Consider the following 51,598-nt stretch of genomic DNA (forward strand, 5'->3'; position numbering starts at 1 on the left):
ACACTTCAAGTTCAAATCAATGTGGTTGATCAATTTGTGGGAAACAACATTGTCGCTTCTAGAGCTCGGGGAAAAATAGATTTTGGGCTTAAGTTGTATGCTCGTTACAGTAGCGCAATTGATGAGGATACCATGTATTTTTACTGCAGGAATCTTTCATTTGTGTTCAATACCAATAATGCTACTTTTGCTCTTGGCACTTGTTTGTCTAATCCAGAAATTTATTTCCTGCCATGATTTCAAATCATTGACGTTGCCGCTAGGTCTGGAGGATCAATCTATTTTGGGCTTATATTGTATGCTCAATATATTATGCAATTGATGACAATACCATGTATTTTTGCTGAAAACAGATGGTTTTTGTGTTACCAACCATGCTACTTTTGTTCTTGGAACTTGTTTGTCTTGTTAGAAAATTTTATTTTATAACTTTGAATTTGTGCGTACGCTACCAGCCATTAACATGCTCTGTGTTAGTACACTTAATCACTATGCAGGGGGGTATTATAGATGATGAGGGGCATGGCTACCCTTAGATCATTAGTGTGCCATATGTAATGTCTGGATTCCTATGAATTTTTATTTATGCATATTCTTTTCTTCTTTTCACTCATGTATTAAGGTTGGGTACCCTTGTGCACCCTTACTACAATTCTTTAACTTAAAAAAAATTATATTTTGGTCTAGCTCCTGTTGATTTATGGACATGGTTGAATAGTATTTTAATATTAGCATTCATGTTGTGATAAATGGATATTGGAAATCATATGGTAGGTACTTGAATAGTATAGCAATGGTTAAATAAAACCTTGATGGGTATGAATTATTCGAACTATGTCATGAAATATTATAGTTTGAGAGCATTAGGGGCTCTTCATGAGAGGGTGTATGTGAATCATTGTAACCTGAGTTACTTGATTTAAAATGATGATATAATTATCTAAATCCTATCATAATTGAGAATGACCGGGAGGAAGATCCTATTCTACAAACCAAGACATCCAATTAGATCAAAAGCTTCCAACATTAAGTCTACTTGCAATGGATACTATAGGTATATCATCATCCCCTATCTGAATTCTATCACTACAACAAATTGTGCATTTTGCGGCGGTTTGCCTCCGTAACAGGCGTCGCTATGCTTCCTGCGACGACGACCGCTGGACCAACCGCCGCAAAGTACCATGTGCATGTAGCGGCGTTGAAGCCGCAACAGATGCACACTAAATTATTTGTTAAAAAAGCAGTCTTCATCACCTCTCACAAATTATTTGTTACCTCTCACAAATTATTTATTTGATGCATTCAAAATTGTTTCGTGATCATCACGGTATGACTCCTTTCTTTGCAATTATATTATTAAAAAAAATTATATTGCAATCAACACCATTACTAGAAGTTATATTGCAATCACTCACCTTGCTATCTTTCTTTGCCCATGACCTGATACATGAGTATATGATTGTGGATGTTCTAAGTATAATATCCATAAAAGCCAAATAAAAAAAAAGGCTAGCTAGAGATAATCCACTCAACCTGTGTGCCTTGACAGAACTTTGGCAGCTAAAGATAATTATCCATATACTATAACTAGTTCTTAATGGTGAGTGGGCAAATATATATTGCATACTGATAAAACATTATAACCATATCAAAAATTTCAAACCAAAAGCCACCAATTAAATGAATCTATCATAACCATGCTGATCATGAATTCACATACCATTTAAATTTCAAACCATGCGTATGGTACCATGAATTTGAAAACAGACCATTTAAAGTACTGATGATTCAAATAAAACAACATTACAAATCCCCACAAGTTTCACAAGTTTGTGAATAGGAAAATTACAAATCCACGAATTGCATATTACTAAAGCTCATTACAAAGAGCATCCAACATCCACATGCGAGGTTCCCCTTCCAAGATAGATAGTGTGTGATTCCCTTCCAAGAGTGCACAATTCAACCTGTGAGATGACAAAAACAGAGGCCAATTACAAGTAAGTGGTAGAAAGCAAAATATGTTTTGTTCATGTACATTTGATGCAAATGAAAATCATAAAATAAGCCAAAATGCATAGGCCACTAACAGAACCATGTACATAAATGCAAATGAAAAACATAAAGTAAGTCAAAATACTCACTTCACTGTGTAGCCCGTAGACATGTTTTCCGATTATGTCCTGCCCCGCTGCAAAGAACACAGTGGGAAGTACGCCTCCCCGGTCCACTACCTCTAGAGGCACCACCAATGCGCCTTTTGATGGGTTTGAGTGGGTCACGCAAGTATTGATCAGCATCATTGGCCACCACATGTACAATTTGTTTCACTCCATCACCTTTCTCCAATTTCTCCAACTTCCTTGCTTGCTTTAGAACCGGTTCATTTGTGTCCCGGAATGTTTCCGGTGCTCTACATGCTGCTTTACACATTCGCCTACAGTTTTCCCTCAATACTGTAAATCTACATAGATCCATGGGGTCCCATGCACCCAATTGTTCCCCACGCAGCTCAAGCCCCTCTTTTGAATCCTTGGTCCATCTCCCCATAATTAATGATGAGGGAATTCCAGGCAGGTCTAGATATCTACAAACAACAAGAATATGATTGCATGGAATGCCATATGATTCCATCCTCATACAAGAGCACTTGAACTCACTGGTTGTTTTGCACATAGTCACATTCCATCTCCTACTGGACAAAGAAAACCTTTCAACAAAGTAAATGATGCAAGTTGAAGTCTCCTTGAAAAGACTAACCTTTAGCATCAAACACCGGTGAACACCCTTAGAGACAAGCCTGAAAATGTTGTTCGTGTAATGGTTGGAAGCTGACTTTTCAAGCCTCTTCAATTGTGTTTGCGGCACATGGTCACCGTGCATTGATGCAAAATCTGCTTCAAGTTCCCTTTGTCGCTGATAACTCATATATCGAAAGAAGTTGTGCATAAAATCAGTCAAATTGTTCCATGAGTCTACAAACTTCCCAGCTGGGGCATGTAATCCCTCAACCCGAGAGGTTGTACGAAAGCCCGCAAAGAATTCACCCCGCATATATGCAACAGCCCACATCTTCCTCCGCTCATACAAATCCTGAACCCAAACATTGTCTTCACACCCACATTCAATAACCATTTGAGCCCACCTGTCCTCAATCTCCATAATTTCAAGATCCCAAAGCATGCATCTTGAAAACATTTGAACAAACTTGGGTTCTGAAACATTGCTTACTGCATTCCAAAGAAGATGCCAAGCACATAACCTGTGATGCGCATTTGGAAACACACTTTTAATTGCATTTTTCATTGCCAGATCTCCATCTGTGATTACTGATACCGGTGTTTTCCCCCGCATTGCATCTAACAAATTGTGAAGCAACCAAACATATGTCTCCTCTTTCTCATCAGAAACTAAAGCTGCAGCAAAGATAATTGTCTGATTGTGATGATTAGCTCCAGAGAAAAGCACAAGTGACCGCTTGTACTTGTTTTTCTTGTATGTGGCATCAAATGCCAACACATCCCCAAACAATAAATAGTTGTCCCGGCTGATTCCATCACTCCAAAACAACTTGTCCAACCTTCCTTCCTCATTAGAGGTGTGTTTCCACATCAAGTCAAGATCCTTTTCCTTCAAATTACGTAAGAAACCGATCACACCTCTAGCATCACATACTTCCACCTTCTTCTTTTTAAATTTTTCATTGTACATTTGTCTAGGTCCAAATGAAACATTTTGATATCCACCCATCTGGTTGGCAAACACACCATAAGCCTGTGGAGTTGTAATGCTTGACTTCCTAAAGCTACTCAATTGAGTAATGTCAGCCTCATTCATTCTCCTATGAGTAGGTACCAATCCAATCAATTTTTCTTCAACAAGTACATGATTATGATCATCACAAACAGATCTAACATGCCAACGCTTGTTATCCTTATGAACATGGACCTGACAATAAGCCTTACAATCACATCTTGTGGACTTTTTCGGAAAACGCTTTCTCTTTTCACCAGCATGACCATCAACCTCTGGCTCAGCTTTCTCTTTCCTTTTACCCTCCCTGAAGCAAACAAATCTCTGTTAGATTACATCTCCGTGATTGTTTTTGAGAACCTTAGCCTTCCTCGCCGCAAATCCATGCATCCGAGCATACCAACTGTAGAACAAGTAAGCAACCTCACGATCCGGAAAGTGATAGGTGACTATGTCATTGACAGATAGTTGTTTGAAATTTACAATCCCCAAATCTTCTAAACCATTGATAGCAATCTCAGTTGGCGGCTTCACATCAACATTTTGTTCTTCAACCCCATTTTTAGACTCTTTTTCACATTCTTCTTCATCAGAATCAGTCCCTTGTTCATCTCCACTTTCCTGTTCTTCATCAGTCCCTTGTTCCTCATCAACAGAGACATGTACATCTCCTTCCCCTCCTTCAACCATTACTTTAACAACATGCTGAGGACCCTGGCGCAGTCAAATTAAATAAATTTCCCCAAATCAAACAACTCATATACTAAGAAAACAATACGCTATAATTTAATTTAAAATCACACATTATCTTTGCTGCAACACTTCTCATGGAATCAAACACTTTGCCACTGGAAACCATATTATGCAATTTAACTGTTACCTGAAATGCAGAGGAATCAAGTGCTGCTTCATCAATCCGAGTGTTCGACCTAGACTCCTGGGTATGGGAAGACATATTCAACAGCCAGCGAACCCACCCTTTCCCACCGGCGAAACCGTTCCCACCAACTAACGCGAACAGAGAACGAAACCCGTTCCCACCGGCGAACCAAACCGTTTCCACCGCAGAACCAACCCGTTCCCTTCGGTGAACCAAACCGAGCTCACACTACTGCATAGGAAACCAAGATCGAACACATTCATTAGAAGGTGAAAGCTACTACCTCTACAACATCATTAACGGAAGGAAGATGGAGTAATGAGAAGGTGAAAGCTACAGCGAACCTATTGATGAAGAAGAAAGAAGAAAGCTACAGAGAAGGGGTGCTTCAAATCTGGTTAGGATTTGAGGATAAAACCTCACGAACCCTAGCTGTCCTGGAGTTGTTGATGAGGAAGAAAGAAGAAAGTTGGTTGATGATGAATGAGAATGAATCAGGTTAGGAATTTGGGTTATTTTTAGTTAGAAAGGAGTATTAATTTACTGTAGTTTGTTTAAGTTGTATTAATTACCTGACCCAATTAGTAGTTTGTTTAAGTTGTATTAATTATGTTCCAAATTTAACTTTTTACTGATACAATTACCTGACCCAATTAGTGCAAATCATATTAAGAAAATTACTAACTATATAATTAATTATATATAATATATTGAGTATTTTATTTTTTAAAAATTTAAAAAAAAACCTGCTGGACCTGCACTAGCAGGTCAAAAACAGGTGGTGTAACCATGGACCACAAAAAAGTGGTCCATAGTCCGTTGAGAAAGAGAAGACTAATATCTCCTCTTTTATCCTCCACTAGCGTGTGACACGTTGGCTCATGATCTGGCAGCAAGGCACATGAGAACGGCTTAGAGAGCTGGAAACCTAATGAAGTGATGGTCTAGTCTAATAGGAGTGACAGATTAGGGGGCTTAGTTGCACTGTAGCACCCACTTCCCAATATTTAGTGATAGATTTCAGTTTTTATCACTCCTAGACCTAGAGCTGTCAATACGGGCCAGCCCGACCCATATGGGTCAGCCCGTATGGGTTGGGTTGAAAACGGGTTGGGTTGTGTCAACCCGGGTCTTAACGAGTCAGGAAAATATGAACCCAACCCGGCTCGCTACGAGCTCACGGGTTGGCGGGCTGGCTCGCGGGTTGAGTGAAATAAATATAAAAATTGAGAAATTGGATTAGAAAATGTTTAAAATGCTAAAAAAAAATAATTTCAAAAAAATATTTATAGAAATTGGTATCAACTCATAAAAAAGAGGTTTATCAACGCAATTATTTTTATCTCACATTTGCAATATAGAAAAAGAATTTAGTTTACAGGATATAAGAACACAATTATTTTATTGTCACATTTAAAATGAGATAAAAAATATAATAACAATAAATAAAACATAAAAAATTGACTCAAAATAAAAGAAATGAAAATTTCCATTTTTATATCTAAAATTAATCCATAAAACTAACCTGGAATTAAAGAGAAATAAAATAAATTTTTTAATAAAAAATAACTCTAACCCGACGGGTTGGCTCGCTTGACCCGCGGGTTGGCCCGTCTAACCCGCGGGTTAAACGAGCCGGGTTGCCCTAACCCAAGTTCTTTTCGAGCTGGAATTTAACCAACCCAACCCGGCTCATTTAGCCAACCTGTCGAGCTGGCCCGTGGGTTGGAAACTATATTGACAGCTCTACCTAGACCTTTACTTTACGTGTTACTAGGCGCTGTGAAGCTGTTAGTTTTGATTGGTTTGATGTTTGCGGTTTAACTAGACCTATTAGTCACCACTACCGCCAATCTTGCCTTGGGCTCCTGTACTTGTCTGGCCTTTTGCCCATTGAAATGCAAACTGCCCATCTTTGACAAAAAAAAATAAAGGCCAAAGACCAAAATCCTCTCTTTATTTTCTGAAGGCTCAGCTCCCAAACGTAACTTTCCTTTATTCTTGATTTTATTCAACTTTTGTCATTATTATTTTTCTCTATTATGCTTCTCGAGTAATTTTTACTAATATATCATAGATTAAAAATGGTTTTAAATATTTTTCTTCAATAATGCACATATATGTTATAGTTAAAAATAAATACCTTTTTACGGAATTTTTCAGTTTTAAAATATTTTATACATATTATTTATTATTAAATAAGTTTAATTTTTTAATATTTGTCAAATGCAAAACTGAAGATAATTTCAGTGTTTTTTTAAAGTCAATTTTAAGTTGATGAATGTTTTTATTTAATGTAAGTAGTCGAATATTTTTTTACAATACAAGTATTTTCATTTTTAATTATTTTTTAATATATTATTACAAAGAAAATTTATTATTTCTTAATGTATTTTAATATAAATGTATGAGATTTATATGGTTTAATGTAAAACTCAAGTCTCCTTTACATATAAATTGAAATTTTAAAATTTTAAAACTATTTTAACTAAATTATTTGTTAAAAACTATTATTTTATTATTGAATTTAATTTTAATATTTGTGAAATACAAAACTCAAGTAAATTTTGAATTTATGAATGTTGTTATTTAATGTAAGTAGTTGAATGGTTTTGGACAATATAATTTTTTAAATTTTTAATTTTATTATTGTTGAATATATTTATTACAAAGTTTTTTTTTGCTTGGATGCTTTTAATACAATGCAACACTTGAGTTTTGCTTATGTATTTAATGCTAAAACTCAAATGTGCTTTATATATATATATAGATAGATAGATTGATCTCTTAAGGTTTATGATGATTTAACTCAAATTTTTTCTAACCAATTTTAACAACTCTTTTGCATTACTTTCTTTCTCTCGATCACTTTTTAATTTTTTGTGTTATTTTTTCCTTTTTGCAATTAACTTATCCAACGCGTATTGGTTGCCGTAATAAAAAATGATTGTTTCAATCATTAGATTGAATGTTCAATTCCAATGAGTAATTTATACGAAACAAGTTAGTATTTCCTGGAGAAAGGCTTTGAAGTAAGTGTTATAAACGACATGATCAAAATAAGAGACTTGATTGGTGGCTGATCAAAGCGGCTTGGAAGGACTATCCCTACTTAATTTCACAGTTATTTACTTATTTGACAACCTTTCTATATGCAATTGCCTAGGAAGTGTGGTCCTGTGCGCTTTGGGGAGTGGTTAGCGCCAATGCTCGATGTTCTTAAATTTAACGTTAATGAAGCATTAAACGGGAACCGGGTGCAAGCGGGAATATTGGTGGTGCATGTGGTTTGAAACTATCATTATTTCTTGTAGTGTCAAATGAGCCTATGATGGATGGTGATTGTGCATGCAATTCTTAACGCCGTACTGTTTTGCTAGGAGTTTAAACTTTACAATATATATAATAGTTTAGACTGAATCTTCTAGCTACTGGAATTGGATGAGGGCACAATGCTAAAAATAAGCCGTGGAAATTAAGCAATATTCGAAATTGTATCAATTTCCTTTGTAAAGAGATTAATTGCTTTTTGGTGTGATATTTATAGGGAGGAAAATTACTTTGTGGATACCTTGCTGCTTTAGATCGACCGTCTGATTTATGCGCATTGCTAGTAGGGTTGCCCTGTTTTTTCATTTTTGCCACTGATGAAAGAATAATGTTTCATTCACACATTTTTTTGAGGTGGAGATCGGTGGAATGAGAACAGAGATATGAAGAAAATAAAAAATAAGAGAGAAAATATGAGATGTTATAAGTGATAAGATGAGAGAGATAGAAATAAAAAAGGTGAAAATTGAGTGTTTAAAAAATGAAGGGTGTATATATCATTATTGCTCATGAAATCAAGACTTTGGTCTTTCTTCATTTGAATAATATTTTGCTTGGTCAATAAAAGATATATAAGAGAGTTGAATAAGGGTAATATATATATTATGATTATTGTTTGGGATAGACATGGTAATAATAGAATTATTATATTATATGAACATTGAGAAGTAAATTAAATTTTCATCATGATAAAAAATACAATACTTTTAAAATTTATTTTTCTAAGTTATGAAATGATGTTAACTGAATAATATATATATATATATATATAGCAAGTAATAGGGAAAAAGCTAGCTATTGTTTATAACTAAAAGTCTAAAATCAATCTTTTCACCAAAGCTAGTAGGAGTGATGTACGTTGTTGGCATGGAATAGGTATAGGCGTATAGCAGTAGAGTTTGGGAGAGTGAAGAAGGAGTTTGGATAACAACAACTCGGATCTTTGAATCACTCCACCCAGTACAGCTGTATAGTGTGCAGCTGGTCAAGGTACTATTTTCGTATATGCTTGCTAGCTAGCTTTATATATGCAGTGTTTGTTTTTGCAATTTTGATGCTAATCCAAACTCATCTTTTTATTTGTCTTTTCTACTCCTTTTCCTTTTTATTGTAATTGCAAAACGATTCACACCTGCAATTTCTGCTCCATTTCCTTGCAATATTGTCTACACATATTTTGGCTCTATTATTATTTTGAGGCTGGAGATCAGAAACTTTCTTTTGCCCGAGCGAGCGTATTCAACAAGTATATGCTTAACAAGGAAGTGTTTTGTTTCTTCTGCTGCTCTGCTGCCAATACAACACCACTACCCCTACCCCGGCCCTACACCCAACAATATCACTCTAACGGTCTTCTTTTCAATACTAGACTAGTCTTCAATTCCCGTTAATGTATCTCTATATGGAATGGAATGTGTGTTTGAATATGGTTTAGACTAACACATGAATATATTCTTTTCTAGTATCACTAATAAAATTATGTCATGTCACAACTATAATCTTTTATAAATGATTTTAAATGAATTGACATAACTTAATTGGTGTGAATGTGACTAGAAGATTTCCTCCTGGTTTTAATTTTATTGTTTTAGTTAAAACTAAGAGTAAAATACATTTACTCAACCATAAAACGTGATGTGGTAGTTAATTTACCTTATTCCTTACTTGGCAGTTCGACCCATACTCATACAGGGCAGAGTCAAGATTTGAACATTAGGGGACTACGGATTTAAACATAAGGGACTAAGAAATAATAAAATTCAAAATTTTGACATATATATACAATATGTGCTACAAATAAATGTTTGAGACAGTAAGTTATAGAAAAATGCAAAATTGTGAGTGAGAAATTTGTTACCATTGAAGCATTGAGTACTTGGGTTAAAATGTTGAAATGTACGTAACAATGTTCTTCATTAGGGAGTCACGAGTGTGAGAAAAGCATCCAATGAATTGTAAATGGTTAAAATGTAAAATTTAATTGCATTGTTGTGGTGCTTTCATGTATTAAGGAACTCTGAAATAGAAATGATGAGATTTGGGACTGGGCTTCACCAAACCAGCAAAGGGTAAAAACATGGAGTGGGTTTGCAGAGAGGTGACCATTGCAGAATATATGGGTTATTAGTAAATGAAACCCAAAAGATGGGGTGGCCACGGCATAGGCATGCCACCCCTGCCTCCACCCTTGGCTATACTCATAAAAATGAAACTTATTCTGTGATTAATCGTTTGCCATTTAATGTGAACATACCTATGGCTGAGTAACTATATATCTCGGGCTATAAAAATATACACATACTTAAAAGTTTATCATATATAACAGCCCTTAATCTCATCTTATTCAAAATTTAGGCTTCACACCTCCTCGCTAATAAATTAACCTCAATTTTAAAGAGAAAATTACTCTTCTCATATCATATAAAACGATCTAAGTGGAGATCTTATTTCTATACTCTATGGGTGCAAAATAAGTCCTAGACGTTGTATTGTATAAAGTTTGATCGTATATTAAGCCTTATAATATTAAGTCTAATAGAATAAAATAAAGTTGACCCAACACTGTATAATTTATCATATTATGTGATATAATCATACATTTAGTGTAGTATGGTGGTGGTAGTGGTAGATGTGGTTGTAAGTTGTAACGTTGTTGTGATATTGATGCTAGCAAATTAAATATGACCTTCACGAACATTGTTTTTCGTGATGTAATTGCTTTGATCCAGAGTTAGTTAAATATTTGTCAATGATTGGTTGTATATGGATTATAGATATATACGATTAAGTGGACGAAGGATAATTTTTTAGCATCGCAAAATCCTTTTTTCTTTTTGGGAGTTTCCCTATTATTGAATTCAGGCTATATACCATCCGGTGTGTTCATTGCTTCAATGGTCGATTCCACATTTTCCACTTGATTATATCCGACAAAATGGGCTATGAATGAAATTAGAATGAGAATAAATCATGACTGTTAGATCATGTCATGAACGGTCCAGATTAAAACAATTTAATGCTCACATGATCACTTAAAAAAGTCATGTGACTTTCTTAAAAACTCACATGACTTAATGTTTTAATCTGGACCGTTTATGATTAGATCTAACGGTCATGATTTATTCTCATGATCTCACATAATAACACCTTTCTCACATGATACATCCTCTATATATATATATATATATATATATATATATATATATATATATTTAAAATCTTTTCATCATAAAACTGTTTTAAAAGTAACAAAATTAAAGAGATCAATTCAATTTAAAAGATTTAAATATAGTATATTTTATAATTCTTTTCTTGATGTATCTCATGACCTTTCTTTATCTCTTCCACTTTAGTGGCAAGATTCAATAATACTCCATACACATCAAGGAAGGAATGAAGATGATATGTAAAGAGATGCAGAGTAATTTCTCTCTTACATTCAAGTATCCATATTAGTTTCTAGTTCTTCATGAACTTTTTTTTTGTATATTCATGCTATGGTACTCCTGAACTCATAGCTCAAAGAGAATATATCTCAATACAATTCTTATGGACTTGTAGGATATGAATCTTCAGGATTCAAATTTTTAAAAAATTGCACTACGGTACTTCTCGACTCGTAGGTTATGAATCTTCATGATTCATAAAAAAATTATAATGATACTTTTGTACTCATAGTCTATGAATCTTCCGGATTCATATTTTAAAAATCAACTACGGTACTTCCGGACTCGTAGGTTATGAATCTTCAGGATTCATATTTTGAAAATTGCACTATGTGCTTCTAGACACGTAGGCCATGAATCTTCATGATTCTTTATTACAGTGCTTCTGGACTGTAATGCTATGAATCTTCATGATTCTTTCAAAAATAATTTAATTACAATGCTTCTGGACTGTAAGACTATGAATCTTCAGAATTCATATTTATTACTACGGTACTTCTAGACACGTAGTGAAGATTCATTCAAAATATTTCAACTACAATGCTTCTTGATTGTAGGCTATGAATCTTCATGATTCTTTATTATTACAGTGCTTCTAGACTGTAAGGCTATGAATCTTCCTGATTCATGCAAAATAATTCAATTACAGTACTTCTGGACTGTAAGGCTATGAATCTTCAGGATTCATGCTTATTACTATAGTACTTTTGACTCATAGATAAATGATTCGAAGAAGAAGAAGAAGAAAGAAGAAGAAGAAAAAAATTATAAAATTATAATCTTCCACATGGATGTGGTACTTACTCTTTCACTTAGGAATTGAGAATTTTATGGAGAGATTATCGTGCTGATAACGTGTTATGAATAAAGAGTAAACAAGTAAATAAGAGGGGAGAATAGAGGAACAAGACTATCGTTAGATATTGATGGAAAATACTAAAGGGACTAAATGTGTTAACGGAGGGTAACTTCGGGGATTATTTTTGCTAATTTCTTAGTTAGAGGACGATTTTTGCAGAAAGGATAAAATTAGGGGACCAAAAGTGCAATTGAGCATAGAATTTATTACGCTAATTTGGCACAACAAGTCAACAAGTTTTTTTAATAAAAAAATGTTATTTGTTAATTGTTTTAAATAAGTTTTTTCTTCAGGATTTGAACCATGTTCCTTCACCATGCGAGCTACCATTCTCCCAACAAGTCAATTCCACAAATCAAGTCAAAGAAATAACCATTTAGGATTTTCCGATGCATAAAAAAAGAAATAACCATTTACGGAATAAACTTTCAAAGATACATCATATATATCCATCGATACCGTAAAAAGGAGTCCCAGAATTACATTCTAACATTTTATTCGCTCATAAATTCAATGAGTAGGAAATCAAATGAATTCATAATTCATTAAGAAATTGTAAGAGAAAATGTCGCCGAAAAATAAATAGTCCAAGTGTCAAACTAACTCAAAATAGATTTTGAATCTGATTCAAGGTTGTCTCAACAGAATCACTGATAAATAGAACAGTTTTCATTTCAAACCTCAACTAACTATAAGTAACTAACTCACCCTTCATCAACGTTCACACTCTCTGCAACACGCTCACTATGCAGATGGAAAAACCTCACCCATATCAGCCGGCTCCTCCGTCACTACATAAATTCTCCAACATCTGCAATTCCCTTTGCTGCCTCTTCTCTGACAACCCGTCTGACCCGTCGCGCCTCTGCAAGTTCCTCTTAACCCTGATCTACATCAGCTTGCTCAGTTTTACATTCTACAATATTGGTAATGCCATTATGGATGCCATTACAGAACCTAGAATCAGTCCCCCCAATGTGCGATTGGACTCGGCCTCCTTCACCTCACTCGACGATGCCATTGGAACCAAGGCCTCCAACCTCACCGCCAATTTTGACATTACTTTCATAGTCACAAACCCAAACGAGAAGTACAACATCTCTTATAGCACCATCGTTGCTAGTCTCAATAACCATAAATATGACTATGGTGGAGAATATGGATTCCATTTTAACCTTTTTGCCTTCACTCGTTTGTCGCCTTTCTTGCAACTTAATGGGAGCGAAAACACACTTCGATTTCAAATTAATGTGGTCGACCAGTTTGTGGATAACAACTTTATCGCCGCCAGGGCTCAAGGATCAATAGATTTTGGGCTCAAGTTATATGCTATATACGGCTCCGCAGGTTATTGGTCATTTATGGAGTTTTACTGCAAACATGTGATCTTTGTGTTCAAGACCAACAATGCTACTTTTGCTTCTGGAACCTGTTTGTGAAAATTATTTTGAGTAATGAGTCAATTACTTTATGTGTGTTTGAATTTAACGGGGATGGTGTTTTCTTTATTCTCTATTTCTATTATACCAAATTACCTACAAAATTTATTTTATTTTTTATCAATTGTCATATTGTAAGATGCACTCCTTTTTGGTAAACTCAGGATTATACCACTGATACAGTGACTAATTCTTTGTCGCGGGTGCTCGAACTAAGCGATAAACGAATGACCACGAAATGTGATTCATTCCCATGAATGAGAATCGCGTTGGAAATATGTATGCCCAAGACTCAGTTTGTCATTAACTACAATTGAAGTAATTGTATAAGAATGCTCTTATCATATTTTGTTATTTTTTTAAACAAATTATATGATAAGGTCCTTGATTAAAAATTAGAGACTTGCTATTATAATAGAGATTATAATAATGAGAAACATGTCTTTTATAATTGTTAATCTTTAAATTGTTCTTGATCATAGAATTATTGATAATAGGACATCAATGACTCTGATAGATAATGTGTGTGACATTATTTATTGGATAAATGTTAATAGATCTCATTTATTAAGTCACATACATAGATGATGCATATGTAGATATGATCATTGAAGTGACTCAACTGAGATTTCTTAATGGTTAAGTTACATAAATTGTCAATAAGAAATTCTGAAGAAGGAATGAACCTTTAATATGAGATTATCATAGTAATTAATAAGTTCTTTTTTATACTTTGATGTCAGACATGTAATGTCCTAGGACGTTACTTGAATGAATATTTAGGAATGATTAAATGCCGGTAGAATTAATGATTAATCAAGATGGAATGCATCAACTCTTGGTGATGAGTTTGAGCTATGGTAAACACCTTGATGAAGGTATTAAAGTGAAAGAAGAAAAGAGTTTCTCAAGTCATTGTGGCAACTTATTAAAGTTTGACAATTATACCATACTTTAGAGTTAGTCAGAGCTGTAACGATGGAATAAAATATTTAAATTATTCTTCTAGTGGTTCTTGAATGTAAAATATGTTACTTCATGCTGTCTGGATGTTAAGGAGTGTTGCTAGACGCCAACCTTGATTAGTAAATTAATTAGAATAATTTACTACTAGTTTAGTATTGAACATATGAGATCATAAACAAATGAGTGCCCCAATCTTCGCTAAATAATTATATTATTTGAGGATTAAATTTGATCAAATGAATAATTATATGAAATATTATTTTAATTCTTTGCTAGCACCAAGAATTTTAATAATAAACAAAAATCTATTCCAGAATTATTTATTTGTAGCAGCAAATAAAGAGAAAGATATGTTGCTTTGTGAAATGATATGTCAGTTGGATATTAATTGCACCATTTGAAGGCAATGTGGTGACTCTTTGAAGCACCCATATGTTGCAATTGTTGGAACAAACCAGTTGTCTTGCCATCTATTTAAAGGGTATGAGATAGCGAGCTCTTGACTCAAGAGTTTTTCCATCGAATGCAGAGAGTGGAAAAAGACTAGTATCTTTTTACTTCTAGTGTGAGACACACCATTTCTCTTTCAATTCCCTTCTCTATAATGCTACAACACACAAAATGAGTTTTGTGAGTAGAAAAATCCTGATTTTATAGTGCTTTAGATTTTTGGTTCTATTTATCAAGAGTTGATAGTAAAGGTTGGTTTCGGTGTGGATACATGTAGAGTCTTCATGCTTATTAAAAAAACGTAGAGACTCTTCATACATTTAAAAAAAACTTTCAAATTTCAGGAACTATAACCAAATACGTGTTTTACATGCAGTTTCTACTAGTTATATATATTTTGAGCACAAATAGATCTAAATTTATTTCGATGTACCTCGATCCAATCTTATAATTGAGGAATTGAATGAGCTAACCACTACGTCAAACTCGTGACGATAATGTAACATTTGCTTACACTATAATAATTTTATGTAAATTGATCAACGCATTCAATGTCATGTTTTCAATTTAAATAGGATCAATCAAATGATCGGATTAAAAGCCAGAAATTTCATGCCTAAATGAATGATAGCTAGGTAAATAAATTAAATGGGTGACAATAATAGCAATTGTCCATAAATAAATAAATCAGAATTTGATTTTTACATTGCAGGTAGAATTAACGATACCGTCATGTGTGAACACAAAGAGATCACAGGTGGAGTAACTAGTGGCCTTGATCTTGAAGAGATTAAGTACCTTGACTTTACCAAGTAAGGTAGTTGTTGATGTAAAATTCATAAGGCCACCAAAATAATCAGCCGCTAAATCAGGAAATTTTGTGTTATTAACAAAGAAATTCAAAGATGTTGTGATGTTAAGGTCCCCACGAGATGGAATGGTGTCCTCATGAATTGGAGCTTCAGCCACAAGATTCCCACGATAATAAAGATAAGCTGTACTGTTCTGGTAACTAAAGCCTCCATAATTAGGATTTTTAACCGTGACCACCGTGCCTAATGCTCCGTCTACCTCTAAAGTTGGGAGAATTAATGTTAACCTTTCAAGGTCAACTGAGCCCATCTCAATTTTGGGGTCTTTAGGCTTGAAGACAGTGAGGATTAAGATAACCAGTGTCACTAATAACGCAATTACAACAATGACAGTTACACCACAGCAGATTTTGAGGCCTCTGGAACACTTCATGCCGCCACAAGACATGAAAATTGATGACTTTCAGTCTTTCACAAATGGGGTAAATATAGAATTTGCTAAACTATCTAGTATCTAGCTAGTACTTATATGGTATAGCCAGGGGTGATCTAGAAGTAATTAACTCTCACATTATATAAGGAAAGGTTTAAATTAACGTGTGTGTGATTTTGACTGATATTTAATTGATTGATTGGGGATAAAAACAATGAATTAGACAGTTGGTTGCATTTGGCTTTCATAGTCCGGCTCTTGTTTTTGCCAATGCATACATAAAGTTTGTAATTAACAGAGAACCTAACTCATGAACAAGGCATGCACTTTAGAGACAAGACAAATCTCATCAATTGCTAAGATACTCCTATTTTATTAGGGGTTGTTTACATTTATTTTGTGTATAGTTAGTTAACTAGCTTAATTGGCCAATAAAATTATTGGGCCACCAAATACTCAATATTAACCTTGGATAATTTGGACAATAATTTAAGTGTAGCATTTAACACTTTTTTTTTTCTTTTCTGTTTTAGACAAAAAAATATATCCTTTATGTTATTCTTAAAAACAATCTCACTTACTAGATTTATTTGGTTTGCCCATTTTCTATTTTGGATTAATTGTCAAATTAATCACTGGTTTTACAAGTGAGTTTGATTTTAATTCTTCAACCATTGGATTTATTTTTCCAATCATAATCAGAGCTCCCTTCCTTACAATTAAGTAGTACTAATTAATCAATTAAAAAAACCCTTAGTTGTTGCCACGATGATCAATAAATACTACTACTAGTAAGTAGTAACAACAATGTGATAGATGAGCACATGCTACAGCATTATGGATGCACTTGGATTAGATTAGTGGAATCAAATATACTCATTTTTGTACAACAAATTTAATAAAAGAACTGAACCAAACGAAACGTGCATGATGATCTTCAAGCAGGCCCACAATGGAATATGTAGTTTTGTACAAAAACAAAAAAAGAACTAACTAACAGGAGCACGCGTACACTAACCTTACCTCCATAAGTACAAAAGTGTGCGCGCCGCAGCCGCAGCCGCAGCCGCAGCCGCAGCCGCTGCTGTTAATAAAAATAAAAATGAGAAAAGAAAAGAAAAAGTAGTTGTTTGTAATTGTATTGCATGAATCCCTGAAATACCCCTCTTGAGCTGCACTCGTATTCAAACTCCAAATCTGACCCTTCTTTCTCTCTCACCCCGGCCCCATTCCTTCTCATTCAATTCAAGTGTGGATGGAACTTGAGGGTCGGCAAGATCAGTGCCTCCCGGAGGCGGAGAGGGAGAAGAAAGGCCAGAAGAGGAAGCTCGAACACCGTCAGATCTACGTTTCTCCCACCCTATTCTCCGACGTCTTGGATCACGTTTCAATTCTCCACTCCACTTTCTCCTCCAATGATTCCGATCGAGCTGCTGCTAAGCGCGCCACTCACGCCCTCGCCGATCTTGCTAAAAACGGTATTCATTTATTCCTTTCCTTCATTCCATCGTTCAATTGCGCTGATTCATTCATTCGTTTTGCAGAGGAAGTTGTCAATGTCATCGTTGAAGGAGGCGCCGTTCCGGCTTTGGTTAAGCATCTTCAACCGCCTCCTTTACCGGAAAATGACCGCATCATCATGCCGTTTCAACACGAGGTTGAGAAAGGGAGTGCGTTCGCACTCGGTCTTCTTGCCGTTAAGGTAACTTCACTTTTCTGCTTTCTCGTTGTGACTATTAGTATTTCTTAGGAATCATTACACCTGAACTTGTTTATGCTTCCAATTCTCCAATTTGCTCAACTCTATAGTACTCATGTTTGATATCATTCTCCAAACTCAGATTAAGCTTACTAGCTTTGTTTCAAATGCTATTTATTCCCTTTTTCAAAATAAAATCGTGTGCTTAGTTTATTTTGGCTAAATGATGTGAACGATTTTGGAAGCTTCAAAGATAATGCCAGGGGGAGGTCTAATTTGTCATGTAATTCCGAACCTGATCTAGCTTTTTTTGTTTCCAAATGCCTTCTACAGCCAGAACATCAACAGCTCATCGTTGACAATGGTGCCTTGAAGCATCTTGTTGATCTTTTGGAGAGGCATAATGATGGCTTAACGTCTCGGGCCATTGCTAGTCTAATTCGTAGGGCTGCAGATGCCATTACGAATCTTGCTCATGAGAACAGCAGTGTTAAAACCCGAGTCAGGTTTGCTTCTTCAAGGACTTCCACGTAATACATACATTTAGTCTGAATTGTTACGAACTTGTGATTATCTGGAGTTAATTTGTAGGATGGAAGGTGGGATTCCACCTCTTGTTCATTTGCTTGAATTTGCCGATATAAAGGTGCAAAGAGCAGCTGCTGGTGCATTGAGAACTCTGGCCTTTAAAAATGATGAAAATAAAAACCAAGTACGTGGTCTTTTGCTGAAAGTTTGATATATATATTGACTTCCATTTCCATATGATATGAGTAAGTCATATAACATCTTGACTTGTCAGATTGTTGAATGCAATGCGCTTCCGACTCTGATTCTAATGCTCCGTTCGGAAGATGCTGCTATTCATTATGAAGCGGTATTGCTTTTGTAACCCTAATTTATACCTGCTTAATGTTGCAATATTGTTGAGTTTGGTCTTTACACTTATCTTACCGGGGACATCAATGTTTTTTTTTTTGTACCACAGGTTGGTGTGATTGGAAATCTGGTCCACTCTTCCCCTAATATAAAAAAAGAAGTTCTTCTTGCTGGAGCCTTACAACCTGTTATTGGATTGCTTAGGTATAATCTCAGCTTAGACCTGGAAAACCACAGTGATCTCTTTACCCCTTTCCAAACCCTGCCCTCAATTTGTAATGGTGTTATAATATCTCTGAAGTTCCTATTTTTCTTGGCAACACATATACTGCTGAAAAGGATATATATCTATTAACCTATGGTGATGATGTTTTATCTAACAGCTCCTGTTGCTCTGAAAGTCAGAGGGAAGCAGCCTTATTACTTGGACAGTTTGCAGCAACTGATTCAGACTGCAAGGTAAGCACAAACTTTAGTTTCTAATTACATCTTTGTGACTTGTCTCAAGGGTACGGGAGTGGGAGGTAGAGAGGGAAACGACCTTGACACCTCTTGCCTATACTTAATGATTAGATGTGGAAGAGGGGTGGGAAAAGGCAACAATAGACGCCTGAACTTTAGTTTGGAGCAATTATTTTATAACTGCATCTTAAAAGGCTGGGTTCTTTGTGCTATTTAATTCTTTATAGGTAGGTGTTAGCTACTGGGTCGATGCTTCACGTATTGTGCGGCACCATTTTTAATTCTCACGTTCTCTCATTTGGTTTTTGTAGATTCACATTGTACAGAGAGGTGCTGTACGACCTTTGATAGAGATGCTTCAGTCCCCTGATGTTCAGCTCAGAGAAATGTCTGCCTTTGCATTGGGAAGATTGGCTCAGGTAACTGTTTTCCTTGTCTTTTCCATGTTATAACTTATAATTCACGTGTGTAAGTTGAGTAGGTAAAATTATCATTATATCTATGAAAAATATTTGTTGGTCTTTTTCCTCTTTCTAACGTAGTTTTTGAATCCATAACATATATATACTCTAAAGATTTCCATCTTTGTGTTAGACCATAGTTATCGAATTGTGATTCGTATTGTGTATCGGAAGACCCTAATTTTTGAATCATTAATCATATCGTTTAATGTATCATAAGATGCAGATACAAAAAATTTAAGTCATAAATTGAATAACAAACTGATATATCATATAAATACTTCAAAATAATCAAATATCCAAGCCAAAAAAAAAAATAAGAAGAAAAATAGTTAGTGGTTGCACGAAGTTCAAGTGGTAAACACTTAACCCCTCAAAAACAAATGCAAGAATAGAGCACGTGAATAAGGGGGGACTGAGTGGTGCTGAAGAACAAAGGGCGGGGTACTAGGTTAACCAATTGGTGACAGGGGCGGGGGGAAATGGTGTTAAAGAACATGGGTGGGAGACCAAGCGGTGATAGAAAAACAAATCAGTCCCTGTTTGCAAGGAAGAAAGTGGTGCACATGAGAAGGTTGAGGTTGGACCAAATTAGAGTATTGTTTATAGTATTTTTTAACTTTGGTCATTAGGAGTTGAAGACTTTTGAAAAGAAAATTGAAAAAAAAATAAACCTTAAAGGGTGAGGAAGTAGTGATTCATAAGAGCCAAGTCTCATACGATACATGCTATTCAGGGTGCATTCAGACTCAGATCGATACATACATGCGGCAAACCAAATCGAATCAGGAGGCGTATCGCACGATACAACCGATACTAACTAACATGTGTTAGAAATTATATTTAGTGAGCTTATCTTTGAGCGTCGAAGTCATCTTATCTTACTTACTAATTTAACATATTACAGCCTTTTAAATCCAAGTTTCACGTGTAAGTTAAATTGCACGTTCCTTTTAGCACCATGAGTAATTCCTCTGGCATGAAAATATTTAATTATAAATTTCAGGACACACATAACCAAGTTTCACGTGTAAGTTGAATTGCACGTTCCTTTTAGCACCATGAGTAATTCCTTTGGCATGAAAATATTTAATTATAATTTTCAGGACACACATAACCAAGCTGGTATTGCACACAGTGGTGGTTTAGTGCCATTACTGAAGCTTCTTGACTCAAAAAATGGGTCTCTGCAACATAATGCTGCTTTTGCTCTTTATGGCCTTGCAGATAATGAGGTAAGCTAAACTGTAAGAATTCTATTGAAGATCTTCTACCATTATTTACTGAAAACCAAAGTTAATTAACTTTTTTTTGTTGTTGTTTTACTTTGTCACATAGGATAATGTGTCCGATTTTATTAGGGTAGGTGGAATTCAGAGATTGCTGGATGGAGAGTTTATTGTTCAAGTAAGTTTAACTCTATCGTACCTTGGAAGTAGCTCTGGTTTCAGGATTTTTCTGCCTCTAGGCACTTTGTTTCCTATATCAATAGGAATTCAATGCTTCAGATGACTGCGAATTTTATCTTCATGAATTGGAAAAATTAGTCTTCTCGACACACTGATAGGAATTTTTTTGGATTGGAATTGGTTTCTATTTCAGGCAACTAAAGATTGTGTTGCAAAGACATTGAAAAGATTAGAAGAGAAAATTCATGGCCGTGTAAGCACAACTTCAGATTGATTTGTTTCTATATGCTTTATTACTGAAATTGACATGAAAATGACAAGGATGCTATAACTCTATCAATTTTCAGTTCCATAAGTTCTATACAACAACAACTACCAAGCCTCATCTACCAAGTTGAGTTTTATATGATGATAAAATTTGTAATCTGTTGATTTCTCTTTGTAGGCACTGAACCATTTATTATATCTTATGCGAGTTTCGGAAAAGGCTTTTCAAAGACGAGTTGCTTTGGCACTTGCTCATCTTTGTTCTGCAAATGATCAGAGAAAAATATTTATTGATCACCACGGTAGGCATCTTAGTCAAATCTTTTGCGTAAATGTGATGTATCTTATTTCTAGCTTATAATATCGGTTTTGTGGGTGCTTTATTGCTTGTTCTATTCTATTCGAAGCTGAGCATCTACCCATGCAGGTTTGGAGTTACTTATTGGGCTTCTTGGCTCATCCAGCCCTAAGCCGAAACTTGATGGGGCTGTGGCTTTATGCAAGTTGGCCAACAAAGCTATGACTTTGTCTCCCATAGATGCCGCCCCCCCTTCTCCAACACCCCAGGTAGGCTTATATAAAGCTTGACATGTGACATGCCCTCAGTCTTCATTATCATAAGCTCACCTCTAGGCACTAGGAGTCCCCCCCCTCCCCCAAAGATCTCAATGCTTTACCTGTACATTGGTGTTTCTTGTTCACAAATTTCTTTTCATGTCTTATTCTTGATGATATAGGAAAACTCATGCTTCAAAAGCCAAAAGTATTAGCTGTGACTATGAGGCTGTTTACTTATTTGCATCCTATCTCTTAGCCCATATAGTAGTGTGTGGAACAATGCAGACTTTTCCCCCAGTTATGCACATAATATTGGGTTTGGCATGTTTTGATATCTCTTGGTGTTTAAAGTTGGTTTGAATATCTGTGTGATTATGTGTAGTTATAAATATATGCCATATGGCCCTTTAATTAATTGGCATCTGCTCACTGAATAATCAATAGTTAATACGATCAATGTCTTCCATATTATACGTCTGCTACTTGCATAAGAAGCCAGCTGTCTTGTCTAAATAATTCTGGATAAGGTGTTGTTCAGAGTTGGAATATCTTTCATCCTAGACTCGTCTTCTCGCAGGTCTATTTGGGAGAGCAGTATGTAAACAATGCTACGTTGTCTGATGTTACATTTTTGGTCGAAGGTTGGTGCTTTTCATCCATATTGTTTTTCTCGTAAATGTTGCTTGGAAAATAATTGAAATGAAGTGCTGTAGCTTCAGTTGATATTGGTAGATAACCAGGTATCTTCATACTTTGCTGCAGGCAAACGGTTTTATGCTCACAGAATTTGCCTTCTCGCATCTTCAGATGCATTTCATGCAATGTTTGATGGTGGTTATAGGGTGGGTATATATTGTTCTCCCCCAGTGAATCACATTCTCCTCCCTCTCCACCAGTATTCTCTTTGTTATTAGTTGAGTATTGGCCAAACGAAGAAAGATCTATTGTTGACCCCTCCTGATTACATGAGAAGCATTATTTATTACCAATTATTTTGGTTTTAAAATGCTTTCTCTACCTCGTGAAAACTTTAATTGGAAATTTGATTATTGAATAAACGGTGAATTGAAACATCAAATTAGAAGTTTATTTCTTATTTTATTCTAAGTTAAAAATCTATGTCTGATATACAATTCATTTGTTGTATGACAGGAAAAGGATGCACGGGACATAGAGATTCCAAATATTAGATGGGAGGTTTTTGAGCTGATGATGAGGTCTGATGACGCCCCTTACAAAAGTTGTAAATTGATAGCTAGTAATGATATGTGGACAACTTAAATCTCATTGTTTCATCTTTGTCCAGATTTATATATACTGGATCAGTTGATGTCACCCTTGATATTGCCCAAGATCTCCTCCGAGCAGCTGATCAATATCTTTTAGAAGGGCTTAAGAGACTCTGCGAATACACAATTGGACAGGTTAGCTAAAAGATGTGGTTTTGTTGCACAACACTATTAAACCTGCACTAGTTTTACACATGAAGGTGGATTCCTCATTATTTGATGTTTTTCGTCGCAGGATATATCGCTGGAGAATGTGTCAAGTATGTATGAACTTTCTGAAGCTTTTCATGCTATATCGTTGAGGAAAACATGCATCCTTTATATCTTGGAGCACTTTGATAAATTGAGTGCAAGGCCAGGGTATGATCTTACTCCCCCAATTTTGTATTTGCTTCTTGTAGATGTTTCTTTTCCTCTGTAACATATATTGGATTTTTATTATAAACAAATTAATACGCAATCTTAAATAGAATATGTAAAGAATCTTGGGTAAACTGTAGGCTAGTCGCACTTGCTTTTTTTTACTCACTTTCTTTATGTTCTTTGTAATTTTAGTAAACCATGTGCTGGCCTAAAAGGAATTCAAATATTTTAAGTTTTTGTTCACTGCTTAAACAATGACATTATCTCATGGAGGTCTAAATAAAAATTATGCATACTATTATCTAGTAATAAATAAGCACTAGCTCTTCAGCATCATGAACTATTTCACATATTGAGGGGGTGGATGAGTAAAGGTTTCTCAGGTGGCATTTGGGATGGGGATGTGTGTATGGTTTTCGCATACATTTGAAGAAAGTAGTAAACTTGGTTCCCATGATCCTTTTTTTCATTTTAATGATTTAGTGGCAACTAGATAACATATATTTCGCTTGTTTTTTTTTTATAGTTTTAAGATGAGAAATAAAGGCTTTGATTTTTATTTTTTATATATGATCAATTGATCATGAAAATGTGCAAAGTCCATATACTTAATTCATGAATATGTTGATTGAAATACACGTTTTTTAATATTTCATTCATTTTATCTTAATTCTCAAGCTTCTTAAGTTTCTTTTGCACCAACTATTTTGCAGACACTCTCATCTGATTCAGCTTATAATACCCGAGATCCGCAATTACTTTGTTAAAGCGCTTACAAAGGCCAATCCCAACATCCAGGCGCAGGATCAGCCATTTTATTATTGAAACCTAACCGATCTCAATGTACATAATGTGATAGATGTCCTTCCTTTATTTTGATCCTGAGAAGGAGGTCTCCTGGATTGAATACTGCAAAGCTGAAACTTGAAAGAAATAACTAACACCAGGTCATGTACGTTTTTCTGATGCTGTACCCTTATGGCTGCAACGTTATTGTGATTGATGTAGCATATATGACTTCACGAACATTGTTTTTTCTCATGCAATATTGTGATGTTTATGACTTGATAGTTAGTGCTCTTTGTCAATTGATTTTGCCTAGTATGATTATAGGTTACCCAAACACTTCAGGTACATATGGCAATTCGATAGTCCTCTGCAACAAAATTGTGCTGATGGGTGGGTAACTAGTTATAAGCCCAAGTCAGCTGTATGATGGGCCAGCCCAAATTGAGAGCATAAGACCAGCACGTGAGTGGCCCAAGTCTGCTTTGTGGAGGATTTAACATAATTCTGCATGTATTTTCTAAAGGTTCTTATAGCATGTGATGTAAAAGAGTTAGTTAGATATTTGTCAATGATTGTTTGTATGGATTTATACAATTAAGTGAAATGAATGAAGGATATTTTTTGTAGCATGATCAGATCCTTTTTGTAGCATGGTCAGATCCATCTGGTGTTTTCATTGCTTCAATTTTTACACCTTATTGACAGGACATGAAAGTGTTTTCATTGCTTCGATTTTTACACCTTATTGAGAGGACATGAAAAGGAAACATAGCTATGATTTCACTCTAACAAGCAAGATTTATGAGAGCAAAATGGGAGGATATAAGACGATAGATTTTATTAACTTGAACAAAACACAAACATGTTTTATTATTCGGATTCACTAAATGTCAAACAAGCTATCTTCAAGGGAGCCTTGGCAAACTCAAGTAGCAGCACAATAACATGCATGCTTTCACTCGCGAAGAAAATCAAACATGACTTTGAATAGTCTTTTGGCTTGATCATTTTCCATATTGAACATATGATAAGCATGATCCTCATTTTCATAGCATTGTCAAGATCACTCTCAAATTAATTTGATAAAAAAAGTGGGGCGTGGGGGAGGAAGCGAGGAAACCATGGATCGCGACACATGATACTAAGTGATGTGGGCAACCCATACCTGCAAAGCCCCCTCCAGATTCCACTGTTGGACTCACACGTGGAAGGCATCGGAGTTTCTTTTTTTGACAACGTGGGGAAACTCCGGAGAAAGACCCAGCTACTAATCTTAAACCTCTGAACGAGGTGGGATTAGGGTTTGATGCACCACGTGTTGTTGCCCAACTCCACACGCCCCGGCGAGATGTCCAATTCCACTGAGTGGGGATTTATAAACCAAGACAATAGTTTATAACATTTCAATGTGGGACTCATCTACAACACAGGCTTCGAGTTCACATTGAAAGAACCAAAACAAGAGAGTAAAAAACTAGAAACAATATATAGAGTATAGTCTTGTATTAGTGTCATTTTTCTTTGTATAATCTTTTCCATGTTGAGGCTAAAACCTAAAAAGAAAAAAACTTAAACTTTGTATTTGTATTAACTTTTAGCTGCTTAACATATCATAGTCTGTGTAGGCCTGAGGTGACTTCAACAAAAATGTCTTCTGTGCAGGGAATTATGAGGCCACCCATTGGATGACTGAAGCCGAATTCTTCCTCTGCTATACTTAGCAGTTCTTGAAATGAGGGTTGAATCAACAATGACACTGGAATCACAAATCTCTTCTTTTCACTCTCTCCTACATACACAGCAAAGTACCCTTTAGGCACATCCAGTGATGTACTAGCAGCAGCTTGATTTGTAAAAAGACTGGATCCGCGGAGAATGCGTTTAGCACTCAATGCACTAGACAAACGAATAGCCATCACAGTAGTGTTGGTTAGAAACTTAGTTTGGAAGAGGTTCTAGTTTTTCACAAATGAGATGGGTGAAGAATATGTAGGATATGTTGTGTATTTATAGATGGAAGATTGAGGATGAATCAGTGGTAGAATTAGGCATGAATTATTAGTGAGACATGAGCATTCAAGAGCACATGGTGTGTAGTTTGGCCAGTCCAACTTCGAGGCAAAAACGTGTTGTTGACTTCCACTTCCACTGCTTATTAAATGTAGAGGCTGACCATTTTCTGGAACACCTGTATGTCTTATGAAATGAATATTACAAGCATAGATAGCCAAGTGTCTGGTCAATTGTGAGGCACTTGAGATATTAAAGAGGAGGGTATCATTCAAACTGTAAAATCGTTTTTGTAATAAAGTTTCTGGGTATAATTCTTCCATGGTTTATGCGCTGTAATAAAAGGACATGTGTGATTGCCTTACAGTCCAGTCTTAATTAAATCTGTATTTCATCAAATTTCTTCTAATTTAAATTTATACACGAGTTAGAGTTTAAGAAATTGGAATTGTCAAAATTTAGGGACCATGACGACTAACAATAGATTGTAGTAATCTAGTTCAGACCTAAATACAGTTTTTTTATCTCTCACACTAACATTTTTCTTCATCCGGTTTGTTATTTTTAAAAATGAGTCCTTTATCAAATATTTGACTCTCTATTAATATTTCATCACATTGTATACAAATGAAAGAATTACTTGGTTTACACTTTACACTGACATTTAAACTAAAAAATGGTGGTGACTTGCAATTCTGATTCCCTCTAATTTTCTCTGCTTCTATGATTTGAATTTTGAAGAGAAAGTTTTCTGTTGTACAGAGTTTGAAATGAAATTCTCTGATTAATTTTATCTGTTCTTGTTCTCTTTCCCTCGAAAAGCTTTTTTCAGCGTGGGCGTTTTTGCTCTGCTTGTTGGCATGTTCTTGAGCCCTGACTTGCAATTCTTGCTTTCTTCCCAAGCCCTATTTCACGGCTGCCCATGCTGTATCTTCAGTGGCTGGAGATGCTGGTATTGCATTCTTCGGGTGGATAGTTGGTTAATGGTTTAGGTGGAGATTGATTTTGAGTGTTAACAGAGAATTTTTCAGAAAAAAAATTGATGTGGCAGCTTCACATCTAGCACTTCAAATTTATTATTATAACAATAAATAGATAGATTGTATCCATTTGCTTCGTTTTGGTATTTATTTCGTTAAGTGGCTCGCCATCAACTATTTCCCCCGGAATCCCATTTGTTTAACCATCTAGACAGAGGCCTGGAAATGAACCAGGGAAACATCCTTCATAAAACTATTGATTTTACATTAATGCTGATAAACATGTTACAACTACCAGAATGAATTTGCTGGTATCTTCATTTGTTAATCATATGCAATCCACCTAAAACTCTTGATACTCTACAGAATTAAAAGCAGATATCACAGTTCAAATGTTGGGAAAATTCTGTCATCCTTGACTAAATTGAAATCCCGATCAGTTCCTGTTTGCTCTTCCATTTGAATTCTGCCCTTTAGTATCAGATAATGAACCCTGGCTAAGATAGCTTGATCTCTTCTTTTTTTTAGTATTCCAGGAAAACACATTCTCGTTCAAACCACCTACTCTTACGTCCTCGTTTTCATGATTCTGGGAATTTAGTTCTTCATGCTTGGGCCTCTTAGAGGCAGGGGTCACATTGAAAGTATCCTCACTGGATCTCTCACTTCCATTTCTTAACTCTAATAACCTTTCTTCTGCCCCAATATCATCACTGGCCTGTGCATCGCTGTCTCTCCTCTTCCTTTTAACTGAATGCTTAGGCATGTCTTGTGCGCTCTCCACAGCCTTCATCCATTGTAGATCACTTAATGTATCAGCATATACCACTTCTTTCCTTTTCCGCTTTCCACTGACACTACCACTATCAAAAGCTTTGACCTTCTCATCCTTATTTAGTGCAGAGTATACCCAATCTGGCACTTCATGCTCTTCCATGAGACGAGATCTGTAATTCTCCTTTAGCCTTCTCTCTTCATCCATTCTCTCAAACAGCCAAAATTCCTCATCAGATCGGGCTGCAAGGCGATTAATTTCTCTCTCGCTTGGCACATCTGTCCCAAGTGAGCTAGTACCTCTACGCATGATCACCTCCAACATTTCTCTTCTGTCCTGGGCTGCATTAAAATACCATGTGTTTAAGTAATTAATTTTTAGCAAGATTTAGGAAGCACAACACAGGAGACTCACAAGTTGCAAGGTGCCAGGATATGCTAAGTTGAACATAGACTTCTTTTCTAAGTGTCTGTGCTTCATAGGGTATAAAAGACCTAGTGGTGATTCTTAATTCTTAATCTCTAAGTAGATCTCAAAATCAGAACAGGAAGTCAAATAGAATTAGGAATGCAGTATTCATCTTCACCAACTTATTCTTCTTAACATTGCTCAAATGCTCAACCAAAAATAAAAGTTGCTCAAATGAGAAGATAAGATGGAAATGCAGGTAAACATACGACAAAGAATGTAGACTATGCATGTAAGGAACTTCCACATTCATGTGCATAGGATGAGACTCTAAAAAAAACAAATTTAAGTGCATCAAAACTTGCTAGTTTCCATAATTTGTTTATAGCTAGAGCAGCAGTTCAGCACATGATACAGCCCATTATTGCCCATATGTCTGAGAAGAGCTGTTCAGCAAAAGGTTGTACATCAAATAAGCAGCAGTATATTTTATTACAACACGCAAATAAATGCTTCCCTCTTTCATCCAAAAAATAGCTACTTACAAATATTTGCAGGATATATCAAAGGTATGAGAACAAACCTGTTGAAGTTGTGTTGAAAAGCCCTGCCTGGATGACTTTGGCATCAATCCCCATCTTTTGTTTAGCACGCTCTAAAATCACCTCTTCAACTGATCCCACACTAACCAGCACAAAGACTCTAACTTCCTTTTTTTGTCCAATGCGATGAGCTCGATCCTCAGCTTGCTGATCCATTTGTGGGTTCCAATCACTGTCAAAGATTATAACCGTATCTGCTGTTTGTAAGTTCAAACCAAGACCTCCAGCACGAGTGCTCAAGAGAAACATGAAGTACGGAGAATCAGGAGCATTGAATTTCTGTAGTAGGGAACCTCTTTCCTCTGTTTTTGTTGAGCCATCAAGTCTAAGAAATTTATAATCATGAAGTCGCAGATAAATTTCAAGAATGTCCATCAGACGAGTCATTTGTGAAAAAAGGAGGACTCTGTGACCAGCTCTCCGAAGTTTTGGAAGCAATCGATCAAGAAGTTCAAACTTCCCTGATGCTCTGATGATTTCCTCCTTATGCCTATACATATCATAGTCTCCCACAAAGAGGTAAGGATGGTTACAACACTTTCTAAGTTGCATTGTCAAGTTCTGTAGGCTTTTTGATTTTCCAGAACCTACAAATTGTTCACTTTTTAGTAAACGGTTGTAACTCAAGCTCCCAAAAAAACAGGTAAGCATAGGACAATGTAAAAACCAACTAATACTATGGAGGTGGAAGCTTGCTTTAGGGGTACAACACATGGGTGGACATTTTTCTTTTCGATAACTTTAAGAAAGGAAAAAAAAACAAACATTAGGTGATTCAAAATCACATTTATTTTTATCTAACAAAGGAATCTTATTCCACAAATTCATCACAAAGTTGCAACCAGAAAAACCTATCAATATCCAACCAAATGGCAAAAAGGATTTCTAATTACTAAAAAATATTGGCAGAACTGATTCATAAACATTCTGAGGGTATAATTATAGTCAAGGTCTTTGACCTTTGAGAACCAACTAGCAATACGGCGGGAGGGGAATACACAAATAACTTTAGCAGAAGCTAACCAATATTTATATAAAAACTCAAAAGTACTTGGGAAAAACAATTGTATTTTTATGAGGCTAAGAGAAGTGTGTAAGGGCATAACAAGAAAATAATTGAGATACAAACCAGTAGCTAAGCCAACTCTGCCCACGTCAGTTACTTGTTGATAATACACTTTTTGCCAGGCTGACATATCACATTTGAGTATGACCTGAGATTTCCCAGGGAGAAACTTTTCCACTTCATTCTTCTTCCTCCTTAATATGAAGGGCCTTATTACCTAAAAGAGCAATTGAAACATCAGAAAGAAATTGTGAAAGCAAGAGAATAATAAACAAGGCAGAAACCTACTTGATGCAGACGCCGAATAATCAATAACTGTTCTTCATCTGTTAGTGAGACATCAACTCGGTCTGCAAAGGGAGCATTGAACCAGTCCTCGAAATTGTGAACTGAATTGAAAATGCTTGGAAGGAGAAAATTGAGCAGGGACCACAATTCCTGCAAACTGTTTTGAATTGGAGTACCCGTCAGCAAAAGTCTTCGTTGAATGTGATAGCTGCACAAAAGAAAAATTTAAAATTAAATTAGAAAAGAGATATATTTGATTTTGTTCTCTCCAATTCAAATGCAATCAAATTAATGAAAAGAGAATTGATTTAAGAAGAACCAAGAAATTCAACAGATATATTCTGAGAACCTAAACCGCTTTAGAAGAAATATATGACAGTGATGTAGTAGACCAAATTTAATGCTTCAAAGTGAAGTTACAATAAAGAATCGGGTTGACAACATTTGTGTTCTGATTAAGCTATTTATCTAAAATCTTACAGAGGCTGAATAACCATAGAATAGGCTATAGTTTCAAATTTAAGTTTTTGGGATTCACCTCAAATTGAAACCAACTAACTCATGTCCCTTTAGAGCTAAAGATTAAGGAATTAAAAGAAACTTATGTGTAGATATAAATCCAAACCGACATGAAAATATTAAATAAAAGAGGAAAGCTGAACTACAGGAAATGAACAGCATTGTTGACTGGTTTGACTGGGCTATCATGGTTTTGAAAGCTATATTTCATTTTGATTCAGCCTATATTTTTTTCTTCAGTCTGGTAGAGCAAGCAGTTTCTCTAGAATTCTTCAAAAGAAAATAAAAAAGGACAGTTCACCCAAGAATTTAGGGAAGTGAACATATTAAACAGTAGTGTAACACAAGTACACAACATTGGTGATCATATTAAACATCAGTATAACACTAATACTGGTCATGGAGAATCATACCTTGAGTCCAGGGTTCTGGCAAGAGCACACTCATGATTCTTCAATCGATGCCCTTCATCCACAATCAAGTAGAGCCAATGGATTTTCTTGAGAAATGCTTTGTCTCGCATTATAAGATCGTAGTGTGTCAACAAAACATTAAATTTCCCCTCCCCTGACAATTCTTCTTTCATTGCTTTCCTCTCATCCATCCGTCCATCATAAAGAATAGTTTTGATGCTGAATCAGAAAGAAGATGCACAAGTTATTTGAAAGTGAATATGTGTGAAGAATCCAAGTTACATTCTCCCACCAGGAGAACAGGTTCGGAAATGGTTTTTTCTTTATCTGCCTGGACATACCTTGGAGCCCAGGTTGAGAATTCATTCATCCAATTTGGCAGAACAGCCTTTGGAGCCACTATCAAGTGAGGTCCAGTCACACCCTTGTATTCCATAAGATGTGCTATCAACGAAATGGTTTGTATTGTCTTCCCAAGTCCCATTTCATCAGCCAAAATTCCATTCAAGTTGTTATTAAACAAAGAAAGCATCCACTGGAGCCCTTCTATCTGGTAAGATCTTAATTCTCCACCTTGAAGGATGGATGGCTGCTCAGTTACCTATAAATAATTACAACATACTAACAATTGTTAGGATTACAATGGACTTACCCTAAGCTAGTTAGAATTCCAGTGTGCTACAGTTGTCATGAATTTTGAATGTACTGCAGGATTACAATGCAGTGTTTCACAGATACCCACCTTTTCTTGAATTGAGTGTATGGCAGAATTGTATTGCCGCTGACCTTCAAGTAAATCACTAGTGTCACCATTATAATCAGAGTCTATCAAATCCACATCTTCGTCAAGAGGCGAGTCCTTATTCTTCAAGGCATCTGACTCCGGTAAATCAGCTTCTAAATCTTCCAAGGGTTCAATACCATCAGATTTTTTGGAGTCCCTTTGACGTTGAACAGCTGCTCCCAAATTTACAAGCAGTTTATTTGTTTCTTCAAGAAGTAAAGTCAATCTTTCATTCTTACTCTCTTTCACCATTCTCATGTAAGCTTCCTGATCATCGGACTTTAAAGCTTGGAATCTCAATTTCTCAGCCCGGGTTGCACGTTGTCTTTGCCTTCCATGCCATGCCTGCAATATTAAGAGAATTTATAATCCATATTCAAACGACGCTAGATGATTTGTCAACCCACAGAGAAAGGCACAATTGACATTCAACATCACAAGAACCAAAAGGACAATATCAAATTCAAACATTCTTAAACATTAAAAGTTCTTATTCTAGCAAATCCTATACCATCGAAAGGATATACACACCCTGACAACATTCTCTGCCAATACATCCAATTTATCATAAATTCATAATAAAAATAGTTCACAAGTACTTTGAATCCTAATAGGTCAAAAAGTTAGAAAACAGACATGTTTTGCAACAAAAGAAAGATAGGGGAAGAGATAGTAGACCTGGACACCGTCATTCCTCTGTTTTCTCCGCTTCAAAGAAGCTTGAATTTGTAACTGGAACTCGCGGACAGCATTCAATATTTCTGCAAAAAATCTTCTTTTTCTGGTCTCTATGTGATTCTTTGTCTGCTCTTCTAATCTTGATAGTCTCTGCATTTGAGGCTTTATATGAGATAAGCAATATAAATAAACTTCAATTGATGCTAATGGAATTGAAATGATCCCTGGACTAATCAGAAGATCTTTCAATTGGCTAGAATGTTACTTGAATAAAACTAGATCTCATGGGAACCATATTGAATATCTGATGATACATTTGTATCATTGCAGCCTTGGATTAATGAAGCCTCATCAATAACAGATGCAAACTATAAGCAATAATATCCATAACATGATAAACGAAATGAGTTTAAACCAAGTCGGGGAGGGGGCCATCCAGTGGAAATGGGTGGGATCAATAGCTTAAAGAATTATAGCACGTGGCTATAAACCAGGGTGTCAAGGGTTTGAATCCCTCACCCCGCCCACAACCGACCAAAAAGGGAAAGAAATTTCCCTTTAGGGGTAGGGAAATCATGATAGGGCTAACAGATGTAAAGCTATGGCACTTTTGAGTGTGCGCATTTTGCAACATGGAAGAGTAAAATAAAACATCACCTCAGCATCCCGTTTCTTCCTTATTTGATCATCAGCATCCATGGCAAACGGATCTCCAACACCATACGGTGGGCGGCGCAACCGCATCATGCCCCAATCATACAATTGTTTGTCGGGACACGCACACTGAACGCGGAGCCAGTATTCAGAGCTGACGTCAGTCCGAACCTTCCTCTGCAACTCTGCCAGCTGCCAGAAAGAATGGCATTGCCAGCAAGGACACAATTATTGTCATTTCTCAGTTTAAGTTGACACTAGCGAATAAGCGAATATTATAGCTATAAATAATTCCGTAACCGAAAACCGTCTTTGACAACAGCACAAGACATAGTAATGAAATTAATTCGCACACACGACAAGCTAAGGAACATTAAACGCCATACTATAAACAATTTGGTTGCCAACGTTATAGAATATGGACAATAGAGCAAGCATGGAATAATCTTTTGAGAATGAATTTTACCTTTAGACCATAAAACTCAAGCAGGCAAGTTGTCTGTAGGTTATCTCCCCTGGTGGAAGGCAATTCTGGTGAAATCAAAATCAGGACAATTTAGGTTCCATTCCAATTAATCCATATGGAGATACAACACACACAGCATGCTAATAAAATAAACATGTAAAATTGAATTGAAGGCAAAGCAGTTTGGCTAAGGGTTCCAAGTTGGTTTAATAAGCTTATCATGATCATTCATTTATCATCACAGTATAAGTAAAGAATAAAGATAAAAAAAAAATAAAAAAACAGTGAACCTTGAAGCTGAGTTAAGCGGTGTTGAATGAGAGTTTGATAACGGGTTTCGGTTGCTTGGTCTAATTTGGAGGCGGAGGAGGCACGGTGGTTGGAGAGTGCATCTTGAAGGTCTGCCAACAAATCTTGTTGTTGAGGTTGAGGTTGAGGTTGAGGTTGAGGTTGAGGTTGAGGTTGAGGTTGAGATCGGTGATAAATGGATGAAACGGTGGTGAAGAGGTCAGGGGGAAGAGGAAGGTTGCGAGATATCAGGTTCAGCGCTCCAATCAATGCTTGCTCCTCCATCTTCTTCTTCTTCTTCTTCTTCCCTCGCTCGCGAGAGAGTGAGTTTACAGTAAAATTAAAACACGCCTTAACCCTGTTTTTCCTCTCTAGTCTTCGCTATTTCCTAATCGCCGACTTCCGCAACCCCGTTCCTTTATTTCCTTTCAATTACGCCAACACACGCCTCCACCTTTCCCTACAAAGACCTTTATGCCCCTACTTTGCAACATTCAAACTTGAGGTTTATCATCTATTGCAATTTGGTGATCGGAGTCCTTCATCTTTGGAACCAGCGATTTTTTGTCCTAAAGTCTTTAATATGTGAAATGTCCAACATCTAAATATCTAATGGAAATAATGGTTGATGTGTTCTTCTAATATCTGAGTAATTCATTATATTGGTCCTCAAAATTCATGCCGCTTACAATTTGGTCCCTAAAATTTCAAAAGTCAATCACATTTGTTCTTGGATTCCCCACTCATTAATTAAACTTAACGGAGATGGAAATATGGATGTAACAAGTTAAGTGGCACGTGGACACGCCACTAAGCCTCTCACGTGATAATATATCACTACCATGCAGTCTTTCACCTTTAATTTGGTTCTTACGTACATTTTACTATCTCACTCACAATAATATGAGAAATGCAAAATCATTGGTATAGACCCACTCAATCAACAAAAGGAATAGTTGTATCATTTCATTTTATGAAATTTCTACTCAAATAAGAAACAAGAACATTATAGTGGATGACAAGTGTAGGGGAGACGGTGGGGAAGAGAGAGGTGTGGAAGAGAGGGGGTGGAGTGGGGGAGGGTGGTGTGGTGCGGTGGGAAGGATGATGGGGAGGAGGGGAGGGAGGAGCGAGTGAAATGTAAGAAATGCACTGGACCTAGTTGCTCGTAGGACACAGTAGTGCATGCCATATTGTATGAGGAATAACCGCATCCACATCTTTCACTTTGAGAAGTGCGAACTAATTTAAAACATTGTATTATTGTTTCAAAGATTTGTATAGAGTTTCACCAGTTATGGGCTTCTGAGCTCTGGCCGTGACTAAGTATTCACATATTGTTACATAGCTTCAAGAACTAGAATCCGAAAGTGATGCATATTTTTTAAAAAGTAACTATAAAAAATTAGTTTCATGAATCTTACAAAATGATAGTAAGATTAAGGGCTTGTTTGATAACTGTTTCCAAAACAGTTTTCAGTTTTTAAAAACTGAAAACTTGTTTGTTAAGACCTGTTTTCAAAAACTGTTTTCAAAAACAGTTTTTGAAAACAGTTCTCTTTTTTCAGTTTTTAAAACTAAAAAACCAAAACAGGTAAAAGATGTTTTCAGTTTCAGTTTTTAGTTTTCAGATATCAGTTTTCTAAATGTTCGAAAACATGTCATTCAAACTATTTTCTTTTTCTGAAAACTGTTTTTAAGAATTGTTTTTGAAAACTATTTTAAAAACTAAAAACTAAAACTGCTATCAAACAGGCCGTAAGTATTCACATATTGTAAGATTCAGGAAACTCAATGCTTTACACTCCGCCTTCTCCTGATCCAGCAGCAAACATATAATAAAAGTATAAAACATAAACGATAATAGCAGCATAAGAAGATGTGGTATGAGGATCCCATGGAGGAGTCACGCTTTCTCCAACGATAGCTTTCCTGAGTCCTCACTCTTGCTGCTTGCAAAAACTCCAGAGCTAAAGACACCTCTCATCACGATATTAATCATGCTTTACTTAAGCATAAAATATATTATAAAATCACCTCCCTTGGTAAAATCACAATTTTTCATCTAATTAGTAATTACACTTCCACGTATTGTCATAATATTGTCTCTAAATCATGAGATTGAGGGTTCTCATTTTGTACATGAGAAAGCAGCATACTTCGTGACCCGCACGAGCACCCACAGTGATGAGATAATAAGTCATTGTTGTGGATGGCGGAGACCCTTTGGTCTCAACCAAAATGATAGTTTTTTGGCTTAATCCAGTTTTTGGTCCCCATCTTTTGTCATAAATATGGCTTTAGTCCCTCGCCGGAGTAAAGGTGGGGATTGGTCCCCAGTTTTTGGCAAAATAGTTGGCTTTGGTCCTTCCGGCCGGTAGAGTCAACGCCGGAGCTCCGGGAAGCTCATGTGACATTGCCATGTCATTTAATGAGCTTAGGTGGAATTTTTATTTATTTATTTTTTGAAATTTAAAAAAAATTAGCCCCAGTAATTATGTCCCTAATTAACCTCATATATTATTTAAATAAAATCATTAAAAAGATGAAATTCAACAAAATCCTTTTGCAATACCCAGAACTCCAATGCCACAAAATCATAACTCTAACCCATATTACACAAAGAATATTCATCAAGCACCACCAACCTCCTTCACTTAATCCTTTTGCAATACCCAGAACTGATGTCACCATCAAAATACACCTCCTCCACGCAGGTATGGGTAAAGGCTGGAGTTTTATAGCAAAAGGAACACGGGGCAAAGAAAGGTGTTGGCTTTGTTGTTTTTGTGTAAATGGGTATTATTTGCTGCGGTGGATGGATGATACTCAGCAAATCTTCTCAAAACTTTAGCTTCCATGCAGAGAAGTGAGAACGATGGTGTGGTGGCAACGGACGAGATTGAGGACCTGAAGCGCCGATCTGAACCTCGCGCGATGAAGGCATCAGTTTGGTGGTGACAGATCTGAGCTTTTGGGAGTTTAAGAAGGTGGTTGGGGCGGACCAGATCTGAGCTTCTGGTGCCTATGGATTCTGTTCTTGCGTATCTGTTGGTGCTGTGATTCTCCTAGCTGGGCGTGGTTGTTGCTTGTGCTTGTGTTATGTTCATGAAGATGATGAAATGATGATGAAGATCAATTTAATTTAATTAAGGGAAGTTTCAAATTGGGTTTCTGGGAAAGAAAAGATGAAGTTGAGGATGATGAAGATGAAGATTGAATGATGGTGATTAATCTAAGTTTTTTTTTAAATTAAATAAAAAATAAATAAATATTCCACCTAAGCTCATTAATTGACGTGGCAAGAGCCACATCAGCTGGCGGAGCTCCAGCGTTGACCCAACCGACCGGAAGGACCAAAGCCAACTATTTTGCCAAAAACTGGGGACCAATCCCCACCTTTGCTCCGGCGAGGGACTAAAGCCATATTTATGACAAAGGATGGGGACCAAAAACTGGATTAAGCCTAGTTTTTTCTTCTCTATGACTTAATCTTCCAGCATTTTTTTTTTGGAGTCGAAAACCACCTTCCATGTGTGCACTGCATTTTTCTATATTTTATTTTATTTGATTCTTTGGGCTGCTCGAGAAGAGAAAAAAGACAGTTGGATGGAACAAAAATTATGTTTTACCATTTGCTGCCTATCAAAAAAAAAAGCGTTTTACCATTTGCTGTAAGACTATTCCTAATTCATACTAGGACTAGGATCCAACTTTACATGAGAATCTGTTAAGGGTGTCAAAGTCTAAGAAAATTACAGAGGTATTATCCTTTGTTCTGAGTGTTTTAGCCTCGTTCAGTAACAAACTAGCAATCTTTTCTGCTGTATTCTCTTTCTCTGCATTGTATCTCTCTCTATTCTGTGCAGTTGAGAAAGGACATAGTTAGAGCAAGTTGGTGAGACATAGAACCAAATATACAACGAGAAACAGTTTTATCTTATACAAAACCTGGAGTACGAGCTGAATTGCTTTCTTCGCGCCGATGACATCCCATAATCCATCACTGAAAATTTCACAGATGCTAAACTTAGATTCAACATGGCAAAGCGAAAAATACAAATGTTTAAACAAATGAACTAGTGAGTAGTGACTGTAATGTTGCAAAATCCAAACACATCATGGTTTGGATTTTGCAAATTTCAGCCAGTTATTTCACCACCTATGTCGAGAAGGAATAAAGCTCGTCTAAGGTGGACAAGCAAATGTATATCCATCCTTGATTTAATTAAAAGTATATTTTGACGTTATTCCACTAAAATTTTGAGGTGGATACACCTTTATTTGCTCACTATAGAAGAACTATTTCCTTCTGGAAGGAGCATTGAAAGCCAGTGACAGTGAACGAGATCTTCATTCAGCTATAGAAATTATAAAACTCAGAAGCAAAATCACCTAGCCAGGACAGCAAAAGCCTTGCTTGATTGATCAATATACACGACTTCACTTATATAAGGTTCTGAACTGAACCGAGAATCCTGCTGTTTTAGGAATTTGTCCCCAAGCATCCTTCCAAGATTTATACCTGCACCGAGCACCAATCAGTAATTGCCAAGTCAATCTTGTAACTCAGGAAATGAAATTTTTGTTCTGTTTCAGTGATTTTTTTCTCCAGTCATACCATATAGACGTGTTTCCCCATCTTTCAACGGTTCGCCTGTCCCTTTTATTCTGAGTCTTTCAGAAGAACTCGTTATCTTGTGATCTTCTGTCATCTCTATTTGTATCCCATCAACACTACCGAATATAATAATTAATGAGTCTCATAAGGGTATAAAAGTATACTCACAAGAATTTGAGTCTATTTGGGCCAATATAATCATAGACAGCATACGAAAAACAAATAGCTGCAGTTAAAACCACCCATGTAAGAATAGGGCATCTATTTGTAATGCAATTAGGGTAAGTAGGTAGATAAGTAGATATCTAAAAGGCTGTGAAAATTTATAACTAGAGAAAACTGCTGAATGCTATCAACTGCAACTTGAAAATTTTAAGAGTCTCCATTCACCGATGTTCTCAGCTATCCACTTTGAAAGTTCCAGACCAACATGATTCTTAACGTAATAAGGAAAGTGAAACTAGCATAAACCACTATTGCTCTGTTTGGAAGAGCTTATTTGAGTCTATCTTATAGCATAAGCGCTTACGTGTTTGGGAGAGCTTATGTAAATAGTTTATACTTTATAGCCTACCTATAAGCTATTTTGACCTTAATTTTATAAGTTGTTCAAATTAGCATATGAATAAGAGCTTATGCCTATCCATAAGCTATTTTTAGCTTATTTCAATAAGTTTCTCAAATTAGCTTATGGATAAGCGCTAATACGATAAGCTATTATTGCCACAAGCGCTTAACGAAGCTGATTACCCAAACGCACCCTATAACCATATTATTTGGTGTCTGATAGCCTATTTTTTATGTTGCCTACCCTATGACCCATTCAAAATTCAAACAAATCATTCCAAGTGTTCCAGTTGGTTAGATTAACATACCTCATAACACAGGCAGAGTCTCCAACATTTGCACATTGTGCAAAGAAATTTTCATCACCATCAGTCCACACCAGAAGCACCGTTGCCGTACATCCCTGTAAATAGTTTGGAACCAAAATGTACAAACCATAAATACAAAAAAAAAGTAGCAGAAAATAATGCAGAAATACTCATCTACATGACCTATGGAGCTAAAAAAGATCAGAGGGGATCACACCATACCTCATAATAGTGATTCATGCATGCTTCTGTTTGAGAAAATGCATCTCGGAGAACATCGGAAGCATCACAGAGTGATAAAACCCTCTCCCTTTTTAAGGAATCCGATAATATACCTGAAACTTTCTCAGGAAAAAGCCTGAGGAGAGAATTACAAAAAATTAGTAGTCTTTCACAGATAAAGAACAGGAAAAAGCTTGAGGAGAGAATTACAATAATAATCTCAATGTCCATCACTGGTGCATGACAGATAACAATGGAACTCACTTTACAGCAGGCCAGGAATACTGGTGATGCAAATAATGACATCAATGTGACAGTACTTGTTGAAATTATAGGGGGATTCAGGTAGGAAAGGAAAAAAAAAAGAATAAATGCAGTGGATATTATTCGTTTGTTTGTAATGATGTGATATAAAATACAAAACACAAGCCCTACTCATACTTGTACTAGAGCCCAGTCCTAATTAAACTAGGAAATAGATTAGGGAATGAAATATGGAATCCACTCCTGCAAGATCCAACTCACTATGATATTTCAAGATACAATAATGATATAGTGAGATATTCTCTAAATATCCTAGCACTAGGAAAGTAAATAGAGTCTCTTAAATATAACCATATTTAATAGTTTGGTAAATTACGGAGTGAAAATTCATTGAAACAACATAAATCCAGAAATGAGTTACTAAAAGATACAGGAAAAAGTTGAAACAGAGAGAACATATTACAGAGCAATCAGTAGACAATGTACAGTGATAAACAAGAATGCTCCGTGAAAAAATTAAGTTAATCTATTCATCAAATCCAATGTCCATCGTCACCAACATAGGCAGGGACGGACCCAGGCTTGGGGAAAAGGGGTGACCGCCCCCTGCTGATCTGAAAGAGTTTTTAATACCCATACTAAATATCAAGACTAGCCCCCCACCCCTAAAGTGAACCAGCCCCTATCACAAAAGATAAAATTACAAAAGGTTAATCCTCTCATCAAATAGAAGACTATGAAAAGTGAATCCTAAAATATGTTAAACATGATTTTCAAAATAATGTAAGTTTTGTACATTTGTCTTCAACAACCTAGTGAGTCAACCTTATCTTTTGACTTCTTATATGTTAAATATAAGTGTAAAATAAAATATGTGAAGAGGCATACCCATACAGAAGAGTGAAATTACTCTCCAAAAGTTTTGAAAAACATCACTTTTCTTCCATTGCCTCTTCGCCTATTCCTACCTAATGTCTTCCATGTGTGGGCAATTGATGTTGTTCAACAAAGCTATTCATCTTCCCAGTTGCAGTTTGTTTTTGTGTCTTTAAGCACTAAGCACCTTTTTTTTTATCACTGTTAGCAACTTTTTTCCTTTCATTTCAAATTTAAAGCCCACTAATTTAGCATTTATATGTTTTAGATCTATTTAAGATTTATATACAATGTATTCCCTTCGTCGTAAACTATAAGTTGTTTAAGGTTATACACAGATATTACAAACCCATCATTTGATAAATAATTTGACTTGAACACCCCTACATATTTAGCTGAGTTATATTAAGGAAAGAAAAATGTGATTATTGTTTAAGTGCATAGTGAGAGTTGTGATAAGTGAACATTGAAGTAGGTAAGAGATATATCAATTTTAAATGAGGGTGTACAAGGAAGAAAATGAGAAACAATACTTTAAATTTGAAAAATAACATATATTTTTAAACCTAGTACAAATGCTAAAACAACACAACGTATATTTTGGATGAGGGAGTAATACATTAGGGAAGAGTTATCAAATTAAGAATCATAGAAGAACAAAGTTCGGATGATTGAAATGAGGTGCACATTTTTTGTAGGTGTTTTCTTTATGTCAAAATTTGTCTTGTTTGGTTTTATGAAATATATGATATTTTGTATGAACTTTTATATCATTGCTAATAGCAAAATTAGTCACATTGGATTTTGTTTAGAATGCATTAAATTTTTGCCCCCCTTACTATATTTTCCTGGTTCCGTCCCTGAACATAGGGAAGAGTATAAAACTACAGAGCATAAAAATGCAGGTTTCGTAAAAAGGGCAACCAATAAATATGGCCGACCTAAGGCAGAAAATACTAACTTGCTAGCAGATTTGGCAGCCCCATCTCCACCATGCCCATCACAAATACCGAAAAGTCCAAACTGAAAATTAGGCACAGAGGTGGGTTAGTTCCCCCTAGAAAGTGTGAAATACAAAAATTGCGAAGACATATATTGAAGGAGAGTGAAGAATAAATCCAGAACCTGATCCAGCCCAGGTAGAGGCCATTGATAATAGCAAACATCTTCCATAGGAAACTTTTTTCCTCCTCGACGCATAGCCATGGGATCTGATGTCATACCAACCCCAAAGGGAATGCGATGTTGATTTTGGGAAGAAATATGAACCTGCCATAATCAAATTGCAAATTTTACGTAGGAATTTTTTTCAGGGGCGAACACAAAAATCTACAACGGTACGTAAAAGTGAGATCAATATATAGTGCAAAAAAGATAAAATTATTTACCAATTAAATATAATTACAAAAGGAACTTTGGAAAAGCATAAAGAGAATTATTTTCTAAGTGAAGACAAAATAATGACATTTAAGGCATTTACCCTTACTTATAGAAGACACGTTATTTTCCTATCTCGCAAGGGAAAAGATTGATCATTGAAAGAATAAAACCTACATTTCCAATTCAGTCTAGCTAAAATAACATTCTTAATAATTTCTATTCAATCTATCTCAACAGAAACAGTCACGTTCTATTTCACGATTAATAACTATCCTCCTATATCTGCATACATGAAACCGAACATGAGTTGGTATTCAAGTAAATTCCTAAACAATATATTGTCATGACAAAGCATCCTTGGATTGTAAAGGAGAACAAAACACTCCATATTAAACCCTAAACGGCACCTCCTCACATCCAATATCATGTATAAAAGGTAAGCTTTGCATAATAGTCAAAACATAAAACGGGAGCGGCTTAAACTGAAACGGAATCATAATACTTACAATTACTTTTGATGTGGTTCCGAGGGTTATAATATCTCCATTCGCAAGATTTATTGGATCTCCCCAATGCCTACTTTCAGTGTCTGGATGGTTGATTGACTTAGAATTCAAAAATGTCCCATTTAGGCTACCCATATCCACCAACTCCCATTTCATCTTCTGAAAATTCAATTTTAACAACAATTATTGCACACCATACATGTTAAACATCCAAGTGCAAATAAAATAAGAGAAGAAAAGGAGTTTACATCCATATTCCACTTTATCAATGCATGCTTTCCAGACACCTCTGAATCCTTGATCAATAAATCACTCGGAGGAACTCTTCCTAAGGTTAGCGGCAGACTAGAGGGATTTGTTGACTGCACGGAATAGCGAAGTCCACAAGAAGGGCCACTGATAACCTCCAGAGTAAGGCAACTTCCTGCAATTCTAACACAAAGATATATTGAGCACATCACATCAAGGAAATGAAACTACATGAAGCAATGGCAACTCAATAAAAAAATAAAAAAAGAGTGAAAAAATTACTTTGATCAGAGATATCTCTTTGCACAAAATCCTGCAGCTTATCATTCTGAAAATGGGTAGGTGTGGTGCTATGCCTTGGAATTTGAGCTATGTGAGATGGAGTGAACTTAAGTGTTTGGCCAACATCAACATCAACATCAACATCTTGAGAAGGATGAGAGATAACATCGAGAATCAAAGTATCACCTGGGGGCAAATTAGACGAAGGAGAAAAGGACTGAAACCTTTGCTTGTGAACAAGTTCCTGGCCATGGGTTCTGGGTGATCGAAAATGAGCTTCATTGGGATAACAAGCACCTTCAAGATCATAATCTCTAGGCAATTCATGGAATGACAAGTTTGCAGCAGCAGAAGCAGCATCGTTTTCATCAGGAACGAGGGGCCTCTCAAGCTCACCAACACCAACACCAACACCAGCCTATAGTAGTAGCCATGAATCGAATCGATTGAAATCTTGTTATTAGGGTAAGGAAATTAAATGGTTAGAAAAAAGGGGAAAAAATTGATTACCTTGATGGAAGAGCGGAAACGAGAAGGGAAAAAGAAGCGCCATGGTTTGAAGAGAAAGAAGAGGAAGAGAATGATGAGAAGAAGCATAAGGAGAAGAACCACAGTCACAATGGTTTGAACACCCATCAATCTCGATATCGATCGTCTTCCTTCGCTTCAGACTAGTTACTCATTGCCATTGGGTTTGGGTTTGGGTTTGGGTTTGCGACAACCTCGCCCTTTCTTTGAAATGGTCTCTCTTTACATTTCTTTCTTTTTACATCCAAATTTATTCATTTTTTACAATTATACATCCCAATAAACTGTCCTTCTTTATATTTCAAGTTGGAATTTTTTAAGTTTCATTATCACATCATTCATGCATAATCAAAATTATTTATGTATTAATTGGTGGGCAACCCATTTCGGGGAGATCCACGCGCTCCTTCTAGGAGTGAGCCTATGTTGGCGCCTCCCCAACATGTCACTGCGTCCTACCCGATAGTTTGGAGGTGTTTTCTCTCCGTTGTACCATTTTATGTATTAATCAAATTTTTTAACTTTCAAAAGAAAAATCAAATTGTTTTCACTATGTTAGTAAGTTTCTTGAAAAAACTAATTTTAATAGGTTTTATTATATTCTCAGAATGAACATATTCTCACAATTAATTATTTACATATTTAAATAATAATGAAAATTAAAAAATAATAATCAATAAATTTAATTTATCTTAGATATACCTTATCATCGATTTTTATTCGAATTATTTCATGCATTAATTGTTGAATTTTTTTTATATCAACTACAACCATAGACATCTTAAGGGCTCGTTTGGCACACCGTATTAGGCATGATAGCATAAGCTTATACAATACATTATGAGTTTATCCATTGTTTGGTGATGACATTGTATTGTATAAGCTTATCCATCAAAGTCCCCTTATACGTTAAAATGACGTATTATTTAATCCATCATGTGAGTGATGAGTAAGACATGATAAGGTTGTGACGTATAAGTCGCCATCACCACCGCCCTCTGTTGCTGCCAACTTACACTACCATTAGCACCACCACCGCCACCGGTGTTGCCGCCACCACCCGATCATCGCCGCCGCCGCCACCACCACCACCATCGCCGCCCTACCGCCACCACCACCATAATCGCCGCCACCACTCTATTGCTACCACCGCCACCACAACCACCACCCTATCGCCACCACCACCACCATTGCCTCCACCCTCAACCGTCGCCGCCACCCTACTAAGCCGCCACCGCCTTACCACCACCACCCTATCGTCGCACGACAACCACCATCGCTGCCACCACCCGATCACCACCACCGCCGCCACCACCAGTGTTGCCGCCACCACCACCAGTGTTGCCGCCACCACCACCACCACCGCCCTACCGCCACCACCGACACCACAACCACCACCCTATCGCCACCACCACTATAATCGTCGTCACCAATCTATTGCCACCACCGACACCACAACCACCACCCTATCGCCACCACCACCACCATTGCCTCCACCCTCCACCGTAGCCGCCACCGCCTTACCACCACCACCACCACCGTATCATCGTCACCACCACAACCACCATCGCTGCCACCACCACCACCAACCTATCTCCACTGTCACCACCACCGCCACCAACACCAACCTACCACCATTGCTGTCACCACCACCAACCTACTACCACTTCCATCACCACCGCCACCACCGTTATAATCACCTCCATATTTGACTTTTATTATATATCATTATTCAATACTTCATTAAACATAAAATTGCATTAATTTAAACGATATGATAAATTATACAGAGTATGGTCAAACGCTGGATAGTATAAGAAAGTTATCAGGGCTTATACTATCAGGCCTAATACTATCAGGTCTTATACTATCAGGCGTTATACTATACGTCGCACCAAACGGGCCCTAAGGGTATGTTTGTGTTAGCATTGGGGAGGCTAATGAAAATCCCTACGTCTTGACTAGGTTGAGATTGTGGTTATGGTCGGAAGAACGAAATGTGGCACGAGCGAGGCAAACATAATAATAGACATTTGTAATATTTCCAATGTTCTGAAAATCGGACCGGCCCGTCCGATTCAACCGGTTCGACCGGGAACCGGACCCCTCCCCGGTCCGGAACTCCTCTAAAACCGGCTGCACATCGAACCGTAATTGAACCGGTAAAAACCACGGGTTGGCCGGTTTTTTCCGGTCTGTTCATTCAAGCCAAAACGACGTCGTTTAGATGATGTTTAAAAAAAAACAAATCGTGAAACAGAGGAGAGAAACCACATGAACGAGGTGATTGTTTTCCAATTTCCAGTTCTCCTTGAGCGCCGGCAAGCTCCCTCTCTGCGGCGGCCGTAGCAGCACCTCCACCCTGAGCCAGCAACCTTCAATCACACCGAATCTAGCACCACCAGAAACAGGGGACGGCGGCGGCCATGGAAGGAGCAACGAGCATAGAAGAGAAAAAATAGGAAACCTGAGTCACAGATCTGAAGAGGCAAGTATCACACGCAAAGAAAGGAAGAAGAAAGGAGCATGGAGGTAAAGAGAGGAAGAAGAAAAGAACATGGAGACAAAGAGAGGAAGAAGAAAGGAATAGAGGCTGTAGAAACGCATAGAGAAGTTGAGACTTGAGAGGTTGTAGAGAGAGAAAATAACCCTAAACCCAATTTAAAGATATCTTGTTATGATTGCTCTATTATGAATAAAGATATATATATTTAAAATTAATAATTGAAATGTAAAATAATAAAATATATTAGTTAGAAATATATGTTCTTGCGTTTTGTTTCTATAAAAAAATTATGGGAAAAAGTTTTTTGTGATTCCAAGGGCCAAAACTAATTCTAATGAAAAAGAAACTTGTCCACACTTGTTATAGATTGCCTTTATACTGATCAAATGCATGAAGAGATATAGATTTGCTTGAGTACCAAACAAATACAACTGAAATATATTGAAAAATAACATAGCAGTAGAATATTGAAAAATAACATAGAGATATCATACTTTTAAATAATTATTTTAAAGATGTATAATTAAAAAAAATATTTAAATTAATACGGTTCGACCTCGGTTTAACCCCGGTTCGACCTTTAAACCTTAAACCAGTGCCTCGACCGGTTCGATGACCGGTCCGGTTTTCAAAACATTGAATATTTCCTAATCAAATTAGTTTTTTTACAGGTCAAAGTTTGAGAATGAATTAAAAGAACTAAGTAAAACATACGTACTATAAGGAATGTGGGTTTTTTTGTTACAAGAGGAAAACACCGATATAAAAAATGTGGTTTAAATATTATTTTATGCCTGAAAAGCTTCATACAAATATATATAACACAAATAGTTTTAAATAAAGATAATAAAATACTAAAATTTTTCTAAAGCGAATAATTATTACTGAAAATACAAGCATAATTTTCTTCAACATAAGACAAATATTTCAATTAATGTGCAAAAATACCTTAGGGAGGCCCATGCACAAGTTTTTTTCTTGTGCACCTTTACACAAGCCGATTTGACCACTTTTCTGGTTGAACCGGTAAACTTGTTTAAATTTAATTCAGCCTAATTACCTTCATCTTCAATCTAATTCACCACCACTGCAACCCCAATCAACTCATCCCAAAGTCGCAGGATTCCACCGTCGCACCACCGCTGGAGCACCACAAAAGTTGTTGTTGTTGTCCCTCTCGACCTCAACCTCAAGCCTCGGTGCCAGCTTCCTCGGAATCCACCGATAACACTTTTCCCTTTTGTGGGTTTTGCAGAAGAAGCAGAGCAAAAATAACTGTGAGGGAGATCGTGTCTCTGGATGTTGCAGAAAAAACACACCAACACTTGATCTGATATGATTTTTCTTGGTTTCCTGCGTTGATTTTTGGTTGTGGGTGTGTGGCTGCGTGGTTTCGCTTTTGCAGTTATGGGTTTGTGTCGCACAGCCACAGCGGCGCTCCCACTGCAACCGGAACTCCGGCCACCACAGAACCACAACGAAACCAACTAGCCACCACTCCTCTCACCCAACACAACCATCGTTCTTCTCACCCACGAATCACCCTACCTCGATCTCGCCATTGACGGCGCCGACGGGGTCAACCCTCACCTTCTAGTTGGAACTTGATCTGGGTTACCATGGATCCGGTTGGGAGAAGATGATCGGGGTTGCTTTTTGGTACCAGATGTGGTTATGGTGGGGGTTTGCGTGGTGGCTGACAGATTTGTGGTTTGGTTGACGGGGGTAGTGTTTTCACGGTGGTTATGTGGAGGGTTTTTTGGGGAGGGGGGCGGTTTGCGATTTGGTTGAGGCTGGAGTGTTGTTGATACGCCTTGTTGTCATGGCAGTGGATGTGGGAAAAATGAAAGACTTGGAATTGGGATCTTAGAAGAGAGACATGCACACCATGATCTGAGATGATGGTGAAGTTTGATAAATTGTGGTACTGTGTTGAAGAAGAGGATGAAGATATAGAGGCTTGAATTTTTTTAGGGGAAATACGTGATTTAATTATTAGTAGTGTTGAATCCTTCAGTTTTCTGAGTTTGATAATGATTAAGATGATAAAGACGAGGAAAGATGAAACTGATAATTTGGGACTGATTATTGGGGCTAATAATTTGGGGTTAAAATGATAAATAATATTTTGTAACTAAATTAATATCAAAAAACCCAGTCCAATAGAAAAACCCGGTCGGACCGACTTGTGTAAAGATGCACAAGGAAAAAACTTGTGCATATTAGGGGCCTCCGTGATAAAGTGTGTTATGTTTAGATAAACTTCTTCTAATTGTATTTGTCCAAACCATAAGAATACTTGGAAAGTGGTTGGGAAAGTTATAAGAGTTTAATGGGGATGCACGTCTTTACACTGTCAACCAATCATATTCTATTAATTTGCCATGTCATTATATTATTTTCTAATATAATTTAAATATTTTGAAAAAAACTCAGTTTTTCTCTCACTTTCAATCGTGTTCTTCTTCTCCCTAATTTCATGGTCACGTTCTTCCAATTCTGCAACAGAAACCATATGTCTCATTTACTCGATCTACTCCTCTCATATTTTTCTGGTACACAACCAGTTAAATCTGAAATTGATTTCTCGTTGTGACTAGTAATTGAAAATGAGAGGGTTAAACTATGGTTGCAGACCCACAAAATCTGTGGTGGACATAATTTAGTTTTCTAATGGGCATGCAACCTAGTGGGAGAGAAGAACAAAAAAGATGAAGAAGATGGAGAAAGAAAACGTGAAAGAAAGAGGTAGAAAACATTATAGAATGAAGGAGAAAAAAATCACGAGAAAGAGAACCAGAGGCAACCCATCGTTCGTTCAACGACACAGTGTGCTTGCTTTGTTTTGACCTAAATTTTTATTTTTAATTAAACAAAATCCTTTCAGTGCACTCCTATTAAACTCAAGTTATAATAAGTACGAGACAAAACAATTGGCTTTGGTTTTCGTGATCAAGTATGGAATTTCTCCTTAAGGTTGGTGGTAATGGTTATTATTGGTGAACCACAAACAACTGATTATTTTTCCGAGAAAATAAAGATTGTTGTGTAATCCATTGTTTGTTTTTTCAATCTACGTATTTTCTATTGCGGCAATTATATTCGATTTGTGTGTAGTAAAAGTTAAAAGTTTCATCAAAAGTGTATTTTCTAAAGATTAAATTTTCAATCTTTGATGTTCAAATAAGTATTTTTAATCACTGTGAGTGACACCTATTGGGTGAGTAATCTCTTGATTTAACTCCAAGTGAAGTAGGGTACTCATTATGGTGAAGCATGATAATTGTCTTTGTCAATGTAGACAATGAAATTAGCTATAAGAGAAGGAGATCAAGAAATAAGCTACTCCCTCCGTCCCCATATATAAGTCACTTTTTGAGAGTTTTTTTAGTCCCAAAATATAAGTCACTTTATAATACAAATGCAGCATTTAATATTTTTTTCCAAATTTACCATCATATTTAATATGAAAGAGATAATGTAATTTTGAAAAGAAATTAATTTGGAGAGAGAAATTGATGGGTAATTTAGGAAACTCAATAAATGAGATCCTCACCGTTAATCCATTGACCAAAATATATTTGTGACATGAGCATGCATATTCTAAAATAAGTGTACAAATGCTTTTAAAACGTGGCATTTTGTCACTTTCATCTGCGTAGGAATCGAGGTCATGACTTCATACTGCCATGATGATAAGAAATATAAGTTAGAAAAAAGTAAAGGTGTACAAGTTTTTAAAGAAATTTAACTGTTCCAATTGAGATTAGAGATCCGAAACGAATAATCTTTTGTTCACAACTCATTTTTGAGGTGTGAAGAGGTGGAGGAGGAAAAAGATAGAAATAAAAGAGAGATAAAGTAAATATGTGACAAATGATTTGATTGGTATAAGAAAAAGAAATTAATAAAAAATAAATGTGAAAGGTGTGTATGAATCATAACTCATCAGAGACGCTCCATAAGAATGTTGTTCTTGATATATGAAGATCAGCTACCCTGTTGCGCCATGGATTAATTTGGCTGGCGTATGGCGATTGTGTTTGTTTATCAATTAGATTGAATGTGAATGTATTTTTTCTCAATCCAACAACTTAGCATAATTGAAAAAAACTGTTATGGGAAACCAAAATCTCAGTTGAAAGAAACTAGACCACTCTTTTGTTTCTCTCAGAGTTGCCAGCCAGGCCAACAAATTAATTAACCATGATTTAGAACGAAATTAATAATAGTAATAAAAAATAGCATACTCTAGTAGAATTGCAACACATATGCTAATTATAATGAGTCATTTATTCAAGTTGAGACTAGCTACATAGCTAGCTAAAAACTGATGTCTCTCTCTGTACTTTTGGGGTGATAGTCACTTTCTCTAAAGCTAATTGAAATCAAGAGCTTCAACTGAGATATTTATGCGCAGAGCTTCTAAACCTTTTCGTAAAGTTAATATACACTTACCTAATCTTGCAATTAGCAATCTGATTAATGCCCACTAGTTTGTTGACATATTCTCATTGGTCACTAGCATAATATTAATTTGCTAAGTTTTTCGTTTGTTTGTCTTAAACGTATCTTTCTTTAGAGACAATTATGGTTAAGTTGAGAACATTTAAATTTAGTGGGATTAGCCTTAGGAGATTTTTTTTCCTACATAAAACTTGAAATTAATACTTATTTAAGAGAATTAAACATGTACTATTTGAATAAATTATGTGGTTAATATTAATTTGTCTAGTTGAAAAGGAGGAACAAGGTTTGAAAATAATTACAATTATTAGAAAGGTGACGCGCACACATGGTCGAAAAGATTG

General features: G+C 36.2%; 6 protein-coding genes across 7 annotated transcripts; 1 reads left to right on the forward strand and 5 right to left on the reverse strand.

The window, feature by feature from the left end:
* Nucleotides 1-2,148: 2,148 nt before the first annotated feature.
* Nucleotides 2,149-5,427, reverse strand: LOC130737340 (protein FAR1-RELATED SEQUENCE 5-like). The gene is made up of 4 exons (XM_057589086.1): nucleotides 5,383-5,427; nucleotides 4,637-4,864; nucleotides 4,157-4,470; nucleotides 2,149-4,063 (listed from the first exon to the last, which is right to left on the reverse strand). The coding sequence occupies exons 1-4, from the start codon at nucleotides 5,425-5,427 to the stop codon at nucleotides 2,149-2,151; spliced, it is 2,502 nt and encodes an 833-aa protein (XP_057445069.1).
* Nucleotides 5,428-15,813: 10,386 nt separating this feature from the next.
* On the reverse strand, nucleotides 15,814-16,371 carry LOC130737341 (uncharacterized). Its single transcript, XM_057589087.1, has one exon. The coding sequence runs from the start codon at nucleotides 16,369-16,371 to the stop codon at nucleotides 15,814-15,816; it is 558 nt and encodes a 185-aa protein (XP_057445070.1).
* Nucleotides 16,372-17,548: 1,177 nt separating this feature from the next.
* On the forward strand, nucleotides 17,549-25,176 carry LOC130741407 (ARM REPEAT PROTEIN INTERACTING WITH ABF2-like). Its single transcript, XM_057594300.1, has 19 exons — nucleotides 17,549-17,849; nucleotides 17,916-18,073; nucleotides 18,404-18,576; nucleotides 18,662-18,782; nucleotides 18,873-18,947; nucleotides 19,059-19,153; nucleotides 19,333-19,408; nucleotides 19,723-19,830; nucleotides 20,979-21,107; nucleotides 21,211-21,279; nucleotides 21,475-21,534; nucleotides 21,727-21,850; nucleotides 21,976-22,115; nucleotides 22,684-22,747; nucleotides 22,869-22,948; nucleotides 23,259-23,323; nucleotides 23,413-23,530; nucleotides 23,631-23,755; nucleotides 24,472-25,176. The coding sequence occupies exons 1-19, from the start codon at nucleotides 17,627-17,629 to the stop codon at nucleotides 24,581-24,583; spliced, it is 2,115 nt and encodes a 704-aa protein (XP_057450283.1). The 5' UTR covers nucleotides 17,549-17,626; the 3' UTR covers nucleotides 24,584-25,176.
* Nucleotides 25,177-25,635: 459 nt separating this feature from the next.
* LOC130741408 (auxin-responsive protein SAUR21-like) lies at nucleotides 25,636-26,521 on the reverse strand. The gene has a single exon (XM_057594303.1). It carries the CDS (start codon nucleotides 26,461-26,463, stop codon nucleotides 26,158-26,160), a length of 306 nt encoding a protein of 101 aa, XP_057450286.1. The 5' UTR covers nucleotides 26,464-26,521; the 3' UTR covers nucleotides 25,636-26,157.
* A 1,260-nt stretch (nucleotides 26,522-27,781) lies between these two features.
* On the reverse strand, nucleotides 27,782-34,896 carry LOC130741409 (probable ATP-dependent DNA helicase CHR12). Its single transcript, XM_057594304.1, has 11 exons — nucleotides 34,481-34,896; nucleotides 34,191-34,255; nucleotides 33,728-33,916; nucleotides 33,071-33,220; nucleotides 32,351-32,737; nucleotides 31,950-32,209; nucleotides 31,609-31,827; nucleotides 30,677-30,884; nucleotides 30,452-30,605; nucleotides 29,304-29,909; nucleotides 27,782-28,653 (listed from the first exon to the last, which is right to left on the reverse strand). Exons 1-11 carry the CDS (start codon nucleotides 34,761-34,763, stop codon nucleotides 27,974-27,976), a joined length of 3,201 nt encoding a protein of 1,066 aa, XP_057450287.1. The 5' UTR covers nucleotides 34,764-34,896; the 3' UTR covers nucleotides 27,782-27,973.
* Nucleotides 34,897-38,088: 3,192 nt separating this feature from the next.
* On the reverse strand, nucleotides 38,089-44,511 carry LOC130741410 (protein phosphatase 2C 70). Of its 2 annotated transcripts, XM_057594306.1 has the most exons (13): nucleotides 44,264-44,511; nucleotides 43,940-44,171; nucleotides 43,754-43,840; nucleotides 43,471-43,646; nucleotides 43,223-43,381; nucleotides 42,462-42,605; nucleotides 42,298-42,359; nucleotides 40,197-40,332; nucleotides 39,975-40,069; nucleotides 39,100-39,215; nucleotides 38,874-39,003; nucleotides 38,430-38,484; nucleotides 38,089-38,339 (listed from the first exon to the last, which is right to left on the reverse strand). In XM_057594306.1, exons 1-13 carry the CDS (start codon nucleotides 44,387-44,389, stop codon nucleotides 38,181-38,183), a joined length of 1,677 nt encoding a protein of 558 aa, XP_057450289.1. In that variant the 5' UTR covers nucleotides 44,390-44,511; the 3' UTR covers nucleotides 38,089-38,180. The 2 variants fall into 2 exon arrangements, with proteins under 2 accessions (XP_057450289.1, XP_057450288.1); XM_057594305.1 differs by having other exon boundaries at nucleotides 43,754-44,171.
* Between the last annotated feature and the right edge of the window lie 7,087 nt (nucleotides 44,512-51,598).

The sequence above is a fragment of the Lotus japonicus genome, chromosome 2, assembly GCF_012489685.1.
Source record: "Lotus japonicus ecotype B-129 chromosome 2, LjGifu_v1.2".
Taxonomy (NCBI): domain Eukaryota; kingdom Viridiplantae; phylum Streptophyta; class Magnoliopsida; order Fabales; family Fabaceae; genus Lotus; species Lotus japonicus.

Excerpts from the sequence above, each read along its gene's own strand:
- LOC130737340 (XM_057589086.1), bottom strand. The coding sequence starts at position 5,427 with ATGGTTACACCACCTGTTTTTGACCTGCTAGTGCAGGTCCAGCAG. Across the intron at positions 4,471-4,636 it reads TTGATTCCTCTGCATTTCAG|GGTCCTCAGCATGTTGTTAA; the intron begins GTAACAGTTAAA and ends TGACTGCGCCAG. Across the intron at positions 4,064-4,156 it reads GCTTACTTGTTCTACAGTTG|GGAGGGTAAAAGGAAAGAGA; the intron begins GTATGCTCGGAT and ends TGTTTGCTTCAG.
- LOC130737341 (XM_057589087.1), bottom strand. The coding sequence starts at position 16,371 with ATGAAGTGTTCCAGAGGCCTCAAAATCTGCTGTGGTGTAACTGTCATT.
- LOC130741407 (XM_057594300.1), top strand. The coding sequence starts at position 17,627 with ATGGAACTTGAGGGTCGGCAAGATCAGTGCCTCCCGGAGGCGGAGAGG. Across the intron at positions 18,577-18,661 it reads AGTGTTAAAACCCGAGTCAG|GATGGAAGGTGGGATTCCAC; the intron begins GTTTGCTTCTTC and ends GTTAATTTGTAG. Across the intron at positions 21,851-21,975 it reads AATATTTATTGATCACCACG|GTTTGGAGTTACTTATTGGG; the intron begins GTAGGCATCTTA and ends CTACCCATGCAG.
- LOC130741408 (XM_057594303.1), bottom strand. The coding sequence starts at position 26,463 with ATGGCTATTCGTTTGTCTAGTGCATTGAGTGCTAAACGCATTCTCCGC.
- LOC130741409 (XM_057594304.1), bottom strand. The coding sequence starts at position 34,763 with ATGGAGGAGCAAGCATTGATTGGAGCGCTGAACCTGATATCTCGCAAC. Across the intron at positions 31,828-31,949 it reads TTCTCAACCTGGGCTCCAAG|CATCAAAACTATTCTTTATG; the intron begins GTATGTCCAGGC and ends TTTCTGATTCAG. Across the intron at positions 30,606-30,676 it reads TTATTCGGCGTCTGCATCAA|GTAATAAGGCCCTTCATATT; the intron begins GTAGGTTTCTGC and ends TTGCTCTTTTAG.
- LOC130741410 (XM_057594305.1), bottom strand. The coding sequence starts at position 44,389 with ATGGGTGTTCAAACCATTGTGACTGTGGTTCTTCTCCTTATGCTTCTT. Across the intron at positions 44,172-44,263 it reads GTTTCCGCTCTTCCATCAAG|GCTGGTGTTGGTGTTGGTGT; the intron begins GTAATCAATTTT and ends CTACTACTATAG. Across the intron at positions 40,333-42,297 it reads GCTGCCAAATCTGCTAGCAA|GCTTTTTCCTGAGAAAGTTT; the intron begins GTTAGTATTTTC and ends TTCTCTCCTCAG.